At 32.4% G+C, this 72,089-nt stretch overlaps 1 protein-coding gene across 4 annotated transcripts; it reads right to left on the reverse strand.

Annotated features, from left to right (window-relative positions):
- Nucleotides 1–2,130: 2,130 nt before the first annotated feature.
- LOC111058374 (zinc finger protein 337) lies at nucleotides 2,131–32,900 on the reverse strand. 4 transcript variants are annotated; one of them, XM_039430697.1, is made up of 2 exons: nucleotides 32,788–32,900; nucleotides 2,131–9,299 (listed from the first exon to the last, which is right to left on the reverse strand). In XM_039430697.1, the coding sequence occupies exon 2, from the start codon at nucleotides 6,627–6,629 to the stop codon at nucleotides 5,262–5,264; it is 1,368 nt and encodes a 455-aa protein (XP_039286631.1). In that variant the 5' UTR covers nucleotides 6,630–9,299; nucleotides 32,788–32,900; the 3' UTR covers nucleotides 2,131–5,261. The 4 variants fall into 3 exon arrangements, with proteins under 4 accessions (XP_039286631.1, XP_039286634.1, XP_039286632.1 ...); XM_039430698.1 differs by having other exon boundaries at nucleotides 32,766–32,892; XM_039430699.1 differs by lacking the exon at nucleotides 32,788–32,900 and adding an exon at nucleotides 32,435–32,759.
- Nucleotides 32,901–72,089: the final 39,189 nt, after the last annotated feature.

The following is a 72,089-nucleotide window of genomic DNA, read 5'->3' on the forward strand; positions in this document are numbered from 1 at the left end:
CTTGCGTCCGGGAAGACTCCAATTTTATGTAGGGTTGAGGTATTCTCACGGAACTGTATTTCCGTTAGCGATGGAAAATACACGTGTATTTGGGAATATTTCAAACTTGCATTATTTTCCTTTCCCACGGAATTATGCTCGTCTCCACGTGGACCGTTGTCTCGTTGGTGGAAGGGGAACATAATTTGCGTGGAATAGTTCAGTTCCAATCAAGCCGCGGCCGAATTTACATTTAAAATCCAGAGGTAGCCTCGGGCCTCGAGGGCTCAAAATTAACGTGTGTGTTGAATTTGTTTGCTGTTTAAGTTTGTTAATATGTATTATTTTTCGCCGTGAGTCAAGTTGAAGTAGTTTATTGATTATTTGAAGTGAATAAGTCAATGTTTGTTTAAATTAGTAAGTTATCCGGGAGTAATCAGTGTAGTGAAAATTTCTAAATAGTAATGAATTTATAAATTGATCGATTGTTAGTGCCATTATATTTTCTAGCTCATGCTAAAAACCCTTGAATGACCGAGTCCCTAGTATCATAAATTTGTAATTAAGAAATGATTAAAGTCCACGCTACCTTCGTGAACAGTTAGAATCCAAATAAGCAGTTAGCAAAATCTTATATGCAGTCATCTTGAATTTTTAGAATGTGCAATGAACCAATATATATTATTTTTGTTTTTGTCCAAATTTAAATTAGTTTAATTCAATTAATAAAATTTTACAAGTTCAATAGAATGCTAAAGTTTGTTGTTTATAAAGTGCCATGACTCGCCCTTTAGAATTTAGAGATCTCTTAATTCTGCCCCCATTCTGGGTCGGTTACACTTGCAATGTGTATGATTTTTCAGCGTAAATACGCGATTTCAAGAAACCACAGAGAAATAAGTACGGGATTGTCAAATCAGGAGACCGCGGGGGCCAAGGAACATTTCCAAAACGAGAGATAACTTTTCCAGGAAAAGCTTGTCGGACACGTTCTATTGGACTTCGAGCAGTGTGTGCCATAGCCTCATCTTGCTGCAACCGAGTTTTGCATTGCTATACGACGACGGCGAAGTGCAGGCAAGGAAAAAATATTAAACATTTCCAAATAGCGGTCTGCGGTAACAGTAACCGCCTCGCCGTTATCGTTTTCAGAAAAATACGGCCCATTGACTCCCACTTCACCTACTGCACACCACACTACCACTCGGACACTGTGTAACGGTTTCTCTTGCAATATTTGCGGATTTTCTCAACACCACAATCGACAGTTCTGCTTATTTAGAGAACCTTCAAAATGAAAATGAGACTCTCATGACGCTCATGAGTAAAACTGCATTCTCGTTTTCGTCCAAGATTGCCAACATTTACTGACAAAACTGTAGACGCGGTCTGTAATCAGTTTTTGACATATTGCAAGCTTATACGGATGGAAATTTAGGTCTTTAATCAAAATGTTTCTTACCATGGAGACAGAAATGCCGAGGTTTGAGGCCCACTTCCAAAGTAAAAGTTTGGGGCTCTCCAACGTAGCGACGCGCACACGATAACATTCTCAGGCGTATGAACGGATTTTCTGGTCCTGGAGGTTTCTTTTTCGTTAATGATCCCGTTGTGTTTACATTATGCATGCATCTCAAAACTGTGTTACAATCTGGAATCGGCCCACGTGGCGGAACATTGAAGTGTCGGCGAAAGTATCGCTGGGTCTGTGTCACGGATTTATTGTTTTCATAAAACTGTCTCACAACAAAAGCACAGTGTTCAAGGGTCCACATCTTGAGTGTAACTGAAACTTCCAACCAGCCTCCGCACTGTATGACTTTCATAGCTGTTTTTCCACATTATTTGCCATAAATACTAAAACATGCATTTCCCGGTAATCATCCTTTATTAAAATAATATAGGCTATTAAAAAATCAGAACTACAATATAAATTGCAAGCACCAATGTACATAGCGACTGGACTACTATCCTTCTACTTGTCTATGAACCAGGAAGATGGCAGACCTGCCGAAAGATCTTGTTGTCATAGTAAGTTAATAAATTCATTTATTGAAAAAATCTGACTGCTATAGTCGTTCTTTTCAGTAACAAAAAAAGTCAATTAATAACAAGCAGTTCGTGATGGAAAACAACATTGAAGAATTAAAATAATCTAGAAAGATCACAATTCCATTTATTTTTTTAACTACAATACAGACATGTTGAAAGTTGGAAATGTACAGCAAGTCAAATTTTACAGTGTCTGATAAAAATAAAATATTGACATTATTATGATTTGTCAATGGATTATCAGTTGATATCAATATCATTGTTTTGGGGATACATACCCATTAAGAAATATAATAACAATAAAAAATGGCATAAAATATACAATGAGATCATAATTTCCTTTTCATTCTCAACAAATTACACCATTGAGATATCCAACTACATAGCATATTATATTGAACAATCACTTATTTTATAAGCTTATAAAATGGGGTAAGGTAATACATGGTAACATCTATGTAAGCCTGTATATCAAAACAGCCAACTACTAATAACAACTTACAAATACATTCAAAGACAATATTCTAATTGATAAATCAATTCAAGAGGCTACTCTAGATTAAAGACTTATAAAGAATAGAAAATAAACTAAAAATTAACAAATGTATAAAAAATTATAGTTATTGTAATATTATATTTTCTAAAATAAAGATTAAAGAAGTCTTATTTTATTGGAGAAAAATTAAAAATATTCAGTTCCATATACTCCAATTCTAATACTTTTATATGCACAGCCTTATAATTCAGCCTTAAATACAATTATTTTTTGTAAGAGATATGACTACTTCTCTTAATTAAAATAGTTGTTTTGGAATGGAGCTTTTCAACGTTCTATTATACTTTTGTAAATTCCATTTCATCTACAATTACTTAGGCCGGATATTGTAGGTCAAACTTGAATATCAAAATAGTGAGATTCACTTCAAATTGTCAGCATTGGCTGAGTTGAAGTAGGGTAAAGTGTTATATGACTGCCACTGCCTATATAGTGACAGCCAACGTCCGAAAGTCCTTGCGCAATGCTGACAGTTTAACATGAATCTTATTATTATGAAAGATTCGAACTGTACTTATGTACTTGAGATTACTGAAAGATTACCAGAGCTGAAAGTTTTATATTAGAGTGTGGTAATTATGTTAACGGATTGTCAAGTGTTTGCAACAACAAAAATGAATAAATTAAATATAATTTATATTAAAACGCTTGCTTACTAGTTTCTTACAATATAACATTCAATATACGGTAATAAAATATTCAAATTTCACATTAAAATAGCAACATTCAATATAATAAGGGGTTCATTGACAAATCTATACCTGAGAAAACTTGACTAAAGCCTTGTGCACTCCAATGCAATTTGCTTCAAATAATTGTCGCCACCATCATGAGAATTACAGTGGTGTGCTCAAGGCTTATATTCAGGCCCATTTTTTCAATGACGGAAAGGTTCCCAACATCAATGTGTTCTTCAAATACATACAGGGTTTGTGAAAAGTTTGGATACAGTTTAATATTTATTTTACTAGGATAGATTTATTTTCTCCCCATACAGAATTTCAAAAGAAAATGAATGGCGAAAACCGCATATCGATATCTCAACCAGTTTTAAAGTTATTTACTTTCAAAGATACTAATAGATCATACTAAAATGAAATAAATCAGTAGCTTGATTAATCAGTAGCTTCAGTTATCTGGCAGATTAGTGAATACAGGTTATATAAGTGTGTACTAACACTTGAAAAAGTAAAATTTTATAGTTTAGATTTTTTTTTAGATTTTCTATGTACTCATTTATTTATTTTTTGTATGATTTATTAATATCTTTGAATGTAAATATCTTTGAAACGGTTTGAGATATTGATATACGTTTTTTGTCAATATTTTTCTCTTAAAATTCTGTATCGAAATCATGTATAATATGACCCTCCTTCCCATTTAAAATAATAGTTGGATTCGAAATGGCGGTTCCAAGATACCATACCATACCCTATAGCGCTACAGCCCTCTGTGGGCCTTGGCCTCCGCCACGATTCTCCTCCATCTCGGTCGATCCTGACACAACTCTCTCCAGTTTCTCACTCCCATCACTCTAAGGTCCTCCTCCACACCATCTATCCATCTCTTTCTTGGACGACCTCTCCTTCTAGGTCCATTTATTTTTCCATTCAGTGTCGCTCTTGGAAGCCTCTCATTATCCATTCTCCACACATGGCCAAGCCATCTTATTATCTGGGCCTTGACAAATCTAACAATATTCTCAACCTGCAGTGCTTCCTCCACCTCTGCATTGCTCCTTCTCCTCCATGTATCAGCTGCTACCCTTACCGCACCAAAAATTTTCCTCACAATTCCTCTCTCAAATACCCTCAATGCCTCTTCGTCTTTCTTAGTCATTGTCCATGACTCAGAACCTTGGCATACAATAGGTCTGATCAGAGTTTTGTAAAGCTTCATTTTACTATTTTTACCTAATACTTTTTATTTACCTATTTACTATTTATTTTTTACCTAATTACTTTTGATGTCATTAGTCTCTTATTTATATAGTATGCTCTGTTCCCACTCATAATACGTTCTGAATTTCATCTGTCATATTGTTTCCAGCATTGAGGATAGTGCCAAGGTACTTAAACTCATTCACCCCTTCAAATACTCTCTCTCCCACCTCCAAGTCAATTGTTCTTCTTCTAGCGTTCACTGCGGACATTCTCATATATTTTGTTTTTCCATCATTGACCTGCAACCCCATTTTTTGTGCCTCACTTTCTAAGCTGGAAAAGCATTCCCTTATGCAGTTAGCATTTCGCGCCATTAAAACCACGTCATCTGCATATGCTCCTACCTGACTCATTCTAAAATATATATTTCCACCCAGGTTCAGGTTCTGTATAGCATGATGCAAGGCAAGGTTGAATAATACCGCCGCTAGCGCATCGCCTTGCTTTACTCCATTTGTGATGCGTATCTCTCTGCTCTTCCTTCCTCCAATTGCTATCCTTGCCGTAGACCCTTCCAGACTCATCTTCACCAGTCGCACAAGCTTTTTAGGAATGCCAAACGATTCAAGCGCATTGACAAGCTGTCCTCTATTTATTGAATCAAATGCCTGTTTGAAGTCCACAAACAGCAGATGTACATCCCTGTTATACTCTATACATCGTTCTAACGCTTGTCGCAGGTAAATATTTGATCAGAGGTTCCCCTCCCTCTTCTGAATCCGCTCTGATATTCACCTATTATTTCCTGCATATATTGAAATTCTGTCCATTAATATGATTGAGAATATCTTGTAGGCCAGATTCAGTAGGGTTATGGCTCTATAGTTGCAGCACTCCTTCTTGTTTCCTTTCTTATATATGGGGACAATGATTCCAACATTCCAATTACCTGGCATCACTTCCTCTTTCCAGACTTGACAAATCAGTTCATGCAGCTCCCTGCTCAGCCCTTCTCCACCATGTTTTATCAGCTCAGCTATTATCTGGTCATTTCCTGGAGCTCTATTGTTATTGAGTTGTCCAATAGCACGCTTTACTTCGTCATGAGTAGGCTCTTCCACATTGATTTCCGGTCCAAGAAAGGTTCTATTTTCTTCATCCTCATTTCTCTGTTGTTCATTCAGTGCAATCTCAAAATATTCCGCCCATCTATCCAACACCTTATCTTCCTCTGTCAAAGCATTTCCATCCCTGTCATTGCAAATATTCAATCTTGGCTGGTAACTTTTGGTCATGCTTCTCACTTCCTTGCAGAAGGCTCTGTCATCTCTCTTCTCTTGCAAGGCGTCTATGTTTCCCAGCTGTCTTTTTAATGATTCTCTTTTCTTTCGTCTACATGTTTTGCTGGCTTCTCGTCGGCTGTCCCTATAATTTTCATAGTTCTGTCTTGTCCTTCTCTGTAGCATTCTTTGCCTGTCTTCATTTCTTCTTTCAATCCTCCTTCGGCACTCCTCATCATGCCTGTCTTCATTTCTTCTTTCAATCCTCCTTCGGCACTCCTCATCATACCACTCTCCATTTCTCGTTTTAGACTCTTCACCAATTGTTTCTTTAGCAGCTTCCACTATCGCCCTTTCCATGCCCCTCCAGTGATCTTCCACAGAATGTCTCCAAGTACCCTGATCAAGCTTTTCCTCCAGCCTCTGTCTGTACCTTTCACTTTCCTGAGTAACCTTCAATTTTGCAGAATTCCATCGGATTCTTCTTTCGTTCTGACATATTTGTTGGTTAGACAGTCTTTCTCTCACCTTAACTCTAACTAGGAAGTGGTCTGTCTCACAATTTGGTCCTCTTAGTGTTCTAACGTCAATCACCGATGATGCATGTCTTTTATCAACTAGTACATGGTCAATCTGATTTACCTGATCACTTCCTGGTACAGACCAAGTTCCAAGGTGGATTCTTTTGTGTTTAAAGCAAGTACTATCAATGATCATATTACAGGAGGCTGCAAACTGTCCCAACATTCTGCCATTATCACTTGTTTCCTCATGCAATGAAAATTTTCCGGCCACATCCGCCATGAAATTTTCTTGGCTGACCTTAGCATTGAAGTCTATTGTCATTGAAGTCATTGGCGGACCAAAATTTTTATGCATCAGAAAAGTAGTTTTTTTTTATTCAAAGAGGATCACTCCCTTGTAAAAGAAATATTCAGCTGTTTCCAAACTTTTCACCAACTCTGTAGACTATTATCTATTTCTAAACCGGTAATAAGTTGTGATTAGGTGGGCTACTATGCAAGTTTCAAGATAGGCCTACTAACATTCCTTGGAATATAAAATGCAATATTGTTATAAAATACACATTAAACATCGACTTCTATTTGATAGACAAATCATATTTATAGTATAAAAGTACATCAAACCTATAGATCAATATCAATCGACATACCTATCTCTATAATATATATATATATATATATATATATATGGTCCACAGTTTAAAGAAAGGTTTATTAGTATTTCTTGGAATATAAAACTATTTTTGTAAATCTCACGTCCGCATTGTACTTTCACGAACTTTCAATGGAGGTTTATTAGACAAATATATACTTATCCAACAATATCATGTACCCACGCTTCAAAATAGGTACAAAACTAACTAGGCAAAATTGCATGAGCATATTATTACAAATAATAAATGCTTTTAAAAAAGCCTCAATCACTTATTTTCCAAAAGAAAATACATTAAATTTAGCGGCTTGCAAAAGGTTACCCACAATGGAGGGGGGAGGAATGGACGCAGAAAGTGAGATTAGAAATTCTTGGGGGAGGGGGGCTCAAAATCTGATCTTTTAGGGTCTCAAAAAATGGTCAGCAGTGTTTAAAATGACTACTAACGACATTTTATAGGGGATATTCCCAATTAATAGGGTGGGGGGAGGTGGGGTGATGTTGGAGCTGAGCTTTTTCTAAATTCAGGTGAGAGGGGGATTGCCACCCCTGTTTGTTTTTACATACCATAAAGGTTTAGACCAAGTAGAATGTTTCTTTCTCACCCAAGTGGTGGGAATTTGATGATGTATAGCTTTATGAAAGTGTAAATTCATTTTTTCTTTAAAAATATACAAGGAGAATAAATTAGCCTTATACTTCAATTTATATTCCTTCAGAGAATACAACTTTCTATATAGTAATGTTATTCAGAAAACAAACAAGGTTTTAAAAAATTGTCTGTTTCTGGGAATTATGAAATAATCTGTTGGTCTTTTTTTTAGGCTGGCCACTAATGATAGAACATGCATGTCACATAAAATAAACAACCATTAAAAATAAATAAAGCTCTGGAAAATTACAAATTATAATGATAGAAATATAATTCAGCCTTAAATGGGGCAGCGAAGAAAAGATAAACAACAAAAAGTGGAGATACAAAAACCATAGCTACCTCAAAAAATTTTGCTTGTTGCGTGCATGTTAAACTGTTAATGACTAGCCTTATACCGACATACCTACAAGCTGAAAGTCAGGATCTTACGTAGTAATTTCACCCTAAACTTAATGACATCAAAATATTCTAACATTCTGGTGAACAGTACCATAAAAGAAATGGGGACAAAACGTAGTGAGAGAAGTCCTACTAAACCGGTTGAAGACAAACTTGGAACACTACTAGAGTAGGTAGCTAAGCTCTTGAAACATCACAAAAGAATTTGAGCTCTTCATTGAAATATTCAATTCAACTTTATCCCATCCCAACCATTGTATAATATGAATATTTTCCTTCACTTTTAATTTGTTTTTTGTCTTTCAATTGTTGATTGAATCTTGGATGCTGGTCATTCAAGTGCTTTGTAAGCGACGATAAATATGCGAAACCTGCATGGCACACAGAGCAAGTATGCTTGTTAGCATCATGCACTGTACTGTGACGTTTTAGGAAATGTAAATTCTTGAAGTCTTGGTTACAAATCTCACAAGTGAAAAGAGAACGGGCGGAATGCGTTTTCATGTGAGCAGCTGCGTGTGTTTCACGCTTGAATAACTTGAAACATTCTTTGCATGAGAATGTTCTGCCTTCTACATGAGTGTGCTTCATGTGGTATTTAAAGTCAGAAACACTATGAAAGATTTTGGTGCACTTTCCACAATTCAGTGAGCTGCCCTTTTTCAACACTTTATTGAGATGTCTGTCTCTGTAATCCTCACTAGAGAACATTTTATTGCAATGACTGCACACAGGCTTCAAATTACTCAGCCCCTTATGATAATTTTCTTGGTGAGCCTGCAAATCACCTTTATCATCAAATGACTTGAAACAGATCCGACAAATGTAGTTTGATGTTTCATGATACATCTTCTTGTGGCGCAAGTAGCTTCCACGGTGGAAAAATGATGAATGGCAATCTTCCACTTTACACGAGAATTTGCGTTTCCTAGAATTTGATAATTCAGCACTGGAAGGTTGTTTCGGATCTGCAACATCTTTTGATTTGGAAATCTTGTCGACAACAATTGCATCACCATTTTCTCGTTTTTCTGTCACATTAACTATATCTGAGGGTTTTGACTCACCTGCTGATGACTGATTATCACGTTTCTTTTCTGAAACACCAACTTGAGCTTTTTCTACTCTTATTATATCACTTTTACGCTTTGTATAACAACGCTGTACTTTGGACGCCAGATTAGAGGAGTTGGGAGATGTATCAAGATTCTGGTCAATGGAGTTGAAATCTTCACGATCAATGGACATGACATCTTCACGATCAATGGGCTTGACATCTTCACGATCAATAAATATCCCCAAAGCTGCCGCTGCTTCAGCTGGAAAAGTAAAGATAAGTAGTGAGAAATACTCCATTACAGTAGCTAATGAGCATTGAAATGATTGTACTTAAACTATTTCACATATAAATGAACTATACATATAATGTATAATAATTCGATGAATAATTAGTTCAGCCCAGTTGCATGGTTGGTCGGTTGGTCAGTCGTTGTCTATTAAATTTAACTGCTAAATTGTCTGTACAATTAAATGAATCACCAACAATTAAACCATTAACCATTATTGTCGTCATCGAATTGCTGGACAATTGGCTCATTGGTTTTTATGCATGGTTTCATCAAATGGCATATTTTTTTTTATTGTGGACTAGCAGGTAACATGTGCTCTGCAGGGGTCTAATTAAAAACTTGACAAACTGAGAAATTGACCTACTGGAATATCAAAGAATTTTGAATAGGCCTATACACATCCTCGGTAAATTAAGAATCTATCTGCAAGATTTCATGTTAATCAGTCCAGTAGTTCAGACTAAAGTAACTATATTACCCAAAAATTTGGAACATGATGATAATAATCAAGCTATAAAGATGAAACTATCATACTACAGTAACTACATTACCCAATTATTATAATAATTATAATTATGGGTAATATAATTACTGTAGTTCAGACCAATGTACCTAGAATACAATGTACTGTACCTGTATTCTAGGTACCTTGGTTCAGACGAAATCATGCATCATTTATGTCCACCTTCCAATTTAGAAAAATCAGGTTGGATTCAAAATGGCAGTTCCAAGATCACCTGGCGGTTAGGTCAATGGCGGGCCAAAATTTAGATGCTACAGAAAAGTACAAGGTACCTAGAATACATTGTATTTTAGGGACATTGGAAAAGTAGTTATTTTTATTCAAATAATATGATCCCCAATCACACCTATCATCAATTTCCCTTGAAAAAAAAATATTCAGCTGTTTCCATACTTCCCACCAACTCTGTATATAGTGTAGATATGGGATAAGAGGATTAATATATAGATTGAAGAAGAATGAGAAGATATAAACTTATTAATAGCATCAATGCTTCTCATTCAAATGATGCTGACACATTGATGTGAATCTCACTATAATTGACCGAGCGAAGTGAGGTCTAAGATTCAAGTCGACGGTTTGGCATTTTTCTCTTTGTTTAAATGTTTATATGTTGCGCATTTACGGCAGAACGCGGTAATAGATTTTTATGAAATTTGACAGGTATGTTCCTTTTTAAATTGCGCGTCGACGTATATATAAGGTTTTTGAATATTTTGCATTTCAAGGATAATATAAAAGGAAAAAGGAGCCTCCTTCATACGCTAATATTAGAGTAAAAATCAGACTATAGAATTATTCATCATAAATCAGCTGTCGAGTGGATTATAAATTGCATGCCATGACGCATGCAATTCAATATCTCAATGTAACTTGGTAAAAAATCAGCTGCTGTGTATAATTTTAATTGCATGCCATGACGCATGCAATTCAATATCTCAATGTAACTTGGTAAAAAATCAGCTGCTGTGTATAATTTTAATTGCATGCCTCATTGAATGCAATGTTTATGCACTATTAAATGAACTATTAATTGGGTGCAATAACGCATGCTCGAGACAGAGAAAGTTCCAGAGACAATACTATGTCATTTTATTTATTAATTAATAGTTATTATTATTAATTAATAGTTATTATAATTAATTAACAGTTATTATAATTAATTAATAACTAAAATGACATAGTATTGTCTCTCGAACTTTCTCTGCTTTGAACTCGGGCTGTCCTGTTGTCAGTATGTCTTGAAGGAGATTAGCTTTTGATGTTAGCATTTTTGATACACTAACCCCGGTTTTCACACCGATATCACGCCGACATGACATGCAGACAGGATTTACTCTGATGGACAGTATAAGAGGAGGCTGCGGTTTATAACTGCGAGAGGTCTACTGTTCACAGAACTACTAGTTTATTTACATTAGATAAGGTGAAGATCATTACCCTAATGATCACACCTGTTAATCTCAATTATTTATGACATTTTTACTTTCATCCCAGCTTGTATTATGTGAAAACTCTCATTAAATGAAATTATATTATCATGGAAGTCAATTAATTGATCGCAGTAAGGTCTAACGCAGATTGAGGTCTATGTTTCGACTCAGATTCTCTGATTGTTGTCTGTATGATTCTCTGATTGTTGTCTGATTCTCAGATTTTGTCTGTCTGTATGTAACTCATTTACGGTCAAACGCGTTGATAGAATTCTATGAAATTTGGCAGGAATATTCCTTTTCTAACTGCGCGTCGATGTATACAAAGGTTTTTTAAAAATTTTGCATTTTAAGGATAATACGAAAGAAAAAGGAATTTCCTCCATACTTCGATATCACTATATCTACTCTGAAGATTGGATTATCAGACTAGAGAATAATTATTCATAAATCAATCAGCTGACAAGTAGATTATTCATTCAATTTATTTTTACTTTCCTTGCCCTATTACCATAGGTAAGGAAAGTATTGCTTTCCGAAAAAATTAAGGTACCCTAATTTCTAAATTTCTATACGTTTCAAGGTCCCCTGAGTCCAAAAAAGTGGTTTTTGGTTATTGGTCTGTATGTGTGTGTGTGTGTGTGTGTGTGTGTGTGTGTGTGTGTGTGTGTGTGTGTGTGTGTGTGTGTGTGTGTGTGTGTATGAGTGTATGTGCGTCTGTGTACACGATATCTCATCTCCCAATTAACGGAATGACTTGAAATTTGAAACGTAATGTCCTTACAATATAAGGATCCGACACGAACAATTTCGATCAAATGCGATTCAAGATGGCGGCTAAAATGGCGAAAATGTTGTCAAAAACAGGGTTTTTCGCGATTTTCTCGAAAACGGCTCCAACGATTTTGATTAATGTTATACCTGAAATAGTCATCAATAAGCTCTATAAACTGCCACAAGTCCCATATCTGTAAAAATTTCAGGAGTTCCGCCCCATCTATGCAAAGTTTGATTTTAGATTCTTTATTATCAAGCTTCAGATACAATTTAAACAAAAAAGCATGAGAATCTCTACAATTAATGTTCAGTAACATTTTCACCTAAAATTAAAAATAAACCCGAAAATCGAGAAAATGTGATTATCCAATTGCAAACTATTGGCAACTGTTGATTCTATTAAATGATTCACTATGAAGAGATAGCAGACCTCGTGTGTCTCCAGCGTTATTACCCTGTCACCAGCTGGCTCAGAATCTTTGAATAGTAGACTTGAGATGCGCGGGAACACTACCGTAGCGTCAGGTGATCAATTTTCATAACGGCAAGGAACGTTGTGTGAGTGCGCCACACCAGATTTTTTAATATCGGGGACCGAGCTTCGCTCTGGAGTACAAAAGCATAAAAAAATTTATAACGAAAGAAGAAATTATAATAACATTCATAGTTCATACAGAAATGTTCCATCTAGTCACATCTAAATTGAGATTAAATGAAATTTAGGAATGCAAAAATTTCCCTCACAAAGGCCCGGTTGCACAAAAGCCGGTTAAATTTTAATCCTAATTTCACGTGAACCAAATCAGAGAAGACCATTTCAAAAAGATGGATCTACTGGAGTTAATCAGGATTGAAAATAACCCGGCTTTTTTGCAACCGGCACTAAGTACCTGATTGAATGATTACAAAAGTTCAACAGCTGAGTCATAATTTTGACACAGTCCCACACACATGAACTCGCTCACTCACTTCCATCATCAACAGACGACGAAATAATTATTATCAGCTGTTTTTCCAAGGATGAATAATAATTATCCTTTTAATGTCCTTTTAACCTGGAGGGCGAAGTTAGGGCGCAGCCGGCCCTCTCTCCCACTTAACCCTCCTATACAATTCTAATGCATCTACATCACAACATAAGGAAATAATCTCTTAAATAGAATAATAAGTAATATGATAAAAAAGTATAAATCAATAATTGAAAAAAAAACAATTTCATTTAATTTAGTGGAATATATTTTAGACTGAAAAAGATTAAAAAATAAGTTAGAAAATAGAGTTATAGAAAGTTTTTTAAGCAAGAAACAATAAAATTTCACGCAAACACACACCTTTCACACACGCAAACACACCTCCTCATCCTATGCCCTGATCGCCCTCCCTCAGCCACGCCAAGACCTCCGCGCCGAACAGTGTCCACCTCTCCACACTCCTCAAAGCTGCGGGTAAACTATTCCACAGTCTGCAAGCAGTCACACAGAACGACATATTATATGTCACAGTGCGATGGATGAGAATGCTCAACAGGCTTGCACCATGCCTCGTTTCCCTTCTGTTGATTCCTGCGAGGAATTGAAATTTCTGACTCAAGTAGAGAGGAGACCCAGTTGCCAGAACCTTGTGGAGGAGCATCAGCACATGATAAATTCTGCTGTCTCGAAGCTTCAAAATACCCATCTGAGTGATGTAAGGGCTTATGTGGACCACATCTCCATAATGGAAATGCGGAAATATCAAGGTCTTTACAAGCATTATTCTCTCCCGTAAGGGGATAACAGCTCCAATTCTCTTCAGTGAGTGAATGCCTGCAAAGACCCTGTTGCAAGTCTTTGTCACTTGTTCAGTCCAGTCTAGGTGTCTGTTAAATGTAAGTCCCAAGTTTGTAATGTTTTCACTATAATCCAGTCTATGTGAGTTAATTTCGATGAAAAGTACATGGTTAAAGTCAAGTTGGTTCAAAAGTCTTCTATTACCTATAACAATTGCTTTGGATTTTGATTCATCAATTTTCAATCCATGCTGTGCTGTCCAGAGTGAGACAGCAGTCAGGTCCTCATTCATAAGAGTAACTGCTTCACCAAAGTTATCAGTCTTGAAATGTCTATAAATCTGTAGGTCGTCTGCATTAAGATGAAATCTGGAGTGTCTGAGTCGGTCAGTTACGTCATTTACATACAAACTAAACAGTAGTGGTCCCAAAACTGAACCCTGAGGTACCCCCCTGTTGACCACCCTCCATCGAGACGTGCTGTCCAATCTAACACACTGCTGTCTGTCAAGAAGGTATGACCTCACCCATGCCACACTACTCTCAGAAAAGCCATAATTTTTCAGTTTTTTCAAAAGCAGTGGGTGATAGATACAATCGAATGCCTTGCTCAAGTCAATTAACACCATCAGTGTAGACTGTCTCCTATCCATGGCCATTCGAATGTCATCTGAGACACAGAGCAAAGCTGATGTGGTGCTGTGTCCTCCTCGGAATCCAGACTGATGTTCGCTGATGATTCCTTTCCGAGTATAGCCGCTAATTTGCTTATGAGCAAGCCTCTCCTGACCCTTAGACAAGACAGACAGTATGCCGACCGGCCGATAATCAGAAGGTGAAGTAGGATTAGAAACTTTGTTGAATGGAATGATCATGGAAAATTTGAATGCAGATGGGAAGCTGGAGGTCATAAATGATGTATTGCATAAATGTGTGATGAACGGAGAAACAAGAGGCAGAATTAGTTTGATGAATCTCACTGGAAGTGCATAGGCGCCGACAGCATTACTTTTAATATCACAGATTGATCTAATGACATCCAGCTGCGTTACTGCTGCCAAGTGAAACCTACCTAGAAACCTAGGATGAGACCTAGTGCAATCGAATTTTTATATTATAAACCTACTATCTTCTGAATTTCGTGAGAATCGTTAGAGCCGTTTTCGAGATCCGGTGAAATACAAACATATAAGGTCTATATGGTTTCAATATTTTGTTTTGCAGACATGACATTATGATGCGTGCCCATCAGTATCAATAATCTCACATTAAAAAAACAATTGGAGATTGAAAATAAAATCAGCAAGAGAGTTTTCCATAGTCTGTTGAAAACGAGAGAAAGAGAGTGTGAGTAGTGATGTGGATCGGGAATATTCCCAGAGAGAAGGGACTCATGATTTGGAAATGTTTCCAAGGCCAAGAAATTGTGAGAATTTTTGGGAACTTAGGGGAATTTATAAAATTGCTCAAAAACTATTCAAATTGATCAATATCACTCATATTTTACATTTTTAATATAGTCAATAAATTATCATTCTATTTGATATTGATCAAGCTCAGCCACATTTTACATTAATATAATCAACTAGCAGGGCATCCGTGCTTCGCTACGGGAATTGAAAGATAAAATTATTTTTGTGAAACATTTATAATCTTAATCCTACCAAAATTGTTAAAATCGTTTTTGAGATTACGCCACAACTTGGCATGAAAATGATTGAGTCAAATCATTCGAATAATAAATAAATTAATGTGTTGGAAGTGCTCTGTAGAAGAGTAGTCTAATTGCAGCCAATTTTGTAGAATATTGGGCAGGGCTTAAGAGTTGACCTCGACTTTATTCATTGGTAATTAATATTTCCCATTGACAGTTATCAAATAAGCAGTGATCATGTTATTTTTGTTTTTGCTTGATGCAATTGAACATTAAATTCCAAATCAAGTTGATTCGAAATTTGATGACTCTGGTAGCCTATCTTGTGAATTCTGGAATTTTTGGCATAGCCTGTCGCTTACTTTTCGTTTCACTTATCCAAAAGTGTAAAAGCAGCCAATCCACTGATTCTTTCTTCCATGAAAGTCCATTCATACATAAGAGTGCATTCATAATAGTTAGTATAACATATTGTGGCTGATTTCTCATGTCCTAAACTTTACTATAATAAATATTGAAGTGGGATCATTTTGAAGTGAATTTGCATAAATCTGAATAGAGTGTATTCAATCACTCTGATAATTGACTACTATTATATGATTTCTTTCTTTGATCTTATAATAAATATTGAAGTGGGATCATTTTGAAGTGAATTTGCATAAATCTGAATAGAGTGTATTCAATCACTCTGATAATTGACTACTATTATATGATTTCTTTCTTTGATCTTAGCTTGAGCCCAAAAGCTTAGGGATGAAAATTTGGATGTAAAATAACATGTAACTCAATTTCTATCTAAATTTACAACTTTAGTATTCACTTGTGATCTATCAATAGGTTTGTCTTGTGCCATGCAATGACATCATGAACGAAATAGGAGCAGCTGATAGAATATTATGTTTTTTCCATTTAGTTTTCAGCTGATTTTGAAACATGAAAATATCAGGCCCAGTAGCACAAAAGCCTGTTAAATCAGGATTAAATTTCATGAGAATTAATCAGAGCAGGGTTTTTTTAATAGAAGACTTCTCTGATCGGTTCTCGTGGTATTTAGTCCGGAGAATGGATTAACAGACAGTGCTACTGGCTCTCTCAAGGCCATGGCTGCGTACGAACATAGAGCAACAGAGGATCCAATACAACAGAAGCTGAAGAAATTAGTCGCATTTCTATCACCTCACATTCAACTACCATATGTTTGGAGAGATCGATTTTAAATTTCTTTTGCTATCATCCGGTCCTTTTCTGAATCTATTTTTCCAGATGTTCCATGAATATTTAAATGTTTTAAAATAGGGTTGCCAAAATTGGTAACTCAACTACAGCTATTATAATATTTTTCATTTGCTCACACTCACTTACGTTTTCAACAGACTATGGAAAACTTTTTTCTGATCAGCTGCTACTTGATGCAAAAATAATCCTTTCTTAAGGAACTTCAGCGAATTTTCCCAGAGTTAAGACCTGTTCCAAAATAATGTTTTTTATCGCAAACCCACTATATTCTTGATTTAATCAAAATCGTTAGAGCTGTTTTCGAGATCCATCCGACATACATACATATCCACAAACACACATACTCAAACAGAAATTGATTTCTTAGTATAATTGACTTCAATGATTATGATTTCATTCAATGAGAGCTTATTTCACATAATAATAACAGCTGGCATCAAAAGCAAAAATGTCAAACATGATTGAAATTGAAACAGTAGCGATCATCAACATTATTTATTATATTATTATCTTCATAATATAATATTATTATGATCTAAAGTAGCCAAATTATAGTAAGATTCACATCAATGTGTCAGAATTGTTTGAATGGGGAGCATTGATGCTATTAATGAGGAATACTGACAGTCAACGAACTATTATGCATATTCTCCAATATTTTTATCGAAAGCTACCTTCTATTTTCTTTGGTAAAACAATCAATGTTTGAGACTAATTGATTCATGGGAAAAGCGCCTTACTTCCATGGAAGTTATTTTTTTTACATTAGGAAAAGCAACAACAGCTATTTTGCCGTTTTAATAAATAACCCCTTTCTTTCGCCCAAGTTATATTTTGGCCGAATTTCCTCATTCTTTGCAAATAGATTCCACAACGGACACTTTTGAAGTTTTAAAAATACCCTCCATATATCATACTGAATTATTAAAATTTAATTCGTTTTCGTGATGCCAGATATACAAAAAAAATAGTCTTGGTAGAATAGGATGAATTGATTGAAGCAACTCCAGACATAAAAGTTTGTTTTATGAAAAATAAAAATTATCTATACTCAAAGGTATAGCTCCGATTGAAGCAGCAGTGCTCAATCAATTTGTTCTCGATAAATGCATTTTAATTAGTTCTTCAACTTGGTGCCAACCTAATGAAGTCATCTCAACTTAATGCCGCCTACCTGACAAAATTATTAATTTAGTTGCCAGATAGTCAACAACTGTTTTGAAGATGTACTCTCTCTAGATTATTGTTCTGTAATAACATATGATATGGACATTTCAATTATAATTAAGAGTTTGGGAGAAGAAGAATATACATGCTAAAAGTCGAACTTTACACCCTTAGAGTTGAAATATTACCAAAAGATTTCTTAGTGAGCTCCTAGGACGTATGAGGAAGCTATATTCCAAGCTTTGTTGCAATCCATCCTGTAGTTTTCCAGAGATCGTGATCAGTGAGTGAGTGAGTGAGTGAGTGAGTCAGTGAGATTAATTTTATAAGTATAGATGAATCATCTTTCTTTGAGCCTGTTTTTGCTCACTCACTCATTGTCTTTTAAAATACTTGTGGTCAATGAAAGATTTTAAAGGGAAAAGTTTGAAACATATTATTTTTGACCCCACAGGGTTCATCACCTCACAATGAACAATACATTCAACTACCATATGTTTGGAGAGATCGATTTTAAATTTCTTTTGCTATCATCCAGTCCTTTTCTGAATCTATTTTTCCAGATGTTCCACGAATACTGCAATGTTTTAAAATAAGGTTGCCAAAATTGGTAACTCAACTACAGCTATTATAATATTTTTCATTTGCTCACACTCTCTTACGTTTTCAACAGGCTATGGAAAACTTTTTTCTGATCAGCTGCTACTTGAGGGACCAATAATCCATCCGACATACATACATATCCACAAACACATATTCAAACAGAAATTGATTTCTTAGTATAATTGACTTCAATGATTATGATTTCATTCAATGAGAGCTTATTTCACATAATAATAACAGCTGGCATCAAAAGCAAAAATGTCAAACATGATTGAAATTGAAACAGTAGCGATCATCAACATTACTTATTATATTATTATCTTCATAATATATTATTATTGTGATCTAAAGTAGCCAAATTATAGTAAGATTCACATCAATGTGTCAGAATTGTTTGAATGGGGAGCATTGATGCTATTAATGAGGAATACTGACAGTCAACGAACTGTTATGTATATTCTCCAATATCGGAGCCGGAAGGGATTTTCTTCAAAATGGTGATACTTTCGAGAGAGCTCATATCTAGAAAACTATGAGAGATATGGAAAAATGTTGAAAATTACACTTGTAAGCTTCAATTTTGTGTTCAACAAAAATGTTCGAAAGCCACATAGCCTATTGTTCGAAATATATTCTTAAAACCAAAATATAGTATTTTCAAACCACCCCCAACCCCTTGGACATAGGGTAGGAGTGAAGACTTTTGGAATGTTTACCACCTCGCTATCCTTAAAAGGACTGCGAGGTCAAAAATTGGGTTACAAACTTTTCCTTCTATAGGTACCGTTTTTTGAGCATTCGTTGCCTGGACTAGTATCTTATTACAAGTTAAGTGAGCCTTAATGACTCTTGAAAGGCTGTGAGCTGTGTAATTATTTCCTTTCTTATATTGAATTAAATTCAAGTATGTTCTTGTTTTAGGCTTTTGGCTGTATTTTATCATTTCTAGTTTTTGGATTAATTATATTGTACTCTAATCTTTATATTCAGGGGTTGAATTATTTTTGTGCGGAGAAATTGAATAGAATCATGCAATCAAAGTGAAATTACACTCAATAATTTATTGACTTTGTTTACCTGATCTAAAGGCATTTATTATTAAATAAAAAAATCTGATTCAACATGAGTAAGACAAAGTAGCATGATAATAGTGGTAAAATTAATTTGTGATTTAGAAAATTTTATTGAGTGCTCATTTCTCCTTCCTTTCATGAAAATGATCAGTCTATGAACTTGAAATTATTACACTTTTCTTAAAACTTATTAAAAATTTCAAGTTATTCAACCTTATATTTCTTACATAAATCTGTTGTATAACAGGTGATTGAAACCTTGTGTAACAGAAAACGTATTTTTTGGTAATTTTAGATGAAAGATATAATAAATTTCCTCAAGTTCCCATAAATTCCCGGGAATTTATGATTTTTGGGAATATTTCCCTTAAGTTCCCTGGGAATATTTCCTCAATCTTAAATTCCCAGATATTTTACATCACTAAGGGCCGGTTTCCGAGCTCGGGATTTAGAAAAGTCCTAGACTTTAAACAGCTGGAGTCAGAAAATTGGCTTTCCAAAACGGGGCGTAGTCGCAGTCATTGTCATAGTCACGTTTGAATTAAATTTCGAAAAACTAGAAAATTTAACGCAAATAAAATAAAGAGAAAATAGTGTAAAGTTTCAGCTATTTTGAATTATTTGAGAAAGTCTAATTTTGTCAAGGAAAAATGTTTACAATTTTTTTTCTATTGGTCAATACTATAGCCATCTAGTCTAAAGACTAATGAGCTAATTTTTTTCTATCCTAAATTACTACTTGAAAAATTGAACAGTGAATTTTTCATTAGGAACTCTACTGCTATTGTTTAATTAATATGTACACTTATTGACTGCACTATAGAAGCTAGATTCACTCAATCACTGCTCTGCTCATTCACTGGACACTACTTGAACAAGCACTACACTAGTTCAAATGGTTTCCTCCTTTTGAGCCTCTGCACCAGCCCTCCATTGTCTAGCAGCTGGATCGCCTTGAAGTTGTCATGTTGGTGCAGTCACCCCTCGTGTCTCTCATCATGCCTCTGGATCTCGGTGGACACCAGGTCGATGTGCAGGTCTCTATGAAGATCGCTGTTCCTGACATACCAAGGAGCATCCACAATGTTCCTTAGCACTTTGTTTTGAAAACTTTGTATGACATTGATGTTGCTGTCTTTGGTACACCCCCAAAGTTGTATACCATACATCCATACTGGCTTTAATATCTGTTTGTACAGAAGTACTTTGTTTCGGATTGAAAGGATGGAGTTTCTTTTGATCAGCCAATACAGCTTCTTATATTTGATTCCAAGCTCTTCTCTCTTCTTCTTGACATGGGCCTTCCAGCGAAGCTTTGCGTCCAAGGTCATACCTAGATACTTGGCATCATTAGCATATGGTACAACTTGGTTGTTGATAGTTATTGGTATGGGCAGGTCCTTCTTATTGGTAATATTGATGTGAATCGACTTTGTTTCATTCAATTTCATTCTCCACTTTCTAGTCCAATCTTGAATTTTGTTTATATATCTCTGTAGTTTCTCTGTTACAATATGAATATTACTGTCTACTGATAATATGGCTGTGTCATCTGCAAATGTTGCTGTAGTATTCTAATCAAGGCTGGAAATATCGCTGGTATAGAGTAGGTAAAGAACTAGTCCCAGAACACTGCCTTGAGGAACTCCTGCTTTCATTTCCTTCAAATCAGAATATGAACTTTCATGCCTGACCCTAAATTATCTTTCAGTCAGATAGGATTGTAATATATATGTATATTGCATTGGTAGCACTTTTTTGAGCTTGAAAATGAGACCTTCATGCCATACTTTATCAAAAGCTTGCCCTATATCAAGGAAAGCTGCTGAACAAACTTTTTTCTCTTCTAAGCACTTATCTATTACATTTATAATCCGATGCACTTGATCTATTGTTGAGTGTTTCACTCTGAAGCCACAAATTGGTGATTTGGAATTAAGTGCTGTCTCTCAATTATTGGTTTTAGCCTACTCAGTAAAATCCTTTCAAACAACTTGGATAGGACCGGTAACAATGATATTGGCCTATATGATGATACTTCATGTGGCTCTTTACCTGGCTTCAGTAGCATTATAACCTCTGCTACTTTCCATATTCCTGGTACGAATTTTAGTCTGAAAGAAGCATTCAAAATGTTTGTTAATTTCACAATTGCTTTCCTTGGTAGGTGTTTGAGGACTGAGCCGGTTATCATGTCAAATCCACTGTTTTTTTTGTTATTCAGATTTCTCTTTTCACTTCTTCTACAGTGACAAGCATTATTTCTTGATTCGGCTGTAAGATATTCTCATCCGCTTCTAAAGTTTCCTCTTCACCTGAGTTGATTGGCTGGAAAACGTTTACAATATGATCCGCAAATGTCTGTGCCTTTTCATCACTACTCCTTGCCCATTGTCTGTCCTGCTTTCTGAGAGGAGGAGATTGTTGAATGATTCGTTTTATTTTTTAGCTGCCTTCCAGAGTGATTAGTCCGTACTGCATTCTGCTGTCAAGTTTCTCAAGTAACTATTAATTTATTCATCCTTGATACATTGAATCTCTCTCCTTAGTTCTTGAGTTAGATTGTTCAAAGCTCTTTTGTCTTGGGGGGAACGTGATTGCTGCCATCTCCTTCTAGCTCTTCGTTTTTCAATAATCAATTCTCTGATTTCCACAGGATGATTATTTCCAGTGGTTCTTCTTCTGATTTGTGGGGTATTACACCATGCTGCCTGTTGGATATCAGTCACAAACTTCTCCAACTCCTGATCAATATGTTCTTCGTTCCTTAATGGTGAGTTCAATTCTATTCTTTCCTCCAGCATCTGTTGGAAGCCATCCCAATCAGTGCGGCTATTTACTAACGCTGGACAAGTATTTTCCTTCCTTAGAATTGAATCACTCAGAGTCATAATGATGGGTGAGTGGTCGGAATTAAGGTCGAAACTATCCTCTAAATACAAATAAGTAACTGATATATTTTTTGTCAGGAAGAAATCTATGAGATCTGGGATTTTCCTCGTATCGGTGGGCTAGTAGGTTGGTTTACCAGTTGAAAGAGCTTCGCACCTCATCTCTTTCATTGCTTCGAAGAGCTGTCTTCCCTTGTGAGTTGTTAAGCGCGATCCCCAATGCACGTGCTTTGCATTGATATCACCACCAAGAATGAATTTTTCTCCTAACATATCAAGCAATGTCAAATACTCCTCTCTTCTGATGGAATATCTGGGAGGACAGTAAATAGCTGCAACAGCTAAGTGATAATTTACTGCTTGAACTGCTACACCTATCAATTGAATTCTATCACTTTCATGTTTCACTTCTTCATGATGTAGATTGTATCTGATGATGATGGCACTCCCACCCCTCGCGACATTGCTGGGATGTAAAGCATGATAGATCTTAAAGCCTTTGAAACTTTGAATTTGATAAACGATTGATTTGTAAAGTGAGTTTCAGATATAAGACATATATCTATTTTTTCTATGTCTAGAACTGCTTCTAACTCCTGTTGCCATAGTAACAATCCATTCGCGTTCCATTCCATTATTTTTAGTAAATGAATCATTTGAATTTCAGTAGTTTACTCTGTTCTAACTTCTGAAATTTAGATTGTAGTGAGGTGATTATTTGCTCTTGTCTATCCAGTTTCGCCAAGATTAGCTGCAAAATATTATTGGTTCCTTCTTCTACTTCACTTTTTGGCTATTCCAATTTTGATCTATTTTCTTTTGAGACAATCTGGGTGAAAGTCAATTTCTTAACTGCACTACCATTGTTTAGATTGTGAGCTTCTGCATTTTCCGTGATTTTTGGTGGGATATTTTGAATGATTTTCTTTCGTGAATCTGCAATAGTTTTTGTTTTAGTAGAATTCCTGATTTTTTGCAATTCAATTGCAACAGTGCAACCTTGATAGCTGGCTGGATGTGCTTCACCACAATGAATACATTTTGGTAGAGCATCGTTGGGTTTCAAACATTTCTTTCTTCTTCCTCTCCTCCTCACTGATTGATTTTTCCACGGGAGTGATTTTATTATTCTTGTTAGTGGCTTCCTTTTCTTCTTGCTCTAATGCAGGGAAACTAGATGGCTTCACTAAGTCGGACATAGTGCGATTTCGCTACCATACATTTCAAAAATCACTTTTAATCAACACTCATGAAGATGGAAACGCCAATGGAGCTATATTACTGCCGCGAAAAGCAGGTTGCTTTGCTTGCATAAAATACCGCGGTTGACAACCGATACTGGATGCAATATTTTTGTTCCACTTTTAATAGCAAACAAACTGCTGACTCACTACTTCTACACTACACTATTACTACTCCACTATACGTCTGTTCTCCATGAGCTCTAGCGCAATACTATTTCCAATTATAGAAATGAAAAAATAAAAACTATAACCACTGTTATAAAAGCTGCAACTACACCCCATTTTGGAAAGACAATTTTCTGACTCCAGCTGTTTATAGTCTAGGACTTGGCTAAATCCCGAGCTCGGAAACCGACCCTAAGTGTAAGCAAGTGAAAAAATATTATAACAGCCGTTCAGTTACCAAATTCCAACCTTATTTTAAAACATTGCAGGATTCATGAAATATCTGGAAGGATATGCATAGAAAGTAACCGGATTTCGTGGGCACTTCTTGAAGATGGAAACAGACTCAAATATTCTGATTCTAGGGTACCTCAGGATATCTGAACCACTTGATGCGCATTTGGGGGTCACGACTGGGCTGCGATTAAAAATGGCAGATCAAGCATTCATTGAGACTGTCATAGAATGGTTATCAATTATAGAGACCTCTAGTAAACGCAAATTGAATCAATATGAACTATTCTACAAAATTTGTTAATCACATTTCCGCCTAAAACATGATTTTAACCAACAAAAATGTACTTTTTCAAAAACATTTCATTTTTCAGGAATATTTTTTCTGGATAACTACTTTCAAATTCGATTTTTGGAAATAATGTGCAAGACAAAAGATCTTTGGAATTGAATTTATTGTTGCCAATTATCGTTTATTTCAAGTTTTTATCATCTTTTGTTCTGGAGTTATGGTTTTTTATGATGTCTGAGCCAAGTAACTAACATTAAAACTGAACTATTAATGGATTTTTTCATGACTAGACTACTTCATGAGAAAGACTTGCAAATGGTCTCAATCTCTTCGTTACAACTAGCCAAATATGAATATTGATGAGAAAGCAATGAACGTATGTTTCATAATTGATAAATTCAAGATGGCTGTAATAACTGATAAATTATTATCGACTTCTTTACAGTTATAGTGAGAGATATTACCAAAGTGTTCATAACTACCCGAAATATAATATTCTGGAGATTGATCTTATTTTAATCACTCTTTCCATGATTTATATAATTTCTAAAACTTGGAACATACATTCTTTGTGGGCGAAATTTTACTTTTTGCCCTGTAAATGTATTCACAGTGGACATAGCCCACTATTACTGAGACTGTAGTAGAATATTCCCAAAGCTTCAAAATGACATGTAGTTGAAGACTATTTTCCATGGCTGGAGCATCATTGGAAAGAGAGAGAGAAAAGTATGGTTTGCAACCGAAATCACGTTTTTTCCTCCATATTAGGCTAGGGCCACACGAGCACACAAAGTGCGTCCGTTGCAACTTACTTTTTGACGTCCGTTGTAGAAATACATAGAAGTGAATTGGTGACAACACACGAGGTACGTGCGTATCAAGTAACGGAAGTCATAAGAGATGGTGATTTTTGAACTGCGCAGAAATGCTTCAACGCACGTCGAGACATGCAAAAGTTATTGCTTCGTCTGGTTCAATTGCATAAAGCCAACTGACGATGATGCAACACACTCAACGCTTGTGTGGTGTCATTGGCGACAGCCACAAAAAGTAAGTTGCAATGGACGCACTATGTGCGCTTGTGTGGCCCTAGCCTTAGGGTGCGTATAGATTTATGCACGGCGAACATGAGCAATTCACTTTTAATCAGCTGATGCCAAGCTTTTTATATCTGTATCTTACTGTTTCTGTAAAAATACAGATATAGTCAGCTGATAAAAAGTTAATTGCTCATGTTCGCGGCGTGTATATCTGTACACACCTTAAGGCCTATGCGAAACCTGACTATGTTTGTTTGTTTTTTAAAGCTTCCCAGAGACTATAAAGGTGCATACAGATTTACGCGCCACGAACATGAGCAATTCACTTTTAATCAGCTGATGCCAAGTTTTTTATATCTATATATTATCTTATACCGTTTCTGTAAAAATACAGATATAGTCAGCTGATTATAGTACAGCGGAGTTGAGTTGTAGCAGTGGTAGCGGACGGTTGTGTTTTGGAGCAGCTCAGATAAGATAACCTGTTTCCATTCATTTATTGCTTTTCAGAAATTAACGTAGATTTTCGTTTCATAACTATTACAGTAACATAATATCTCAATTTTTGCACGCCATTACATTTAAAAAATAACTTTAATAACATCATTCAGTAAGTAACCTCTTTAATAATATTATCATTAATTAATATTTTTTTTATACTAATACCTCAACCTCTCACTGCATCAAATTCTGAATCAGTAGTTTAAATTAAAGGTAATTTAAAGGTAACTTCAGTAGTTTCTTACTAATAGTATTTTTCATTCTCTGTTTTATCAATAGATATAGTAAAAATAATAAGAATATAGTATAAAATAAATTAATTCCATATTTAATCAAGAATTGATCAACCATTTCCTTTTCATTCACGACAGAAGTTGGCAAAGTACATTTTATTCATTGTAAATCCACGTTTATTATATCAATCTAAATTTACTCAGTGAAGTTCAAATATCTATTGAAACTTCTATTTTTATCAAATAACTAGTACAATTAATAAATAGAATTACTTTATTTCAACAATAAATTTGAATAATCAAAACCTTTTTAAACGTTCTCAACAATTTGAACGTGTCAGACCATTGTGATAGATTCAGATCACTCCTTTCCAGAACCAAATTCCGTTTCAACCATTTTCTGTAATAAACTTCGTAATTTGTCTTCTCATCGCTATTTTTCACGTTAAACAGATATTGTACAGGCCGAAATGGATGTTGAATTGGCGAGCTGCTTTGTGGAATATATGTAAACATCGCATCTTGCGGCAGTTGCTCGTGGCCTGGGCCATGACAGGGCACGACCAACATTAATCCATTTCGCATTATTTTTTGCCTGATTGTTATAATTGAAATAACTATTTTTTCCGGTTATTGGTGGAGCGGAGTTGGGAACGGAGAGAGTCTGAAAGCCGTTGTCAGGGTTTGATGCACAAGTGAAGTTATCGTGAAGATAAGACTGGTTTTTGTTCGAGTCAGATAACCGCTATCTCCTTTTCATTCATTCAACAGCAATAACTTTAAATTTTTCTGCTTAAAAAAAGAATAATAAAAAATAAACAGTATCATAATATATTAGTATCATAATAATTAACATCTAAATCTCCTCTTTCAGTTAAAACCTATTTAAAAAAAAATAATAATAAAATAAAATAAAAATTATCAATCGGATGTAATAATCAAAATGAAATAGATAATTTAAAAACTATTGATACCTGGGACATTCATTTTTCTTTCAATACTAACTTCTATATTTAGAGTAGTTCCATCACATTTAATATTTTAGCAAATAAATTGGTGTTGATGTATCTGTCTAGTCGTATTGTTTCTTACTGGTATTGAGTTGCATTTGAATATTATTGCTGTAAGAATTGTGTTTATGAGTTGCAATATTCTCTCTGTTCAAGTGTAATAGTCTTAGCATACGATAATAATGGCACTTGAACTTATAAAGACTGCTAAAGGGCAGCCAGGAATTGTATTTGAAGATTTCGGGTACAGTAGGGCAGTCAAACAGCGCTCAGGGGAAATTGTATGGCGTTGTACTAATAAATACTGCTCAAGCTGCATTCGAACTGACTCTATTAAATCTAAAGTAGTGGTGGGAGAGCCAGGTAAACACAATCATGATCCACCAGCAACTAAACGGGTGTTAGACGTACAAGAAGAAAATGTTGATAGTGATGATGCAAATTCGACAGGCCCGTCCTCACTCACTTCACTACTCTCGCCTTATGTAACATTTACACCAGAAACTCCAAAATATAAATCTATTTCAGAGGAAAATAAATATCTTAGGCAAAGAGTGGCTGAACTAGAATACATGAAAAATGCGTTGACAGATAGAGCAGTAGAACTAGAGCAGCAATTGATGGAAAGGGAGGAAGCTACTACAAATAGGAAGTGTGATGGAAATTGTAACAGCAACTCTAAGCACATGATAGATATCGCATCACAGACTGATGGTTCCTCTGATGTTGTATATGACTCGCATTTGAAAGAGGACAGCGAGAGTGAGAAACGGACCAAGTCGCTATCCACTGGGGTGGAAGACTCCTCAACTATTGAATCATTATTGAATCTGCATCGCAAATCTGTTGATTATTTAAAAAATGTTAACGATAGGTTTCAAGAAGATATTATGGCTCTACAGAGAGATCTGTTGGAGAGTCGCCAACAGCTACTCAGAACAGAGGAGACAAATTGTTGTCTTCAGCGAACAATTAGTGATCTAGCAAATGATATCGCTCTATTCAAAGAAATGAAACCGATCCAAATGAATTCCACAGATGAATTTTCATGCAGAAGTAGTATGAGCAATCTTAGGAGATCTGATGAAGTGAAGATTAACATATGGTCGGATAGTCATGGGAGGGGAGTCCGTGAGTTGCTGGATCAGGCCTTGCCCTCAAACATTACTTGCACCTCATTTGTAGCTCCTGGAGCTCCTATTGAAAAAATATGTCAATCTATATTGAACGATTCTCAGATAAAAACTAGTCCTAATAGGGAAAATGAATGGACGATTATAATAGGAGGTACAAATAGTGTCACTGATGATTTTTCTGAGAATCATATTACGGTGTATCTGAGGTGGCTGGTCAGGGTTATGGAGGAACATGCTAATAGAAATTTAATTATTACTACTATTCCTTACAGGTACGACTTATTTGCTAACTCACACATAAATTTGATGATTACTAAACTGAATAGAGCCATCCGAAAAATTCAGTATGTGAGTAACGTTAAAATTGTCGATCTCTGGATGCTTGAACCGACTAAGCATACACGGCATGGCCTTCATATGAACAGGTTGGGAAAGAAAACAGTATGCAAATTGATAGCGGGTATCATAACAGGAAAAAGAGAGCAGATAGAACAGACACATGAAAACGGCAGTCTTTACAAGCAGAAAAAGAATAATGTAATTGCATTTAAAGACACTATACAACCTTCACACAATATTCAATCTGTTGAGACATGTGACCTGATTGATTTAAACTGATTAGTCATGACAACTATGATAAAAAATATTTTTTATCAAGGCAAATAAATGACATGAATAAAGATAATGTTCAGAAGAGGAATATAGACAACACTTCTAAAAAAGAGGTGAATTTATGACAGAGGTAAATAATTGTGTAGATTTAACAGAGCAAGAGTCCTTAATAGATGAAAGTAATGGGTCAAGGGTGGAACAAGGTGAGATTATGGATCTGAATGGACTCGACAGGTCATATGTTATGTGTTTGAATATCCAGGGGTTTGCAGGGAAAATTGATGAAATAGAGGCTACCTTTGAAACATATAAGCTTAGACCATTGGCAATCTGTTTGAGTGAGCATTGGCTGGAGGCGGCAAATTCAGGTATCCTAAACTCTCTCACTGGCTATTCCTTGAGGTCTATTTTTTGTAGGAAAAATAAGGCTAGAGGAGGAGTTGCAGTTCTACTCAGAGATGAAATTTCTTATCTAGGGAGAGATGATATTGGCGGTTTGTCAGTGGAGTGTTTGCTTGAGATTTCGGCAGTGGAGTTGAGGGATGATTGTTTTCAAAAAGGAAGGGGGAATGTTATCGTTTCAATCTATAGGCCACCCAATGCTTCATTCAAGGAATTTTTATTAAGTCTTGAATTGCTTTTTAAAAGATTACGTCTTGAGTCAATAAAGAAAAGTATATTTGTTTGTGGCGACTTTAATATTAATATATTGGATCAAAAGTCCAATAATATCAAAAAGTTCCTGAGAACTGTACTACTCTGGATATTGGGCTGTCAGACCATCATGCATTGTTCTTTCAGGTTTCTGAAGCTGCTTTGAAAATTAAAGGATCTTATGTAAGTAAAAGATATTTTCCAGAACCTGCTATTAAAAATTTTACCTCACGGTTGGAAAGGGAGACTTGGGAGAGTTGTTTGAGAGCCACTTCCTGTTTGGAGGGTTTTGGCAGGTTTTTTCATAGTTATAGACAATGTTTCTTGGAGTCTTTTCCATTGAAAACATTCAAGGTGAACACTGGTGACAGAGCTTGTAGGGGATGGCTGACTAAAGGTATTAAGGTATCATGTAAACGCAAAAGGGAAATTCTTGAGATGTTGCATTGCAATCCTAACCCTACCACTATGGAATATTTCAAAAAATATAAACTAATTCTGAGAAATGTTATAAGATTGGCAAAAAGGAAATTCCTATCTCACTGCATTACTTCTTCCAGCAATGTAACAAAGACAACTTGGAGGGTTATTAAAAATACACTTGGTAATAATAAAACTGCAGGTCCTTGTCCGGTACTCAGGATGGGCTCCAGCTTGATCTCTGATCCACAACAGGTGGCCAATTCCTTCAATAAGTATTTTAATACAGTTGCTGAAGGATATATAAACTTGTCTTCAAGGAATTCGGCTGGTGGAAGGAGATATGAGAGGACCTTTGATGCTCCCCATAATAAGCCTAAATCAGCTTTCCATTTCAAAGAAATAGCATGTGATGAGGTACTCAATATTATCAATGGTTTAAAAAATAGCAGATCATCAGGGTGGGATGAAATTCCAACATTTATTTTGAAGCGAACTGCTCAGCTTATTTCAAAACCTCTCTCACATGTATAATTTGTCGTTTGGAAGGGGGGAATTCCCAGATTTACTAAAATTCTCATCCATAAAGCCACTGTATAAGAAGGGTGATTCACAGGAAATGTCAAACTTCAGGCCAATTTCTCTGGGAACGGTATTTTCAAAAATATTTGAGAGAGCAGTTCATATTCAGTTGAATTCCTATTTTGAGAGAAATAATCTTTTCTGTGATTCCCAGTTTGGATTCAGGAGGGGTAGAGGTATTGACAATGCTGTGTTTGGATTGAATAAGGAGGCTCTTAGTGCTTTGGATGGATCGCAGAAGGTACTTGGTATCTTTTGCGATCTGTCCAAGGCCTATGATTGCGTGGATCATGACCTGCTTTTGTCCAAGTTGTGGCACTATGGTGTGAGGGGAGTTGAATTTTTGTGGCTTCAATCATTCTTGCGGGGTGGATACCATAGGGTTTCAGTTGTTGCTGATGGAATGGTTTTCAACTCTACTTGGTTGGCAATGAATCGGGGTATTCCACAGGGATCTATTTTGGGACCATTGCTCTATCTGGTATATGTAAATGATATCTCAAAGTTTGTTAATTATGATCTAACTCTATTTGCTGATGATACAACAGCTCTCATTAAGGGTGGAAATGTTGATTCTTTGATTGAGGGAGCAAAAACTTGTTTGAATGAGCTTAATGAGTGGTTCAACTATAATGGTTTGTCATTGAACCCTAGTAAAACCAAATTGGTGCCTTTTCATGCTCGAAATGCCCAGGGAACGTTTCATGTTAAACTAGACTCAGATACCACCTTGAAGCCCTCTGATGGAACCACTTTTCTGGGATTGTTCTTGGATAGTGATATGAAGTGGAAGTCTCACTCTTCTGAACTGTTAAGGAAGCTGAGTAGAGCAACATTTGCGGTGGGTGTGATCTCTAGGGTTGCAGGTGCAAGTACAGCGTTAATTGTGTATCATGCTTATTTTGCATCCCATCTACGCTTTGGTATCATTTTTTGGGGCAGAACAACAGAATTTGAATCTATTTTCAGGACTCAAAAAAAAGCTTTGAGGCGAATATTCGGCCTGACAGACAGGTGTTCTTGCAGACCCATATTTAGAGAACACTCCCTCCTTACAGCACCGGCAGTTTATGTCTTAGAGTTAGCTCTATTTGTTTTTAGAAATAAGGACCGTTTCCAGGAGAGACAAGTGGCGCATTTATATAACACGCAATTCAGGGGACTCAGGTATCCAGAGCACAGGCTGACTCTCTTGGAGAAGGGCCCTTATTACATGGGCATCAAGGTTTACAATGTCCTACCACAGATAGTAAAGGAAAGTGCTACTCCTGGTTTATTTAAGAAAAAATTAAAAACCATTCTCATAGGTATGTGTCCCTATAAAGTTGAGGAATTTTTTGAGAAGATAGCCTCTACATGATTTGCCAATATAGTATGGTCACTGCTAGTGTTCTATTTATGTAATAGTTGGTTTGCCTTGGGTTGGGGTATGACAGTGGGTTTATAAGTGATCCACATTCATGTTTTTTTTTCTCTTTCTTTTTCCCATTTTGAATAATTAAATGACATTTCACACATCACTAGAGCCTAGCTCTGCTTTTGTGATTTTTACGTGAAGAATTGAATAAAATAAATAAAAATAAAATATTAAAAGTGAATTGCTCATGTTCGAGGTGCGTATATCTGTACGCACCTTAAGAAAACCGTGCATCTCAATAATCCTTGAAAGTATAGACTAGGAAATGGTACCGTATCTATCTCTTTGTTATCTTGTGTAGAAAGAGAATATCCCTGATTGCAATATTTGTCATAATGAAAAAACTGCCAAATTTCATAGAATACTTACAACTCGTTTGGCTGTAAATGCGTTACATGCAGACAGACAAAAGAAAATTTAAAAAGAAAATACCGTACCTGATGCGTCCGTTCTGTACCTGTACCAAATGGGTAGTCTATAGCTACTACAATAGGTACTGCAACTTCTATTTGAAAATGTGAAAGACTAGCGCGTATTATTTTGCTTCCTATATCATAAAAAAATAATAAGAGCTGATAACTCTAATACTTAATACCGCACTTTAACTAAAAATTTCGTTGAATTTTCAACAACTAACGAAGAGCTGGCTGGGTAATGTTTGAAAGGAGGAAGGGTTGCCCAAGTCTTCATTGAAAATACGCTACCTGTTTGTTATGGATAAATATTTATAATTAACAAAATATAATCGGATAAGAAAATTTTACTAACTTTAAATTATTAGTCTACCCACTTGTAATAATAGTAAATGTTTCCTCTTCCAAGCCAATGTTTTCCATTTTAACCTGCAACGCTGCAACAGATTGCTAACCAAACAAGAATCAAGAACTGAAGGATGAACAATAACAATAACAAAAAAATGAAATCAGAGGTTCTACAAAGACGCGCGTCTCGCTGTAGGAATGTTCCTCTAGCATAGAGAAGTATGCGCATGCGCTGTTAATTGACGTATTTGTTAGAGCAGCTCCGTTCACTGTGATAACTGTTACTGAGCTGTGACTGGCATTCTGTGGAACTGAAACTGATTCGCCAAAGCTGTGACGCAACAGTATACATATAGTATGGAAACTTGGCTATTATAGTGAGGTCCACATTATAATGGCAGTGTACGATTGCCAATACTGTTGCTGTCCTTTTCTATCATACAACAAAACAGATATCACTATCTCTCTCTCGCTTTGCAATGTTGTCTCTTTGCCAGAATATCTTATATTCACTTTTGACAGTGACTGTACAAAACTGAACAAACTGCAGCTTCTCTGTCTCAGATACAGAGTAACGGCCAGCAACGGTCACAGTTATCACATAGTTATTCAAAAGTATTCTTTGAGTATCTATAGTGAGGTCCACGTTATAATGGCAATGTGAGATTTGCAATGGTGTTGCTATCATTGTGTATCATTCAACAAAGCAGATGACGCTATCTCTTTCACGCATTGCAAGGTTGCCACATCTTAAGGGTTAAGGGTAAGGTTTCATTTTGGTTATATTTAATAATGTTTTATAAGGATAGGTTAGGTTCTTGCTTTGAAATTGCAATATGCTAGAAGGGGCTAGGGTCCAGGTAGAGTTATGTTTTTTGTTGTTTCAAAGGTGAAAGGATAGGTGAGGGGGATGAGAGTTTGCTTTGAAATTCAAAGTATTATTATAAAGAAAATAATTAAAAATCTCAGTACCCTTTTTTAAAAAATATATTTTATCACGACATTTTTCGGTCAATTATGCCATTTTCAAGTGATGAAAATGGCATAATTGACCGAAACATGTCGTGATAAAATATATTTTTTAAAAAAGGGTACTGAGATTTTTAATTATTTTCTTTATATTTATATTACAAGTAGCCCTATACAGGAAAGAGATCAAAGTATTAAATATGAAAGGGTTGGGGGTAAGGTTTTTTCAAGTTATATTTAATAATGTTTCATAAGGCTAGGTTAGGTTTTTGCTTTGAAATTGCAATATGCTAGAAAGGGCTAGAGTACAGGTAGAATATTATGGTTTTTGATATTTCAAAGGTGAAAAGATAGGTTAGGGGGTTAGGATTTTGCTTTGAAATTGCAATATGCTGGAAGGGATTATTAGTTCTCACCAAGATTTATGTTTATAAATGTTTCAAATATAAAAGGTGAGGTTAGGTGGTTAGGTTTTTGCTTTGAAATGACAATATGCTGACTTATAGTTATAGTGTTTTTTAATATTAGTTAAATAACTACTGTTATATTTTATCAATTATATTATTGGAAAGTACGTAATCTTTCTTTTATTGAATGAAATGATGATAATATATTGATTATTCTATCGAATTCAATGATAAATACTCATTGGATAATAATATCATCATCAAAATAAAATGACGGCTCCAGTTACGGTGCTCGGTAGCCATTATCACAAAGAACGTTACATTCAAAGAACTGACTGAATGGAACGGGAAAAAACCGTTACTAACGCATGCGCGATACGGTGCTGTCTGAGACCGAGAGTGGTTTGTACCAAAGACGTTAAAGAAGTATAGACCCACAATGCCTATGCCAGCTCTTACTCGAAATTGAAGGCTGCAATTATTGAGGTATTTTAGCGCGAGAAATTCAAAATTCATAGGGGGAGAATGCTGTTTAGGCGCTGCAATACAGTTTAATATTAGGCTGTTTAACTAAGGGAATATCATTTATATGATTTGAAGCAGTTTTGAAGTTACCAATAATTGATTCTTCAAGTCCTCATGAATAATAGTCTCGTAAATATAATATAGTTTTAATAATTCACTGACACAAGTGTAAGTTAATCAACATTTTACCTTTACTCAAATGTAAGTTAACTGCTATCTATTCAATCTCTATTTAAAAGTGTTTTAAAATGAGGTTATTATAAATAACCTTATTCATCTAATAATATAGGCTTTAACAGTTTTGTTATGTTTGTTGGCTCGTTATTAATCAAACACAAAGTTTATGAACAAAGTATTTATTAAATGAATATTATGCACGAAGCAAATACAACTATACAACTCATGATCTTGTTGAAGAAGTAGAAGTCTCTTTGTTACAACTCTCGATCAATACATCGACTATCGATATTACAGTATCGATAACTTCATATTATGACATCTCCCTTTTTAAACAAAACAAAATCATTTTATATATATTTTTTTTACTTTTTACTACAACATAATAATTCAAACATTTCTTACAAAACATAATCCTTTAGATACTTGGGTGCCTGTACATTTCTTTTAGGGCGATCCCTTATTGCAACACAATTTTCAGTTTCATTTACTCTGCTATCATCATTGACATTTTCAAATACAAATGGAATTATTTAATTTTCAGTTACATTCATTCTCACATCATTATTATTATTTTCAACTACATTAAAATCATCATTATTGTTTTGCAAATAAAATGGAGTTTCTGATTTGAAAGTATTCAAATGTTTTCTATTTCTTTCTACCCTTTGTCCTGACTCTAATTGTACTCTATACGATCTTGGTCTATCTGCCAATCCTAATACTAATCCTTTTTCCATTTCCTTAGAAGAATTTTTATTTACAAAAACTTGATCTCCAATTTTCAATGGTTTTTTATTCAATGGTTTTAATCATTAAATGGTTATTTATTCCTCTATTATAGTAATATTTTTGACGTTCTTGAGACTCTTTCAACTTATTTCTAACATTCTTATACTTATCTCTATTTACAAATTGACTCAAATTAGGCATTAAATGATTAAATTTCCTACCCATCAATAATTCCGAATGTGACTGCAAACTAGCTGACAAGGGTGTGCATCTGTACTCTAACAATGCTAAATAGGGATCTTTACCACCATACATGGCTTTTTTCAGCATAGTTTTTACAATTCCTACCTGTATTTCAATCATACCATTCGATTGTGGGTATTCAGGACTTGACGTTTTATGTTCAAATTTCCATTCATTGACAAACTGCTTAAACTTAACATTATTCAACTTCATTTGTGGACCATTGTCACACCATAAGATTTTCGGTATTCCATGTCTAGCAAAAATAGATTTCATTATTGTAATTACAGATTCAGTTGATAAGTCTCTCTCAACAATCCTATTTCTACAAACTTAGAAAAATAATCAATCATCAAAACATAATATTTTCCTTGTAGTTTGAAAAGATACATTCCTACTTCTTGCCAAGGACTATCCGGCATTTCTCTACTTACAAATGACTCTTTTCTGTTGCAATTATTGAATTTTGCACATGCTTCACAAGAAGATATCATAGGTATTAGTTATATCATTGAACATTCCAGGCCAAAAAATACTATTCCTAGCTCTTAATTTACAATTTTCCACGCCCATGTGATTATAGTGCAAAACATTCAACATTTCTTTTCTCATACTTGTTGGAACAACTATACCTTCATTTTTAAACAATAAATCATTAGCTATATACAAATCTTCCCTATATCTGAAGTAAGACTGACAGTCAGAAGGTACTTCTTTGATACTGTTAGGCCATCCATTATTTACCATATTTTTGACTTTACACAGAGTTTGATCTTTCGCTGTTTCAATAACTAACTTATCATGATAATTTTGAGCAAATTCATTATTTTCTGTCAATACACAGATTTGATACTCAATTTATTCACTAAGAAGATCATCTTCATAAGCATTGAAATGTGTTCTAGACAAACAATCAGCTATCAGTGAATCTTCACCAGGTTTGTACACAATAGTAAAATCATACTGCAATAGTCTCAAACGAATTCTTTGTAATCTAGCAGGACATTCACTAAGTGGTTTTTTGAAAATACTCTCTAGAGGTTTATGATCACTTTCAATAGTTACATGCTTACCAAATTATTATATATTGATGAAAACATTCACATGCAAAAAGAATAGCTAATGTTTCTTTTTCTAAGATTGCATAATTCTATTGAGTGCTATTCAATGACTTGGATGCATACTCTACTGGTAAATTATTTTGAAGTAAAACACAACCTAATCCATCCTTACATGCGTCTACAGATAATACAATTTCTCTATTTGGATCAAAAAATTGCAGAACAGATAACATCTTTTTTCAGTAATTTTCTCAAAATTGAAGTTTTGTTTGACAAATTCGGGATAAATTTGGAAATATAGGTTATCATACCCAAAAATGTTTCCAAAGAATTCAAATTAGTTGGTTTTTTCATTTCAATAATAGCCTTGATTTTCCTATCATCTATTTTCACACCATCTTTTGATATTAAGTGCCCCATGTAATTTACTTGTTGCAATTTAAATTTACATTTGTTTGGATTGAATGTTACATTATAGTCTCGAGCTTTTTGCAATACAACTTGCAATATTTTATCATGTTCTTGCTAAGATTTGGCATAGATAATCAAATCATCAATGAAAATGGATACACCAGGAATATCACCAAATATTTTAGAAAAACATCTATGAAACACTTCTGATGCTACAGATTCTCCATAAGGCATTCTCAAAAAACAGAATCTACCATATTTTGAATTGAATGTTGTATATTTACTACTTTCATCACTAAGTTTCAATTGGTAAAATGCCTGATTAGCATCTAATGTACTAAACATTGTACATCCACCTAATTTCCTAGCTAATTCTTCAAATGTTAGTAAGTAGAAATGTTCTCGCAATAAATTTTTATTTAAATTCTGTGGATCAAGACAAATACGAATTTCATTATTGGGCTTTTTCACCAAGACAATACTATTTACCCACTCAGTAGGCTCAGTTACTTCTCTGATTATTTTAGCATCTAGCATTTTATCTAATTCCTGTTTGAATTTTTCTTCGAAATATACTGGAACTTTTCTAGTAGCTTCAACTTTAGGAGTAGCATTATCTTTCAGATTCAATTTACACTCAAAATCTTTAATTTCACCTAGCCCTTCAAAGATATCTTTATTTTGTCCAATTATACTATTTTTTGTTGTTGACACTGTATCCATTCTCTTAATTAGATTTAGTTCCTCACAAGCTTCTCTACCTAGAATAGGAGGTGCTCTAATGTCTACTATTTGGAAAAGTAATGATTTCTTTACATTATTTTCAGTTTTACAAGGTACTTTACATTCACCAAGGACTTTCATTTTTGAATTATCATAATTGAATAGGATATTATTTGACTTACTAATTGGAATTCCAATTAGATAACTTTCCTTAGGTTAATAGGTAAAAAATGCTATCCAACCTATTTAGGAGAAATTGGTAGCACGGCAAATGGTACCCCTGGTGTGGGACTGAATCTCCAAATTGTCCCAAATGTTACCCCTGGTGTGGGACTAAATCTCCAAATTGTCCCAAATGTTACGCCCTGGTGTGGGACTCAAACTACAAAATATATCCTGGTTATAAAAAATTGTTGGTAGGCTGTCTTGATAGGTTATGAATGGTGTGCTGCTGAATGGGAGGTCAGTTCTGGAGTGGTCAAGTTTTAATGAATAGATATCAGTGCATATTACAAAATGGCAAACATTAAAAATGATCTGAATCTTATAGCATTCTTAACACAAAAGTTTGATGAGCTAAATGCTAGGTTTGATGAGCAAAATGCTAAGATTGATAATTTGAAACAAGATCAAAGTGCTAGGTTTGATGATATGAAGCAAGAATTTGCTAGCATAAGACTAGAGCAGGTTAGTATAAACCTTCTATTGAAAGATGCACATGAGACATTGATTGATAATCATGAAGATGAAAACAAATTGAAGCAGGATTATATTAGGTAACTAGGTTTTTCAGAGCAAATTATGTCCCATTTTCTCATAGTAGTATATTTTATTAAATATACTTCCTTATGAAAGTAAATTCCTAATGTCAGATTGAGTAAGATAGTGCCAAGATATCTAATAAGTATATATTAAACCTTCAACCTGAAAGAATAATCAATATGAATATGAAATGGAATATAAAAAAGCCAAATAGCCTACCACTGACCTATTCATCACCACTTCTTAAAAACCACATGGCCAAAATGGTTTTTCATTATAATTCCTTCTTTTGTAATAAATTGTTTATGCTTTTGTACTCCTGAGCGAAGCTCGGTCCCCGATATTATGAGCTAATCATCTCTTCTTTTTCCAAGCTGCAGTCTCGAATTGTAAATTCAAATTAATATAATATTAACTTCAGACAGTCACAGAGTAAAGCTGCGTTAACACGTCAATAGATTCTATAGATTCTATTAGATTGAACATAACTTATCATACACATGATGAACATATGTGTTTTTCAAGTGCCGTTCAATCTATAATAATCTGTGAGGATTAAGTTATTAACATTTTGTTAATAACTTTGGTGTAAACGCAGCTTTAGATGCCAAGATTTATCATGGCATTCCGAGTTACGGATGATAATGTCAATGAAAAACTTCATTTTCCTCATGAAATCTTTCCCATAGAAATTTTAACAGATTGTTGTTCGACAAGCGTCTCTACATGTTACAATATGAAAATTCCAGTGAAAAACAAAAAGTGCCACTTGATAATTCCCAAATCATCTTTTTAATCGTAGCTCTGATTCAACTGAGCAATAACTTTCTGAACTTACTGAGTTAATATTTAAAATTATCATAAGCGCAATGGGACTTGGGATTCCATCAATTCAGGATAAGTATTATATCGGTATTCATTTTTACAGGATTGAAGTAGTGCAACATTCAGATTAGCACACCAATAGATTTTATTTGTAACTTTCATATCAAAGTTCTACTTTTTCCATTATGATATAGTATATTGACGACTACTGCAAAACAATGTCTGGTAGCCCTGGTAATGTAATGTAATGTAATGAAATGTGATCGTATGGTTGATTGGAAGTCTCCAACCAGCCTGATCAGATTTCTTAGTGGGGCCATTGGCAAACATTTTAAAAAAGACCTGATATTATAACAATGACTTTATTCCTAGTAGATAGCATTTCTAGTAGATGGCTGAATATTCTCGTTACCACATTGCAAAGGATGTTCAGTGAGGCCTACTGTTATCTGGACTACTAGAGTACTGTAACTCCTAATGTCAGATTGAGTAAGAGCTTGAAATTTATCCCTATTTAGTGTACTCCATGTTCAATAATCTGCCCCTATCTTATATTAGAAGAAACTGGCCTCTGAATAAATTAAAAAACGCACTAAATCTAATTCTGAATGAAAATGCTTATTATTCCGTAAATTAATTTTCAAATTGTTAAAAATGTGATATTCAGTGCTGTGAGTTTATAAATAGTTTTTTTTTTCAATGTATGACTTAATTTATTCAATTGTACTGAGTAATGATAATTATGACTTGATAAGACTATGAATGACTACACTATTCATAAGATGACTACAAAGATTTTATGAATATTGAATTGCTCATTTATTGTATAACAGACTATAAGCTGAATTCTTTAGACAAGGCCTAATCGTCGCGTTTCACTGTAAATGCGGAACATAAAAATATTTAAACATTTAAGTGAAATGCAAAACTGTTGACTTGAATCTTAGACCTCACTTCGCTCGGTCAATGAAACTTTGGATATCTGAGTTCTTTTTAAAGTCCTATGCTATTCTACTTGTTCTACTGAGGTACATTTTGATTTTTTTTTCATAGTACATGGCAGTTTGAAATTAACTGTTCTATTGATTTATTCTAACCTTGTCTACAGAATTGTGAAACTGTGGCATATGAGGAGTACTGTATGTCTAATTTTTTGTTATCCACGTCTGCATCTATTTTCAGTTTGAAGAACTGGATATCAATCTTGATTATTCAAATGTTTTATTGTTCAACATACACACACATTATTTACATTCATATAAAAACAAAATGATACACAATTTCTTTAAACCAATAAAGCCCAAGGTGAAAACCTGTGAGGGGAGAAAAATCTAAATTTTCACATGAAAACATCACTCGAGAATATGTCACCCGGCCTCACAACAGAGAGTCCTAGAGTCCTTGACTTAGAATAGATATGTTGATGCACAATTTAAAGAGTAACATTCCTGTTAAATTTCATTGAAATCTATTGTCGCGTTTCGCCATACATGCGGAACATAAAAATATTTAAACATAAAGAGAAATGCAAAACCGCCGACTTGAATCTTATACCTTGTCTAGTCTTGACTTAATCTCATAGTTGTACAGTCAGTGCCAGTGAGATTTTCTGCGAACACTTCATTGTTACCATAATATTTAGATGATGGTATTCCTAGATGAAATGGATCGGTGTGAATACGCCGAATGGATCGACTCGTATCATTTGAGGATAATGATAATGATGATGGAACACTATTCTGTTGAAAGGAATAGTCTCCATTATGTTCTTAGGGATTTGCTTGTGATCATGTTTCTATAAAGTCGTCATTTTATCAATTCGAAGATCAGCCTTCAAAAATTTAGGTCAACTTATACATTTCAACTCATGTTGCTACATGTTTCAACTTAGCAAAACGACATAGGGAATTAGTATTATTATTCTCTAGAGCCCTGGAAATATCCCTGTTATTGTTCTTGGTACCTTATACAAAAGGGACTCCATAATACAAAAACAAAACAGTCGTTGCAGGACAAAGCTAGAGAAAGAAGAAGAAGAAGAAGACGACAGGAGGAGAAGAACAAGCGAGAAGAAGAAGAAGATGAGAAATAATAAGAAGAAAAAATATAGATAGGAGAAGATTATAACCGTTGAGTACACTATTTTATCTATAACCACTCTTTTCTTGAATTGAAAATTTATAAATTACTGGTGGTACTCCCATACAGTAGCAGTCAGGGGTGTGTATTCAAATACCGTTGGATAACATCTTTCCAATATTGTTCCATCCATCTAGAAGTATATAATCTTTTCTTTCTTACATTGATATCACTTATGTATAAGTTACTGCAGTATCAAAATTTGGCCTTAACCTGAACAATTGAAAGTCACATTTAAATAGCTATTTTGGTGTTTGGTAGAAATACATTTACATGGAAATCAATTTATTCATTGAAGGCAATCTACATAATTCTAATAGGTTCTGATAACCCATAATGATAAAATAGGTGTTCAATGAATAAATGAAGCCTAACAACTTGAAATATATTTCAAATCATTTAAGAATAAATTGATTCTACCTCGGTGCTAGTCAGCTTTACATTTGTACATGTATCATTGTATTGAATTATTAAATATTTGATGATTTGTATTTGATGATTTTTGTAAAACAACATTTTAATCCTGGACTAGTAGTTCTATGAACAGTAGACCTCGCGCAGTTATAAAACACAGCCTTGTCTCATACTGTTCATAAGAGTAAATCCTGTTTGTATGCTGTGTCGGCAAGATGTCGGTGTGAAAACGGCTAATGGCTGTTGGTGTTAGTGTATCAAAAATATGCTAACATCAAAAGCTAATCTCCTTCAACACACTGGCAACAGGTCAGCCCGAGTTGAAAGCAGATAAAGGTCGAGAGAAAATACTACCTTTTCTTTCCGTTATTAATTGCATGCGTCATTGCATGCAATGAATAGTCAACACGACAGCTGATTTTTTACTAAGTTACATTGATATATTAATCGCATGCGTTATTGCATGCAATTAAAAATCCACTCAACAGCTGAATTATTATGGATGATTCTATTCTGATTTTTACTGTAATATTGGCATTCGAAGGAGACTTTACCCATTGTATTAACCTTAAAATGCAAAATTTCCAAAAAAACTTGTATATACGTCGAGGCACAATTTAAAAAGAAATATACCTGTCTAAGTAGATAACTTAACTATTGTTTGTTTTGTATTGAAATTATGATTATTTTTTTAATAACTAGCCATAAACAAAATACGAATAGGTATTGAGATTAACAGTGATAAAAATCTAAGAAGAAACAGAAGTAGGCTAGCCTAAATCAAAAGTAAACATTTCAACACTATTTAAATGGATCAATAACTTTCATGATCACACAGAATAATATTATTATTATTCACTTTCATTGATGAACACTAAAAAGCCTAACAGTTTTGGATAGATCACGTCATGAGCACGAATATATTTTAATATAATAGTTGCTACAAACTAATAGTATTGTCAAAAATGCAAATAATAAACTTACCAGACAATAATGTGTAAATTTCCTCCTTTTCAATTATCTTAAAAATATGCCTTCGAAAACCTACTCATGTTTGTAGGCCTATTGTAATAATCCTCCATATTATTCGCATTTGTTGTGTTATGTGTTATTTACTTGACTGCAGACCAGAGCAGCCAATGCGAAACTTTCAACCAATAGGAGCGCTCCGATTCCGGGTGACTCGAGTTAGAACTTCGTAGCCCGTACTATTTGGTCGGGTCACGATTCCTGACCCGGGCTAGAAGAATCAAAGATGGCAAACGGGTGATGAACTGTCAAAAGCTCCCATGAAACGTGGGTCACCTAGCTCGAGTCACTCGAGTCATTGGAGCAGTGTATCCCTGAAGACGCTCATTGTAATAGCAAAGACTTAAAGATGCATAGACTCACATGTAGCGCTAGTGTCGTACTTGGAACAGTGAACTCTATTTAACAACCAGTTAGTATACAGTTCAGTGACTTGGAATTGAAATCCGCCATTGAGGGGGCAACCCAAAAGATTATTACAGCCAGTAGATAGTAACATGAGGATCTACCCCACTTATGGATCAATCAAATTTGCACAAAATTATATGTTATTTTCAATCAAATTTCATCAAATTTAGTCTAATTTTATGAAATTTAATAAATTAATTGAAAATTAATAAATTCAGTAAAAAATAAATAAATTTTTCAATCATAAAAAATACTGTTAAGTATCAGAAAAACTTTTTTTGATCGACTTATTTTTCAACAAAAATTGGAAAATATCATTCAATTTAATTTATTAAATAAATCAAGAAAATTGAATTTTACTTGGAGACTAAAAGTCTCCATTAGAAATTAGAATTAGAATAAAATTAGATTTAGAATATTGTTTTTTTATAAAAAAAACAAAATATGATCATACTTTCTTTCATCTCTATCCTTACTTCATGATCTGTATGCATGGCCTTTTACGTGATCACTATGATAATCACACGACGATTTCATCAATGATGAAATTTTTGCATACAGATCATGAAGTAAGGATATAGGATTGAAAGGAATTTTGGGGGTTATTTTTTTTTAACCCCATGAGGAACGACTCCTAGGTAGTCTCATAGATTTTTAGTGAAATACCTACTTAAGATATCCGTTGGGCCCATTGGATAACAGTTCAGTAATTTCACGACATTTACTATGTCCTCAATAATTAATGGGAGACATCTGGATTTGAACCAGAGTCTCCCATTTATTAGTCAAGCATTCTAACCACTAGACCACTTGATCATTTTATAAATTTGAATTTAATTCTTAATGTTAAGTTTCAAATAATTTTCATTGATCAAAAAATTTGGTCCATTCCAGGATTTGAACCAGAGTCTTATGGGTGACAAGCAGACATGCTACCCACTACACCACAGAGACTTATAGTAACAATGCTATTTGATTCTTGATCTTAGCTTACTTTATTATGAATTAATTAAGATTCATGAATAAATTATTATTAATTAATTAATTAAGATTCATGAAAAAGGTTGATCTTATTAAATCTAATTTAAATAAATCTAATTTATTTAACTTAAAAATAGGATCTAATTCATGAACTCAATTAATCTAATAATATTCTTAAGATTTATCATTTTTAAGAATATTTATCAAGAAATTATAACAGAATAATTTTTTCAAATACCTTAAATTTTTCTCTTATAAATAGTAATTGAAAATCATGAGTGATCAAAATAAAATCTATTGTAAAATTTGTGATGTTAATTTTACAAATAATTCTAATTTTAATAGACATTTAAAATCTAAAAAGCATCAAGTTAATTCATCTATAAAATATAAAAAAGTCTTAGAATTAAAGAAATGGGCTGAAATGAATCATATTCATGATTATGATAGATTAAATGAAAAAGCATTATTAAAAATTAAAGAGGATTTTAAAATCAATGAAGATAATTATCAAATATTAAATTTTGAAAAACTTAAAGATATTGGAAAGAAATATGATGTTAATAATTTAAATAATTTAAGTAGAGAACAACTAATTAATAGATTGGAAAAAATTAAAAAATATCCAAAAATTTTAAGGTTAAGAAATATAAATTATATTAAAAAATTAGCTGAAGAAAATAATATTAAAACAAATAATAAATCAAAGAAATATTTAATAAAAGAATTAGCTAAAAATATAAATGAATCATCAAATAATTATATAGTGGATATCAAAAATATGAATTCTAAGAATGATTTATTCAATAAATATATACTTAAAGTTTCTCCTGAAAGTAATAATATTAAAAATTATTTAGAAATTTGTAGAAAAGATTTAACATCAATAATTGAAGAAAAATTTAAAATTCATAAAAGTATGAAAGGTCAATTGAATCTAGGTTGCACTTATGAAAGAAATTCTCCAACAGATAATACAATTAAAAAAACCATAAAATATTTTCCAGTAATAACAGATCATATTTTAGATATAAATGAATTTATTGATAAACAATTTGAGAAAACTATTTTAAGAGAATCACAACATCAACCTAATGCAGGATCTGGATGGTCATTAGTTAGTTGTGATAAATTAATTTTAAAATTAAATAAAAACAATTCATTAAATGCAGGATCATATATTGATTTACCAGAAAAAATAAAAAATAAAAAAGCATGTATTAATTTTATAAATAAGGATAATTATTGTTTTATTTATTCAATTAGATGTGCAATTGATATTTTTAATGAAAATAAATCACATCATCCAGATAGAACTACACAGTATATGAAATACATTCATGATGATATTTTTAAAGGATTAGAAGTTCCAATATCATTAAAAGATATTAGAGTTTTTGAAAAAAGAACTTTTAATAATTATCAAAATTATCCAAAAATGTCAATTGATGTTTATACTATTGATACAGATAATGAAAAAATTATACCATTACAAATTTCTGAAATTTATGAATATGAATTGGAAATTAATTTATTATATTTTAAAAAAGATGAGAATTCTCATTATTGTTTAATAACTGATATGAGTAGATTAATAAGTAAACAAATATCAAATCATAAAAATAAAAAAATTATTTGTAGAAGATGTTTAACACATTTTCATTCAAAAATTAGATTAGATGAACATTTAGAAATTTGTAAAAACTTTGAAGCAGTTAAACCTATTATGCCACAAGAAGGATCAACAGTTTATTTTAAAAATTATAATAAAAAAATTGAACATCCATTTGTAATTTATTTAGATTTTGAAAGTATATTACAAAAAATTGATCATTGTAAAAATAATCCAAATAATTCTTCTACAACTAAAATTCAAAAACATATTCCATATTGTTTTACAATTTATTTAGTTAATAGAGCAGAAAATATATTTTATAAACCAATTTGTTATAGAGCTAAAAATGAAGATGAATTAGAAAAAATTCCAGAATATTTATTTGAAAATTTAGAAAAAATTGCTAAAAAAATAGCATACAAATATAATTCTGAAAATCAAATTCCAATGGAATTAACTAAATATGAAGAAATAGAATTTCAAAAAACTAAAATTTGTCATATTTGTGAAAAACCTTTTAATGATAATATAAATTATGAAAAAGTAAGAAATCACTGTCATTTAAGTGGAAAATATATAGGTGCAGCTCATTCAATTTGTAATTTGAATTTTAAACTTCCACAAACTATACCTATTTATTGTCATAATATGAGTGGATATGATACTCATTTATATATAAGAGAGTTATCTAAAAAATATAAAAAGGTAGATCTTATAGCTAATACTGATGAAAAATATATTAATTATTCAGTCAAATCAGGATATTGTTATGAATTTGGTGAAGATAATAAACCAAGAAAAAATATAAAATTTTCATTTGTTGATACATTCAGATTTATGGCTTCATCAATTGAAAAATTAGCAAAATCACTAAAAAAAGAAGATTGTAAGCATATAAATAATTTTATAAAAAATGGAAAAGTTTTAAATGAGATTATTAAAAGAGAAGATAATGATGAAGATCAAATTTTTAATATTTTAAGTGGTAAAGGAATATTTCCATATGAGTTTATTGATGATTTTGAAAAATTAGAATATAATAAAATTTTAGAACAAGATAAGTTTTATAGTTGTTTAAATCATGAAGGTATAAATACAAAAGATTATTTACATTATAAAATGGTATGGAATAAATTAAAAAATAAAAATTTAGGAAATTATTCTGATTTATATAATATACAAGATGTATTATTATTAGCTGATATATTTGAAAATTTTAGAGATTGTTGTATAAATAATTATAAATTAGATCCTGCTCATTATCTAACAGCTCCATCATTAGCATGGGATGCAATGTTAAAACTTACAAAAATAGAACTAGATTTAATACATGATTATAACATGTATTTAATGATTGAAAAAGGAATTAGAGGTGGTATTTCACAATGTATAACTAGATATTCTAAAGCAAATAATAAATATATAAAAAATTATAATCCAAATAAAAAACAAAATTATTTATTCTATATCGATGCGAACAATTTATATGGTTGGGCCTTATCACAAAAATTACCATATAAAGATTTACAATTTATAAATTCAGATATTAGAAATTTAGATGAATGGGAAGATATAATTAAAAATTATGATGAAAATGATGATGTTGGATATATTTTTGAAGTAGATTTAAAATATCCAGAAGAATTGCATGATAATCATAAAGATTTACCTTTAGCTCCTGAACATTATAAAAAAAGATTATGTACAACTCTTTATGATAAAAATAATTATGTTGTTCACATTAGAAATTTAAAATATTATTTAGAGAAAGGTATGATTTTAGAAAATATTAATAGTTATAGAATTTAAACAAAGTAATTTTATGGAAGAATATATAAATTTTAATACAAATATGAGAGCTAAAAGTAAAAGTGATTTTGAAAAGGACTTTTATAAACTTATGTGTAACAGTGTATTTGGAAAGACGATGGAGAATGTAAGAAATAGATTAGAAATAAAATTAGGTGATGAAGAATTGTCATACAAATTTTCTAAAAAATCTAATTTTAAAGGATTCAAAATATTTGATGATGATTGTATTGCTACACATTTTCATAAACAAAAGGTTAAATTTGATAAACCAATTTATATTGGATTTTCAGTTTTAGATTTATCTAAATTATGAATGTATCAATTTTATTATGATAAAATTAAAAAATATGATCCAGATGCTAATTTATTATACATGGATACAGATAGTTTCTTTTTAGAAATGAGTAAAGATCCTTATGAAATAATAAAAAATAATCAAAAAGAATTTGATACAAGTGATTATGATAAGAATCATGAATGTTATAATGATAAAAATAAGAAAGTAATTGGAAAATTTAAAGATGAATTGAATGGTATACCTTTAGAAGAGTTTTGTGGATTAAGATCTAAATGCTATAGTTATATGTTTTCAAATAATAAAAATGAAGTAAAATGTAAAGGTATTAAAAAATGTTTATTAATGAACAAAAATATAAAATTAGATGAATTAGATGAAAATACTAAAAATAGATACATAAAAATGGAAAATTTTAAGAAATGTTTATTTGAAGATAAAGAAGAGTATAGAGAAATGAATTGTATTAGAAGTTATAAACATGAATTATACACAATAAGTTTGAATAAATTAGCTTTAAGTTCAAAAGATGAAAAAAGATACATATTAAAAGATAAAATAAATACTTTACCATGGGGTCATAAAAATATAAAATAATAAATAATTTTTAAAAAAATTTGGAGGAATAAATTTTTAAAAAATAATTTTTAATAAAATGATTTTTTTCAAAAAATTTAATATTTCATTCATTGGAATATATTAATGAAGAGCTATTTAAACCAAATCCTAATTTTCTTTTAGCCCACATTGTAGGAGCAATAACTAAATCCATAGCTCTTTCATTTAAAGTAGCATCTTTTGAAAATAAACGATTTAAAGCTTGATCTTCTAATTTTTTATCAGCTATCCATCTTTGTTCTGGAGTTCTATTATTTGAATAAAATATATCATGTTCCTTACAAAATTCATCAGTTGGATTAATTCCTTTATCACCTCTTTCTAATCTTTCTTTAAGTTTTGTTCCTGGACCACAGAAATTTGCACCTGGATAATGGAACTCTAAAGGTAAATTATTTATAATATCATTAACTAAACCAGATCCTATAACATTTTCAGGTAATAAAGACATACATCTAATTAAATATTTAGTACTATTTGGTGTATCAATTATTTCTGTAAGTCTATCATTCATAAATTTAACTAAAGACATTTTTTCATTATGAAAACTATTATTTCCAGCATTTTCTTGAGCTGAAATATAATTAAGTCTTTTAACTAATTCATTTAAATTATTTACATATCTATATTCAATTGGTTGATGATTAAATTCTAATACTCCAGATCCTTTCTGATTAATAAGTTCTTCCCAAATAGTTTTAACTAATTTCCATTTTCTACCTTTACTTGATTTTGGTTTTCTACTTTTTGGATCATTATTTTGAAATAGAGAATAAGTTTTTATCATGATGTTCTTATAATTATTCCAATCATCATTTGTAAACATTTCACGTTCTAAATAATCATTTCTAGTTAAAAGTCTCCATAAACCTTCTGTACCTTTATATTTTTCTTCATTTTCATTATATTTTATTATAATATCATCTATATCAACAGTCATAGGATAATTACCAATTTTCCATTCTTCAATATCTTCATCATACCAAATACCAAATTGTTTATCATGTGCTCTTGGTAAAAAATTTTGAAGCAATTGATCCAATATTAATAATAGATGATTCCATAATTTTTTTCAAAGATTTATTAGTTTTAAAAGTTTCTTTTTCAGGTGTTATTGGATCTTCAATTGTAGATGTAGATTCATTATAATGAAAATCATTTTCATCTTCATCTTCAAATTGAATTTTTCGAAATGGAGTACTAACTATGTTTGGATTAAAAATTTGAATATCTTTTGAATTTTCAACTTTTCTATCATCATCATTAATTCTATTTTCTTTTAAAGCATTAATAATAGGTTCATATTTCTTTTCTCTTTCTTTTAATTCTAGTCCTTCACGAATATGATTAGATTTAAACTCATCTTTAAGTTTTTTTTCTAAATCATAAACATATTTAGCTTTAGATAATGATATTTCATCATTTTTTGGATTTAATAATAATTCATCAAATTCTGGTCCATTATATGGATCTTTTTTAATAAGTTTACTCTTTTGTTCAATTTTATCTCTTTCTTTTATTTGTTCTTTTTCACCTTCTTTGAATCTTTGTAATAAATCTTTTTCAATTTGATTTAACTTTTTCAAATCTTCATTTTTTAGATCCTTCATTTATAAATAAAAAAAATTATTATTATTATTTAAAAAAAGTTAAATAAACGTTTTCAAACTTTTTTAAAAGTTAATTTTTTATAACGTTAAATGTATGTTTTTGAACGTTAATTTTTTAAACGTTAAATGTATGTTTTTGAACGTTAATTTTTTAAACGTTAATTTTTTAAACGTTAAATGTATGTTTTTGAACGTTAATTTTTTATAATGTTAAATGTACGTTTTTTATTTAATATATCATTTTTCAACATTAGTTTATATTTTCCATCATTTGATTTTCTAGTCATATCTATTGTGATAAAACCATAAGGTTCATCCCAACATTTTTTACATAAAATTTGAAATTCATTAAAACTCATTTCTGATCCTACATGATCATCATAAATTCGTTTAGTATAATATTTATTTTGTCTAAAAATAAATAATAAATTTACATTATTTCTAATTACTCTTAAATCTAGATGACAATAACTTTGACTTGGATAGATACATGAAATATTTTTATGTCTTCCTCTTATAAAATATTCTTTAATTTTTGTTTGTTCTTCCATTAAACAATCATCAAATACAATTAATGAATTTTCATAACATTCATCTATTGAAATTAAATCATCACAAGAATTATAGAAAAAAGCTATTTGAGTTTTTATTTTATTTTCAATTTTTTGATAATGTTTTTGTAAATCTGTATATGATCTTTGTTCTAGTGATTTACTAAAAACATAAAGATATAAAAATTTTAAGCCACTTTCTTTTTTATAAATTAAATTTAATAATAAATTAGTTTTTCCACTACCAGAACTACCAATAATAATAGCTCTCAATGGATGTGGTAATAATGAATTATTAATTTTTTCTTCATAAAAATTTGTTATATCCATTATTTATTTAAAATTATTTTATTATAAATGAAATTATTAAAAATAAGTGGTTCAAATTCTAAATTGAGATTGCATCTGGAGCATCCAATATATATCAATGAAGAAGATAATTATAAATTAACATTATTAGGATTTTATTCTGATAACAATATTTATAATTTAAGAGAAGATGGTCAAATATATTATAAAGAAAAGAAAGAAAAAAATTATAAAACTATTAATTTTCCAAAAAATTACTATACTTTAGAAAGAATACAAACACTCATAAATATTCATATGGAAAATGAAGATTATAATGTTATTATTAGTAGAGATGATAATAAAATTCAATTTATTACATCTCATTATCTATTTGGATTTTCAGAATCAATGAAAAATTTATTAGGATTAACAAAAAATGATATAATTTATCGTGATACATTCTATAATGAAAAAATTCAAAATTTAAGATCAGTTGATGTAATTGAAATACATTGTAATTTAGTAGAAAAGAGTCTTAGTAATCATGAGAATCATTCACATAAACATAATGAGAAAGAGTTACTATATCAATTTTTTCATAATACAATTTGTGGATCTAAAATTTCAATTCAATCAAATCATAAAATATTTGTTCCATTGAAAAAAAATTTACATAAAATTCAAGAAATAGTAATTTCAATTACTGATCAAAATAATAATTTAATAGTAAATCCTGATGTAAATAATATTATTTATTTAGGTCTTAAAAAATAAAATATATAAAATTTTTTTATAATAAATGAATAAGATATTTGATGAGTTTTTTGGTGATATAATTAAAAGTGAATACAGGACTATAAATCCTGTTAGTGAATTAAATTTTAATTCACCAAATAATTATACAATTTTTAAAATAGATCATGGAGACTCATTTTATAATTCTAAATTTCAAATTCATGTAACTGGTAAATTAATTAAAAAAGCTGGAGGAGGTGATTATGAAGATAATTCAACAATTAAATTGATTGATAATTTTTTACCATATCTATTTTCAAGAATTGAATTGAAAAAACATAATACATTAATTGATTTTGTTGATTTTCCAGGAATTACAAGTACTGTTAAAGGATTAGTAAGTTATCATAATTCTCAAAAACAAACAATTAGTAATACAGGATTTGTTTCTAAATTTACTAGTGGAAAATTTGAAATATTATGTACATTAAGTCAATTAGGTTTAGGATTTTTTGATCATCTTAGATATCCAATGTTCAAAGGAGGATTTGAAATAATATTTACCAGATCTGAAGATAATGATGCTATCTTTAGATGGAAAGATACAACACAAGGAGCAATTGAACCACAAGAAGGAAAGATTATAATTGAAACATTTAATTTAAGAGTACCAATAGTAGAATTCACTAATATAGCTAAAATTCAAATGATAAATAAATTAAAATCAATAAGTGATGATAAAAAATTGAAATATGATTACTTCCAATGGCAGTGTATAGATAAAAAAGGTGTATTTGGATCAACATTTAGTTTTGATACTACAACTTCATTTAGAAATATCTATAATCCAAAATTCATAGTTATATGTTTACAAACTGATAAATTAAATGATCAAAAGAAAGATCCTTCAACTTTTGATAATGTTCAATTAAAAAATGCTATTGTAAAAATTAATGGTGAAAGATATCCTTATGAATTAGAAAATTTTGATTTTACTAATAAAAAAACAGCTATTTTATATGATATGTATCAGAACTTTAGAAGAGTAATGTTTAGAGATGATGAAGTATATTCAAATTATGATGATTTTATAAACAAATATCCTATTGTTGTAATTGATACACATTTACACCCTACAAATTTAGGACAAATAAAAAGTGATATATTAATAGAACTTGATTTTTCAAATCCTGTAACAGCTCCAAATGCTAATAATGGTACAATTGCATATGTTATTGTTTTTTCTGAAATGCACTTCCTATATGATATTAATAGAATTAGTATTAATTTGATTTAAATTTTTTTATAATAAATGGATTTAATAAAACATAAAGTAAAGTTATCTAATAATCAAAAAAATACTATAAGAATAGCTAATAAAAAACATAAAACAATAACAATTGGATTAACTTATGATCAATTATCTAATGGTGAAAATGAAATTTTGATAACTAATAAACAATATAATGATGTAAAAAAAGCTTTAAAAAATAAAAAAGGTTTACGATTAACATTATTATATAATCAATTTGGTAGTGGATTATTGAATGATTTACTAACAAAAGTTGAAAATAATATACCTCTAGTTAAAAATGTAACACCTTATTTTAGGAATAATGTAGCTCCACTAATTAAAGAAAAAATAGTTCCTTGGTTACATGATTTAATTGATAAAGAACTTGATGATTTAATACAAAATGATCAAAATGGAAAAGGATTAAAAACATCTATAAATAAAAAAATTGATTCAATATATTCTGATTTACTTAAAAAAAACAAAAAATAACTCCATTATCTATTAGTGATTTAGAAAATTATTCAAGAAAATTAAAATATTTTAAAGGAATTTTTATGAGAGATAATCTCCCAATTGATAAACCATATGATATTGAATGTGGAATTATTAATTTAGATAGTATGTTTTCTACAGGAACACATTGGACTTGTTATATGAAAAAAAATAATAATGTACTTTATTTTGATGGTTATGGAAATGCTAATCCACCATTAGAATTACAAAAATATTTATTGAATAATAAAATTTTTATTTCAACACATGAAATACAAAACGATTATGATCCACCAATATGTGGACATCTTTGTTTATATGCTTTGATATTATTTTCAGAAGGATGTAATTTAAAAATAATTTCACAAAAAATTTTAATAATAAATATGGTTTCTTATCATTCATTGATATTTAATCAATTTGGTGATGATATAAAATCAGAACAAAAATTTGAAATTGATGAATTACAAAATATTATAAAAGAATGTAAACATAAAATTGATAATATAATGAAAGAGTCTATAACATTGGATTATTTTAAAAATTCTATAAAAAATTAGATGAAAAACTTAATGAAGAGTTTATAACAATGGATTATTTTAAAAATTTTATGAAAAATTTAGATGAAAAACTTAATAAAGCTATTCATATCTTATTTGAAAAACTTGATAAAAGTAGTATAGATAGAAATCAGGATACATATAATAATCTTAAAAATGAAATAAATGATAAATTAAAAGATTTTGAATCTAAAATTGAACATATAAATTCACTTTTAAATAAAACTTAAATTATTTTTTAGATTTGAAATATGACTTTCCATTTCTTGATGTTTTTTCATATATGTTTTAGTAATGAATTTATCACATACATCACATCTAACTTTTTCTAAAATTTTATCTTTATTTTTATAATAGTAATTTCTAACTTTTTTAATATCACATTCTTTACACCAACTTGATATATTATTTTTACAAGTTTTACTTTTATAAAAATTATCATGAGTTTTATCTATTGCACATTTTGAATATGTTTTCATGTATTCATTATTTATTTTACATCTTGAACATATATGATTTTTATTTTCCATTTATATATAAAAAAATTATATTAATGTTTTCTTCAATTCATCTTCATAAAAACTACCAATTATATCTTCATTATTTAAATCTTTCAATTTATATGTTATAGGATCTGTATAGATAATTTTAGTAATAATAAAAATTTCTCTAGTCCAATTATTTTTATATTCATTCTCAAATGATTTTTTAAATGATGGAATTCTAACTCTATCATCTATTTCAAATTTTGGTTTAATAATATTATTTGAAGTTTTGAAATTATAAACAGTATTCAATAATATATTTTCTTTATTCTCATCAACATCTATAAGATTCATTTTTATAGTACTATGTCTAGTATTATTATATTTTTCAATAATGTTTTGTAATTCATCAATCCATCTAAAATTTTTATTTATTTCAAAAATAATTTTCAATTTATTATTTAATGTTCTATTAAATCTTTCAATTATTGCACTTTTTTCTTCATTTTCAGTATGATATAATTTTATTTTATATTTTTTTAATAATTGATTAAATTCTTTATTTCTAAATTCAAGACCTTTATCAGAATGTATAAGATTTGGAGACTTATGATTGACTTTTTTGGTATTTTTGAGAATTTTTTCAAATGCTTTAGTTACTTCTAATCCATTCTTCTTTTTTAATGGTTGAACCCATACAAATTTTGAAAATGTATCTATAACATTCAAAATATATTTATATCCATCATTTTGTTCATGATACTTATCAAATATCATAAGATCTATAGCCCACAAATCATCAATTCCTAATGTTAAAATTTTTCTTCTTTTAAATTTTTTATAACTGGTTTATGTATTCAATAGCTTCAATTTCTCCTTCTTCCTTAGTTAAATTATTTTCAATAATTTCTTTAGTTACTGATGATTTTATGAATTTACTTTTATTAGTTTTACATACTAAACATTTAGCTGCTATTCTATATAATCCATTACTAGTTTGAACTATTTCTGAATTCTTATTTTTAGTTTTCTTTTTACATTTTTGACAATGAATAAGCTCATCCATTTATTTAATAAGAAAAATACATCCATCATCTTGAAAAATTACTTCATAATTTTAAGATAATGGATGTATGTTTTTTATTAAATAAATTTTTTAATAAATGGAACAAATTAAAACATTCAATTTAACAGAATCATTTCAAGTATTTATAAAAGGAGTTAGAGAAAAAACTGAAATAGTTTTACAAAATGGAAATGATAAAATTATTCTTGATACAGATAGATGGACTGAACTTTTCAAACATATATCTTCAATAAATAATGAATATTATAATAGATTCAAGTATCAATATAATGATTTATAAAAATATAAAATATCTTAAAATTTTTTCCATATAAATAGAAATATAAAAATGTCTTCATCAATAAAACAATTCAATAATTATGGAAAAATTAAGATAACTAAAAAAATAAAAGAGTTAGAAATTAATAAAGAATATGAAATTTTAAATATTAAAAAAATCAAAACAAAAAATAATGTATGTTTCATATCAGTTGAATTAGAAGAATTTATAACATATTTACCAAAAAAGTATTTAGAAATGTTTGATGAAAAATCTATTAAAGAATTTAATAAATTAAAATAAAATTAGTTTTATTAGGTTTAGATGATGATAAATATCCTATATTAGAAATGAGAGAATTTTCATAATTTTTTAAAATATAAAATTCTAATAAAAAATTAAAAATTAAAAAATTAAATTCTAAATCAAATTAAAATGGAGACTTTTAATCTCCAAGTAAAATTCAATTTTCTTGATTTATTTAATAAATTAAATTGAATGATATTTTCCAATTTTTGTTGAGAAATAAGTCGATCCAAAAAATTTTTCTGATACTTAACAGTATTTTTTATGATTGAAAAATTTATTAATTTTATACTTGAATTTTATTAATTTATCAATTATTTTATTAAATTTCATTAAAATTAGACTAAATTTGATGAAATTTGATTGAAAATAACATATAATTTTGTGCAAATTTGATTGATCCATAAGTGGGGTAGAATCCTCATGTTACTATCTACTCATGCCAATGCCACCAATGCCTTTGTGATCTATATTTTTATGAAAATTATCCACCAATCAGTATTTTATATCTCAATATGGACTTCCTATGTGCTAGTTGTACAGCAGTTTGCATTTTTAGATATATTTGAATGCACCTTGCTGGGGAATTGAATGGTATATCTCCTTGCTGCTGATTTTCCCGTGCATATTCTAAATTTACAGCATTCCGAGTTCTACAACCCAAGTTTGGACGTCATTCGCACCACGGCATTATTTCATTTCATTTATTCATAGACAATAGATTCAATGCAGGTAAAAACAACAGGCATTCGCCCAAAACTGCTTTTAACCTTAATTTGGAATACACTGTATAGAGGTTATGTAAATAATAACTTAATTCACACACTATTTTGAGTAAAAAAAATGTATGTACTACAATATTTTTGGATTTATCACATTAATTAATTTCAAAATATAAATACAAACCAAAATATTCCTTCACAATCACAAAAAGTATTAAAAATTTCACTTAAATCCACAAAGTATACTCATGTTAAAATTTTAAACATGTTAAAATTATCATTAGAATTGAAATTTTGTGAATCAGTAGAAAGAAAGAAAATGGAAAACAGATCTACCGACGGATATTGGATGACGCCATGATTATAACAGCTGATTTTTATTTCTGTGTAAGGCCAGCTCACAAAATCTTCTCTCATAAGGATTACATGTAAACTTTGAAGGACCGTAGGAAAGAGTCCTGAAGTCGGATTATAAATTTGATAGACCAAAAACAATCCTTGATGCAGATTTTATATCATGTTGAAACTTCAACTCAATCGGTGCAGTACTTTTGGAGTTTTTGAAGCATACACAAACCAACATAACATTTTTATATATATAGAAGATTAATGCAGAGAATCAGCATCGCTATTCTTCTATCTTTATCCACTGCTATTATAATGTGGACCTCACTATAGTATTTGCACCATGTAAAAAGCATTGGTTAGATAGGAGTTTTATTGACAGTTTCCATTCTGTACCTATTCTGTGGTGACGCATTCAGTGGAACTGCAACTGATTCGCCAATGCACGAGATCACACGTAACAAAATTCATGTTATATAAATTTATAACAAAATCAAAACTTGTAACATTATCTCTTAAATTATTAAAGTTCGAAATTACTTTCATCGATTCATTGAACCCTGGAAACACTGCTGGGTTTTCAAGTTTAATGTATCAAATTTGTGAATCTCTATTACACTATAGTGAGGTCCACGTTATAATGGCAGTGTGTGATTTGCAATGGTGCTGCTATCCTTGTCTATCGTTCAACAAAGCAGATGGCGCTATCTCTATCACGCATTGCGATGTTGCCACATCGTTTTTCAACAATGTAGAAATTCAACAAACTGACAAAATATTCAATCTCAATCATGAAAATTTATAATTACATCTTTAAAAAATATATTTTATTGACAAATAAAATATGATTAACTATTGTCAACAATAATGAACAGTTAAATTCACCAGATATACCAGCATCAGCTGTTTGGCTGGCAAGGCTGAGATCTGGCAACCCTTTTCTCCTATCTTCCTACACTGCCATAATAACGTGGACCTCACTATAGTAATTTTATGCTTCTTAAATTTCTGTTGATGGCTATGATGCAATAAAAGGAGGATAAAGTATTAGGAGTGTTTATTCGACAGAGGCTGGCTCAAACAGCACTCTGGTTTGTGGACTGTATCAATTACATCGAGAACATTTTGGGGTTGTCTGGCGTCGGGTAGCAAGTTGAACAATTTAAAGTGGCTAAGAGCACAATAACATAGGCCTACCTTCATGTCCAAATCCTCCTTGCTTCTAGGATCCTGGGTCCAGATCACAATACGAGACGAGACGACACTTGTAATAAATCACAATAAATAATCAATAGATCACTTTGCAAATATCGACATTACAAGAAGTGAGCTGTTCGATTGGCTGTCAATCGGCAACTGGCTGTGATTATGCTATGCGCATCACCGTTCAATTGCCCCCTCCACCACACAACACCAGACAACAAAGAGGAACATTGATAGTTTCGTCCAAACATTCCGCCCACCTTGGAAGAACTTCCAATAGCAAAAAAACAAAAACCACCTATAACAAACCCTACTAGAGAAACTAGGAAAAAAAATGAAAATATCTCCACTCCTCAGGGGCCCTTGAGGAGACTTATAAAAAAGGAGTAAGAGGCCCACGGAAAGGAGAGGATGAGATGAGAAATAATGAATATATACAACCAATATAGATGAAAACAAGAAACAAAGCAACTTGGGAACCTTTCCCTCATGTAAAACAAGAAACAAAAAAAAAAAACTAACCACTAAACTTATTGAAGTTCCCTTCAATAAGGCCTAATCTTCATCAATAGGGAGGAGACATACCCTATTGACAGCCTCAGTTAGACTTCTCTTTGCAGTCTGTACCTCCACCACTCTCACAACTCCATCCTGTCCAGGGAATATCTTCGTTATTCGACCAAGCCACCAGTGAAGAGGGAGTAGGTTACTTTCCTTTAAGAGAGCCATATGTCCAATGCTAACATTACTATGTTTTCTGTACAATTTTGTTTGGGTTTGCAAACTAGATACATACTCCAATTGCCAACGTTTCCAGAATGAGGATACAATTCTTTTGAGTAAACTCCATCGATTTCTCAAGTTCAATGATTGAATTTATTCTTCTGAGTCTTTACTCTGTGTTGCTAGAGTAATTTTTCTTGCTTCCAATTCAATCTGTTTTGAATTTTCATCATCATTACCATTGGTTTGGTGTGGCCAGCACTCCAGTGGTTTGTCTAACCAATCAGAACCATTCCACCACGGAGAATTACCAATTAATTCATTGGGCAATAGTCCTCGACTAGCACAATCAGCTGGATTACATTCGGTTGACACATATCTGAATTGCTCTGTAGACAGGTATTCCTGTACTTGACTTACACAATTTGCCACAAACCTAGCCCAACGATGAGGTGAAGACCGAATCCAACTCACTGCCACAGTTGAATAAGTCCAAGCTGCAATATAATCTATTTTTATAATTTTTGAAAGCACTTCTTGAACTTCATGTAATAATCTAGCTACTAGGACAACCACACAAAGCTCCCATTTCTTCACTACCTCCACGGATGCTATATCATCCCGGTCACATCCCGATTGCCATAGACATTGAATTATACTCTTGAAGGTAAGCATGAAAGGTGTCAAATATCCTAATGGATCAAAAATTCGTGCTAAAGTTGATAAAACATTTGGTTTTGTAGCTAGACTGGATGGAACCTTCACCCTGTAGAAGAGGTAGTAACCAATTGTATTCGATTGGAAGCCAAGAATTTTAATGGTTTTATCAGACTCCAAAGTGAAATCTTTTGCATCAATAGCGCATTGCTCTGGAGGGAGATTTGATAGAATGGTAGAATGATTGCTGGCCCACTTTAGCAATTCAAATTTCCCTTTGCTTAACAATTCAGTAAGCTGCAGTTGCTTGGTTGCTTCCATTGATGAGACTGATGTAACTATATCATCCATGTAAGTAGAACACCGTAAGGCTTCAGAAGCTGCAGGGTACATTTTTTCTTCATCTTCAATAAACTGATGCGTAGTACAAATGGCAAGAAATGGCGATGATGATACACCATATGACATAGGTGTTAGAGTATACTCTTTCATTTCTTCTCCCTTTTCGGATTTTGTCCATTTTATTTCAACATTATCCTGTCTATCATCATCTAACTCTTCCAAATTTCGTTTCTCCCTTTCAATAAAATTTTCTCCAATTTCCTTTTTCGGTATGGGTCTTCCCATTGGTTTGATTTCATGTGGACTATGAATCACTTTTAACTCTTTCCCTAAATTACCGTTGATCGGTAAATAACTGTTGAAGGCTACACCTTGTTTACCTGGAACTCCTTCTAACTTATCTCCCAATTCTTCTTCTCGAATCATGGAAACATTTTTTCCGACATTAGTTTTACCTTCAAGATATCCAGATATCTCACTCGTATTTGTTTCCTTGGATGGTAATTCAACAATGTATCTACCAGTATTCAAACGACAAACAGTTGATTTGTATATCTCCTCACAAGCCATTTCACCTTCCAATAATTTTTTTGTCCTAGGTGGCTCTTCTACGACCCAAAATCGCTTCACCAACTCTTCTGAATTGGCATTGGAATACATGCACAGATTATTTGAGATAGTAGAACTCTCCTCTGATACCTTACCCATCAGGCAGTAGCCCCATACAGTTTCTAGGGCAGATGGTGTACCCGCTGGACCAATCACCTTTCTTCCGGTCAGAATGAAGGGGAAATATTCAGCACCCAATAAAATATCAACCTCCTCTGAAAGGAAAAATTCAGAATCTGCTAGCTCCAGTCCTTCAATATGTGCCCAGTACGCATTTTTTATCTGATTTGTAGCTGCTATTTTGTTGACCTCCGACGCGGTAATTTTTAATGAAGGGGAGTTCGGTATTTCAAATTCACAGTTAGTAATTTCATCTGTCACTTCCAGTTTAGTATCAGATAATCCATAGATTGGCAAACTATGTGTTTTCTGTACCACTAAACCCAGTTTTTTCATGCATCGCCTTGTAATGAATGACTCGGTGCTTGCACTATCTAATAATACTTTGACCTTATGATAATTGCCTTGATTACCTCGAACTCCCAATTTAACAGTTGGTAACAATACTAAGGAACTATTTACATTCGAAAATACTTTCTTAGCTGAGTCAGTAACAAATGTTTGATGGCTCTGATCAGCGACGTCGAGCATGTCTACCCTGCTCATTTGTTTATTACTGGCCAATGTGTTGGTGTTTTCAACAGGTGTATCCCCACCCGAACATGACCACCATCTCATTAAACAGAAAAATAATTTGAATTCATAATTATTAATAATATTTTTGATTTCAAATGGGATCCCCAATGAAACATACTGTCAAATTATTCTTGAAAAATGAATATTAAGCTGTTTTCATCACCAACTCTGTATAATTAAAAGTTGTAGGTTACAAAGATAATATTACAATACACCAGTTCATGAGCGAGCTCTCAAATCCAGGGGGTCACTAGTTGGATTGGTAAAAAACTTTTGATTTTTATCAGTATTCAGTTGAACATCATTATTCATTATCATTATTATCCATGCTCATAATTCATTTTTGTGAAATCAAAGTCAAAGACAAAACCATGTATAATAGGCTGCATTGTACTGGCTATAGTCTTCTCTCCAAATAAAGACTACGAACTACTACAACTGCAGTGCTATAAGAGAAGGCCCAATTTGAATCTAGCACCTGTTTTTTCTATCGCAAGATGGCGTCGAACAGGCTTCAAGCTCTCTGCAAGAGTGATGGGCCGGCTTCCACCCCCTGATGCAATACTATGTTATATTCACTCATGTAAGAATACAAAATCTAATCGCTGTGGCTACAGTTACCGTAACCATAACTTCATTCGCATTCCGGTAAACATTTGCGCATGCGCAGCTACTATTCACATGTGCACTGTGGTGTTGATGGTTTTTTGTCACATGGTTATGTTAACCTATCGTTTCAATGTTTCAATCATGAACTTTACATCCTTCCAGGATTTGAAAAAATATAGTGATGAAAAAGAAAAAAATTAAAGGATGAGCTTGTATATTATGTATTGAAGTATAAAAAATATACTCATGGTGGTGTAATGAAAAGTGAGTCCAAGTGACATTGACCAAAAAAAGTGAGGGAAAAGATATGCGAAAAGCCTTTAAATGAATCATTATAGACCTAAGATATTTATTACCTAAACTCCCGATTTTTTGGTTGTGTTGGAGAGGGGCGTAGGGGGTTCAGTACCTGAAACCCCAAAAGATAGATTAGGAAACAACTTCAGAAGTGATACTTTCAGTTTCAGTTAGTGTTCAATTTTCAGCTGCTCTAATATAATTATGCTCTATTCAGATATACTACACCATACATCCGCATATATACACACTAAGCTGACCTTTTCCAAATACAGCATTGTAATGCGTATATGGATATATAATATTATATGAGCATTACAATAGCTGCATGAAGCTGGCCCCACCCAGTTGAGCACATTTTTTGTTAATAGCACCAAAAAACTGTGCTGAAAATGTGCTCTTAGAATATGCACTTTAAAAAAAATGTGCTCATACCATTGTCCTAAAAAAAGCACATTTAGTGGGTGGGGCCAGCTTCACGCTCAGCCCCACCCACACAAGCAATTTTTTTGAAAGTGGCACAAAAAATGTGCTAAAAATGTGCTCTTAGGATATGCATTTAGAAAAAAATGTACTCATTTCATTGTCCTAAAAAAAGCACATTTAGTGGGTGGGGCTGGCCCCACCCACTCAACCGAGTTCTTTCAAAATGATACCAAAAAAATGTGCTGAGAATGTGCTCTTAGAATATCCACTTTGAAAAAAAATGTGCTCATTCCCTTGTCCTAAAAAAGCACATTTAGTGGGTGGGACCAGCCTCACGCCAGCCCCACCCACTCAAGGGAATGATTTGAGAATGGTACCAAAAAAATGTGCTAAAAATGACTCTCAGAATACCCACTTTAAAAAAAATGTGCTCATTCCCTTGTCCTAAAAAAACACATTTAGTGGATAATAGGGCCAGATTCATGCCAGCCCCACCCACTGAAGCGAATAATTTGAGAGTGGTATAGAGAAAATGTGTTTTTAGAATATGCACTTTCAGAAAAAAAATTTCAGAATATGCATTTTTTGAAAAATGTGCTCATCTCCATTACATTGAAATTGGACTAGTTTCTCAAGTTCCAGTGCGGGGGGAGTGGTGGTGAACATTCTAAGCCTTATATCATGGCTTCTAGTTAATAAAATCTTGAGAGCAAGGTATCAAATGAATGTGCTCGTTATGCATTTTCAAAATATGCAGTTTTTGGAGAATGTGCTCATGTCTATTACATTGAGATTGGACGAGTTTATCAAGTCACAGAGCGGGGGAATTGGTGGTGAACTTTCCAAGCCTTATATCATAGCTTCTAGTGGAACAAATCTTAAGAACAAGGTTTCAAATGAATGTGAACGTTATGTCTTCCAAGAATATGCACTTTTTTAAAAATGTGCTCATCTCCATTATATTTAAATTGGACGAGTTTCTCAAGTTACAGCACGGGGGGAGTGGTGGTAAACATTTTGAGCTTTATATCATGGCTTCTAGTTAATAAAATCTTGAAATCAAGGTATCAAATGGATGTGCTCGTTTTGCCTTACAGGAATATGCAGTTTTTAAAAAATGTGCTCATCTCCATTACATTGAAATTGGACGAGTTTCTCAAGTGATAGCGAAGGGGGAAGTGGTGGTGAACTTTCCCAGCCTTATATCATGGCTTCTAGTGGAACAGATCTAAAGAGCAAGTATAAAAAGAATGGGCTCGTTATGCATTCTCAGAATATGCAGTTTTTAAAAAATGTGCTCATCTCCATTACATTGAAAATGGACGAGGTTCTCAAGTTATATCGCGGGGGGAGTGGTGGTGGACTTTCCAAGCCTTATATCATGGCTTCTAGTGGAACAAATCTTAAGAACAAGGTATCAAATAAATGTGCTAGTTATGTCTCCCAAGAATATGCAGTTTTTAAAAAATGTGCTCATCTCCATTATATTTAAATGGACGAGTTTCTCAAGTTACAGCACGGGGGGAGTGGTGGTAAACATTTTGAGCTTTATATCATGGCTTCTAGTTAATAAAATCTTGAAATCAAGGTATCAAATGGATGTGCTCGTTTTGCCTTACAGGAATATGCAGTTTTTAAAAAATGTGCTCATCTCCATTACATTGAAATTGGACGAGTTTCTCAAGTGATAGCGAAGGGGGAAGTGGTGGTGAACTTTCCCAGCCTTATATCATGGCTTCTAGTGGAACAGATCTAAAGAGCAAGTATAAAAAGAATGGGCTCGTTATGCATTCTCAGAATATGCAGTTTTTAAAAAATGTGCTCATCTCCATTACATTGAAAATGGACGAGGTTCTCAAGTTATATCGCGGGGGGAGTGGTGGTGGACTTTCCAAGCCTTATATCATGGCTTCTAGTGGAACAAATCTTAAGAACAAGGTATCAAATAAATGTGCTAGTTATGTCTCCCAAGAATATGCAGTTTTTTAAAAATGTGCTCATCTCCATTATATTTAAATTGGACGAGTTTCTCAAGTTACAGCACGGGGGGAGTGGTGGTAAACATTTTGAGCTTTATATCATGGCTTCTAGTTAATAAAATCTTGAAATCAAGGTATCAAATGGATGTGCTCGTTTTGCCTTACAGGAATATGCAGTTTTTAAAAAATGTGCTCATCTCCATTACATTGAAATTGGACGAGTTTCTCAAGTGATAGCGAAGGGGGAAGTGGTGGTGAACTTTCCCAGCCTTATATCATGGCTTCTAGTGGAACAGATCTAAAGAGCAAGTATAAAAAGAATGGGCTCGTTATGCATTCTCAGAATATGCAGTTTTTAAAAAATGTGCTCATCTCCATTACATTGAAATTGGACGAGTTCTCAAGTTATATCGCGGGGGGAGTGTGGTGGACTTTCCAAGCCTTATATCATGGCTTCTAGTGGAACAAATCTTAAGAACAAGGTATCAAATAAATGTGCTAGTTATGTCTCCCAAGAATATGCAGTTTTTAAAAAATGTGCTCATCTTCATTACATTTGAATTGAACGAGTTTCTTAAGTTATATCGCGGGGGGAGTGGTGGTGAACCTTCTAAACCTTATATCATGGCTACTAGTCAATAAAATCTTGAGATCAAGGTATCAAATAAATTTGCTGGTTATGCATTCCCAGAATATGCAGTTTTTAAAAAATGTGCACATCTCCATTACATTGAAATTGGACGAGGTTCTCAAGTTATATCGCGGGGGGAAGGTGGTGAACTTTCCAAGCCTTATATCATGGCTTCTAGTGGAACAGATCTAAAGAGCAAGTATAAAAAGAATGGGCTCGTTATGCATTCTCAGAATATGCAGTTTTTAAAAAATGTGCTCATCTCCATTACATTGAAAATGGACGAGGTTCTCAAGTTATATCGCGGGGGGAGTGGTGGTGGACTTTCCAAGCCTTATATCATGGCTTCTAGTGAAACAAATCTTAAGAACAAGGTATCAAATAAATGTGCTAGTTATGTCTCCCAAGAATATGCAGTTTTTAAAAAATGTGCTCATCTTCATTACATTTGAATTGAACGAGTTTCTTAAGTTATATCACGGGGGGAGTGGTGGTGAACCTTCTAAACCTTATATCATGGCTACTAGTCAATAAAATCTTGAGATCAAGGTATCAAATAAATTTGCTGGTTATGCTTTTCAAGAATATGCAGTTTTTGGTAAATGTGCTCATCTCCATTACATTGAAATTGGACGAGTTTCTCAAATTATACTGCGGGGGGAGTGGTGTTGAACATTCCAAGCCTTATATCATGGCTTCTAGTGGAACAAATCTTAAGAACAAGGTATCAAATGAATGGGCTCGTTATGCATTCTCAGAATATGCAGTTTTTAAAGAATTTGCTCATCTCCATTACATTGAAATTGGACTAGATTCTCAAGTTATATCGCAGGGGGAGTGGTGGTGAACTTTCCAAGACTTATATCATGGCTTCTAGTGGAACAAATCTTAAGAACAAGGTATCAAATAAATGTGCTAGTTATGTCTCCCAAGAATATGCAGTTTTTAAAAAATGTGCTCATCTTCATTACATTTGAATTGAACGAGTTTCTCAAGTTATATCACGGGGGGAGTGGTGGTGAACCTTCTAAACCTTATATCATGGCTACTAGTCAATAAAATCTTGAGATCAAGGTATCAAATAAATTTGCTGGTTATGCTTTTCAAGAATATGCAGTTTTTGGTAAATGTGCTCATCTCCATTACATTGAAATTGGACGAGTTTCTCAAATTATACTGCGGGGGGAGTGGTGTTGAACATTCCAAGCCTTATATCATGGCTTCTAGTGGAACAAATCTTAAGAACAAGGTATCAAATGAATGGGCTCGTTATGCATTCTCAGAATATGCAGTTTTTAAAGAATTTGCTCATCTCCATTACATTGAAATTGGACTAGCAATAAGTGATGGCATCCGCATTGTGTCGTTCAGATAGCATGTAAACAACTGGTACAATGCCATCTTCACCTGGGCATATACTAACCACTCCAAGGTAAAGAAATATATGCTCACTATGGTCATTTCCGGGGAGTGGCAACCTTTTTACAAGTTTGCCTGTTGCATCCACAATCAATTTTGAATACTGATTGGCACAATAGTCATTGTAAACTTTAATCTGTAATGGAGTTTATAGATGTATGAGAAATGGATCAAGCCCAATTTCCTTGATGGCAAATTGGTATGCTGGGCTGGAACTATGCTTCAGCATCTGCAAAGCTTGCAGTGCATTCGGAAGCAGTCTCCGTGATCTCTGAGCTTCAGCTCTTATCTGCCGCCCAACATCAGTAGTTAGCAAGTGAGCAGGATATTGTCCTTCACTATCCATCAACTCACTTGCCATCTTTTGTCTCACTTTCTCTGAAGATAAATTTTCACTCAGCATTTCTGCTCCTAATATTTTCCTTTTCTCCCCAGAGTATGGTCTCTTTCTAATTGTGTTGTCAAAGCAGTGCGTCTTATGCTGATCAATACTTTCCCAAACTTTAACAGTTAGGAAGATACCATTTTCCTTAGGGTTTTTTGGTGGAGGATTGGTATGAAAAGCTATTAGAAGATTTTCACATTTGCATACAGCTCTTATCAAGATCCAGAACCTTGCCGTTTCAGAAATGCTGATATGATTTCTTTTGAAGCTCCAAGAGCAAGGCCACTTGAGAGATTGCCAAATGAGATCATTAATCACATCAGTCCACACTCCTGGTTTCAAGACCATATAATTTCGAGATCTCGAAAATCTCATTGGCTCCTTCCTGATACTTCTGTGGTAAATATGCTCTTCGGGCTCAATAACCTCCCATTGCTCTTGAGATATAAATATATTGAATGATGTTGATGTTACTAAATCAGTTATGTCAACAGTATATCCTTTGTCTTTATATCCCCCTTCCGAATTTTCTTCACACACAAATTCTTTCTATTTCTGAAAACTACTCCCTTCTTCTCCTTCTTCTTGTTCTCTTTCTTCGTTTTCTTCCTCTTCCACTTCTTCCAGTTCTTCTTCGCCTCCTTCATTACCACATATTACATTGTGATCACTTCCAGATACTCCACCACATTGCCTTTGCAGCAATCCCAAATCGTATTTTATGTTCCATTTATTACAACTAACAAATGTATAAAGAGCTTTTTCACTTTTTTCGATTCTGTAATGTTTTTTGATCGATTTCCACACGTCATTGCTTGGGGCAACAACACTTCCACTGACGACTATCTTATCCTTATTTTCAACCAATATATTCTTGATAATAACAGGATTGTCACTTGGATTTATCCCTCTTGGCACGAAACGGGCTTGTTTCTCCTAAAACCAAAATGGAAGATAATTGTAAGTTATAATCTCAATCTTTTGTTGTAAGACTATAGTAAATGCAAATTGGAGAGACAAGTGATGGTGGCACCATCTTTGAGTGAAATTGGTAAATTTCAAGTAGTAGAAAAAGTTCAAACTGTTCGTCTGCTTTGTGTTCGTTTACAACAAACTTAACAAAATGTTTATTTGTCCATCCTTATAGATCATATTAGATTGAACGGAACTTGACAAACACATATGCACATCATGTAAGTTATGTTCAATCTAATACAATCTATAAGGGGGGAGAAATAAACATTTTGTAAACAACTTTGGTGTAAACACGGCTTTAACCTGACTTCTCATTGAAAATATGTTAATTCAAAGAACGATGAGAAATGGAATTAAATAACTGGAAAGGAAAAAATATATCAAAAATAATAAACGTGTAGCACAAATTCAAGCCTTCACTGAACCGTTGTAATTGGACAAGTGACGAGTATTTGTTTTTCTCTAGAATATGAATAAAACCTGATTCTAAAATGTCATAATGATTGACATATCTAAAACATTTAGGGCCGTTTGCACAGTATAGATTGCTACACTCGATTAAATTGATCGATTTTAAGTTACTCTGAAAGTTTAAACTTGAATCGGTTTTCTCAGTGCATTTACTAAACCAGTTCAAGTTAAACTAGTTAAACTAGGGAATTGCTGTCCGAGTATCAGACAAATGAGAACGGTCAGGGAGTGACCAGAAAACTCATGAACACACTTTTTTAACCGTGAAAAGTACATTGTACACTATGTCAATTTAAAACTCTACCTTCAGCTCGGTTTGAAATTATTGAAAGTGCATCGCGTCATTAGTTTTTCCCAATCTCCCTGGCTGAAAAGCTACATCGACTTCAATATCCGGAATAGACAGAACGCGAAAAATAAATTTGAAATATCCTTCTTTAAGGCCTGTTGTAACTTGATATTTGGAAAAACTATACAATCAGTTCGGAAACATATGAATGTTAAAATTATTACAGACAAAAAACGATTAGACAACTACATTTCAAATCTGTTATGCAAACGCTGGCAAATAATTAGTCCGGACGTGATCGCGGTTTTCTCTCGCAAGTTGGAACTTAAAATGAACAAACCTGTCTATTCCGGCTTTTCCGTACTGGAGTTGAGTAAATTCCATATGTACGATTTTTTCTATTGCAAATTACAAAAAATCGTACCCTGGAACTGCGTAGAACTCTGTATGACCGATACCGACAGTTTTCTTCTAAACCTGAAAGTCGAAGATGTGTATCAGTTGATTAAAGATAATTTGAACCTATTCGATACTTCAAAATATCCACCTGCCCACCCTTGCTTTTCCATGGAGAGAAATAAAGTTGTAGGTAAGTTTAAGGATGAAACGGGCTCAAGGCCGATCTCTAAATTTATAGGTCTTAGATCGAAACTTTACAGCTTTTTAGTTTGTAATGAGAATGATGACGAGGTTGTAAATAAATGTGTAGCAAAAGGAGTAAAGTCATCGGTTAAATGTAGAAAACTTAATTTTAATTTGTATAAGAAATCATTGTTTGAACGTAGTGTACATGTAGAAAAATTTAGTATGTTAAGATCCTATAACCATAGTATGTTTCAGGTCGAATGTGCTAAGGTCTGTTTGAGTCCTTATGACAATAAAAGATACATTGAAGAAAATGGTCTGAATACTCTGCCTTTCGGTCATTATACCCTCAACACTTCAACTGATTGATCAGTATGTGTCGTGACAATCATCCAACATCACTAATTTGATTTGTCTGTTGTAAATATCATGAATATTATTAGATCTAAGCTAGCTTTAGAGCTTCATAGCGTGCCGCGTGTGAACTATCCCACTCGTAAGTATGAACTGAAAAGTGAAAAAGATCTCCTTCAAGCAGACCTTATTGAAATGATAAGTTTATCACGTTTTAATAAGGGTTATAAATATATCTTAGTTGTTATTAATTGTTTTACAAAATTTGCATATGTGTACCATTAAAAGACAAGACAAGTCAATCTGTATTTAACGCTCTCCAACCAATTATTTCTAAAAATAAGGGCATTAAGCTGTTTCAACAGATCAGGGAACAGAATTCTTCAATTCAAAAGTTAAAGCATTATTAGATAAATATAGTATAAACATTACCATGTTTTTACCGATAAGAAAGCATCTATAGTTGAACGGCTGATTAGAACACTGAAATCGAAAATTTATAGATATTTAACTGAGCACGGAACCAAAAACTGGTTAACCAATCTAGACAGTTTGGTTCGTGATTATAATGCTACAGTGCACAGTTCAATTAGAATGAAACCTAAAGATGTTCGCAGGAAAGATCGTACACATGTTTTATCGTCATTGAATTCTGCATTCAATAGACGATATAAATTAAAAAATTCAAAACCAAAATTTAAGCTAGGCGATATCGTGCGAATCTCGAAGAAACGATTATTTTTTGATAAATCTTATAACATAAACTGGAGAGCAGAGTATTTTGTGATTCACTCCATTTTCCCTTCCAAACCTATAACCTACTCACTGAGAGATCTAAACGGTGAAGTAATTAGTGGCCGGTTTTATGCAGAAGAAATTAAAAAAACGCAATTAAACGAAACGGAGAGACAAGTGTATTTGATTGAAAAAATATTAAAACGTGATAAAAAAGGATTGTTAGTGAAATGGATTGGATTTTCTAAACCTAGCTATATTAGTAAAGATCAATTATTAGATGAAAAATAATCTTTTGTACTCAATTGTAAATAACATGTACATTTATTGTAAATAATCTATTGAACATTTATTGTAAATATCATGAAGTACATTTGTTGAAAATATATTAGAAGTATTATTTGTCATCATCAAACATTGGTTCTCATTTCGTAATATAAGAATCTTTTGAACATCCATAATCTGTTTGATGATGAGGAGGAGAGGAGGTGGAGAGTGTTGGCCTGCATTCCAATCTCTGGGAAACGCCTCTCTATACATGTAGCGTCATCATGCCCTTGGTCATTGTTCTAAATACCAGTGGCTTTGTTCTAACTATTGTAAAAATTTTCAGTACCTTATCAGATCACGTTCTGTACGTTTGTAATCATGAGCCAATTACCAATTGTTAACTTTGATAAATTAATTACAAATAAAGAAAAGCCTGCATTTTGTAAAAATGGAGATCTACTACCTCACAATGCACGAATGTTAATTATATCTCCCAGTGCTGGGGGAAAAACAAATCTCTTATTTAATTTAGTATTTGCTGAAAATGGTTTAAAATTTAAGCACATTTACTTATTTAGCAAAAGTTTATATCAACCAAAATATGTTTTTTTAAATAAGGTATTTGCAGGTTTGAAAAATATCGGATTTCACATGAAAGATGATGTGAGCCAAATTCCCCATCCAAACCGTATCCCTGAATATAGCTTGGTAATTTTTGATGACTTGCAACTGAGTAATGTGCCACAGATAAGAGAATATTTTACTATGGGACGACATCGAAATATTGACA

Source organism: Nilaparvata lugens, chromosome 6 (assembly GCF_014356525.2).
Source record: "Nilaparvata lugens isolate BPH chromosome 6, ASM1435652v1, whole genome shotgun sequence".
Taxonomy (NCBI): Eukaryota; Metazoa; Arthropoda; class Insecta; order Hemiptera; family Delphacidae; genus Nilaparvata; species Nilaparvata lugens.

What these genes read in the sequence shown, in the direction of transcription:
- LOC111058374 (XM_039430697.1), bottom strand. Translation starts at nt 6,629, where the DNA reads ATGCATAAAAATTTTGGTCCGCCAATGACTTCAATGACAATAGACTTC.